The sequence below is a fragment of the Callorhinchus milii genome, unplaced genomic scaffold (genome assembly GCF_018977255.1).
Source record: "Callorhinchus milii isolate IMCB2004 unplaced genomic scaffold, IMCB_Cmil_1.0 Scaffold18, whole genome shotgun sequence".
NCBI lineage: Eukaryota > Metazoa > Chordata > Chondrichthyes > Chimaeriformes > Callorhinchidae > Callorhinchus > Callorhinchus milii.
Window position 1 is genome coordinate 8413888 of NW_024704759.1, and position 72089 is coordinate 8485976.

Genomic DNA, 72089 nt, shown 5'->3' on the forward strand with positions numbered 1-72089 from the left:
GCTAGTTCAAAATCGTTTTTAGTAATCCTGTAAAATATCTTATTTACTTTCATTTAACTTTGTACTCCAGAGACAATCCAAAATATCAAAGTCCTTCCCATGTCCTGTGTCGTTTTCAGTTCTTTGCCTACTGTAAATCCCAAGGTAATTAAGCAGTCGGTTTTTATTTTAGCCTGAAAACTCTTATGCAAGTAAACTTTGTGTGTATTTCACAGGGATTTACCAGGGGTTGCGTTGCCCTTGATGTTATTGTAGAGGTTTAAGATGATGTAGGTTTAGAATGGAATTTTCTTTTTGTGACTTATTGTGTTTTCAAAGCAACTACATTTCGCAATAAGGTAAATTCTACCCGTTTAGCTGTTCTCATTATCTTAAGAGCCAGCATTTCTAAGGGAATTCCCTTAAGTGAGGTGTCTTCGTTGGTTCAGTGAGTTAACTGATGTTCCCTGTTGGAGTTGTGTGCAACCAATCACATGCATGGATTTCTCCACAGTCCCTGGCGAGAATAAGTCGAGTGGATAAATTATAGACAAAAGAGCAGTCACCATACTTCAAATTAACTTGTATTTCAAAGCACTTTAGGATATTACGATAATAATCCTTGGATTTGATATAACGCCTTCAAAGCACTTTACAGGATTTCCTTTAAGTGTAGTGCATTTTGTAGGTGAATATGATGGCAAATTTGTGCACAGCAACAATGACCAATTTAATGTGGGGGGGATTAAATGACTGATGACCAGGACACTGGGAGAAACTCCCTCCTCTTTTTGAATGATGCCATAGGGCCATCTAGTTATTTGAAAGTTCCAGACAAGATCTTAAAAAAAACATTCAGATGTAATTTTCCAGTTGTTCTGAATCGTGGTTCCCTCAACTGCTTTATTTGTGGTAAATTCTAGTGCATTTACTTGGTGCTTTGCTTCGGGTATACAATCTCTCTTATGGCAATCACTAAAAATTATCTTGATTTCTGTTACCTCTTTACAATGAACTGCAAGCTGAACTGGATGACATCTGGATGGTAGTTGGTTATAATTCTGTGTTTGCAAAATCACCAGAAGGTAATTTTTCTGACGCTGGTGTTTTGACTTTATGACGGGATAATCCAAGAAATTTCCTTCAAAGTTGGCAATATCCTCAAGTGCTTACAACACGAATGACTGGAAATTGTTTTGACTGACACATGTTGCCATAGGTGATACCAATTTGCCAATGAATAGTGATCAATGTTGAGATGCAACATTTGTTAAAGGCATTAAATCCTCACTTTACAGCCCATGTGGTTGGATCTATGGGCTATCACAGGAACATATTACATTTATCCAGCACTTTCATGTACAAGAAGTGTCTCAAAGTGCTTTACAAAATTAGATTATTTAGAAATTAAGCGAATGGCACAAGGGCAAAAGTACTTATGGTTGCGTTGACACAGTAAACTATTAGCTTAGATTGTAATGTTAGGTTTATGCCTGCTCAAATTCCTGTTCCATAAGAACATACAAATTTGTTGGGTGAAAGAATAACAAGGTCCATCTAGTTCATCTTCCACCATCCTGGTAGTTGCTTGACATGTTATGTCCCAAACTATATAATCTATCCTAAGATATTATTTTCTAGCAGAAATCTTATCGAATTTGTTCTTTATACAAACAACACTTTCTGCTTCCACCGTCTCCCTAGGGAGCCTGTTCCATAAGTTTACTACTCGCTCACCGAAGCAGATTTGTTTTGCATTTGCCCCCTTCAATCGCAGGCCATGTCCTTTGGTTCTACTATTCAGTACAAGATAAAACAGCCTATCATGGTTTACATTATCTAACTACTTCATCATCTTAAAGACCGTAATCATATTGCCCCTCAACTTTCTCTTCTCTAGCACGACCAGTTTACCTAATCACTCCTCGTACTTCAGCCCCTTCATCGCCTCAATCCTTTTGGTTAGGGGTGCACTGCATTGACGGAGGTGCTATCTTTTGAATGAGGTGTTAAACCGACGTTCCATCAGTGCCTTTTGAAGTGGACATTGGAATATATCTCATTGGAATAGATCAACTGTTCTATTGGGAGATAGAAGAGTTTCTACTGGTGTCTAGTCAACAATCTCTCAAATAAAATTGGTCATTCACTCCATGGCTATTTGTGAGATATTGGTTGCTGCAATCGCCTATAAGATACAAAGTCAATACACTCCACAATAAATCCTGTGAAGGTACATTGAGGCATTTTGATAACATGAGGAGGCGCTATATCAAATACGAGGATTATCATTCTAATGGCAAATGTCAAGTTCCCAGGTCAATAATTACTAACTGTTGTCTCTAACACATAGAAGGTTCTTTTTTAAAAGGCTCAATACTGGTTCAAATGTAATAGAAAGTCACAAAAAGAGTAGAGTGATATGACAATGATATATATATATAACATTGCTGTATGCGATGTATTATCTGTATGTTTCTGATACAATTTTGCCTGGTTTGATAGATTTTACAACAGATTTCAAGTGGCCTAATCCTCCCCCTGTAACTATCAGTGTATATCTTTCACTTAACTTCTTGTCTCACAGATCTAGCGCCCAGGAATAATAACCTGGATATTACTAGTGGTAATTTCTATTTCCAGTTATAGTGGACTCCCCCGTACAAGGCTGGCTGATATGTAGGGTCTCGGAGATGTGCCCATTTATGTGAATCCTCACCAATACTATTGCAAACATATCTTTTAGTTCTCAATTTCTGAATAACTGCTACAGACAGTCTTATAAAGGTACTCTATTGCCTTCCACTCATACATGAATTGCAGCGTTCTCAAAGCGAATCAATCAGGTATGCTATTATGATCACAGCGTGCAAATAGCAGGTTTGATTCCAGCAAGTAAAAAGATTGTAATATCAGTTACGGGCCAAACATCTTATTATCATCAATCACTTGCTCATTATGCTCACTGAAAGCAAACTTGTCACTGAGGCGAGTCTAATACTGCTTACTGCCGCGTACCAGAACCTTATATCACTGTACACCAAAAGGTACATCACAGCAAGGAGGCACAAAACTGACTGATGTGAAAACTTTCAGCTAAAAGCTTCATCCTTCATCATGTTGATCCTCAATTTGTTTTTCTTCTTTTGCTACGATTTTATCTATTCAACTTTCTTTGTACACATACAAATATTACACCAGCAGATTGCTGTGAAAGCGTTTCTGTCAGGAATTAGTCAGCGTTTTTTTGCGAATAGAATTGTGCAATAATCACCTGTGATTCTACGCTTAAATTGCAAATAATGCATAAACAAACATTAAAAGTTTAAAAAGAGGGTGTGGATCGAAGCAAATTTATTTTGATGATTCTTTTTTGGATTATAATACATTGGAATTTTGAATTGCTTGAAGTGTGATGTGGGACATCTCCAGTTCAATCTGATATGCAAAAATTTGAGTCTTCTTGATTTTCTACGATTGGAGCTCATTACCTGACTTGTAACTGCTAAGAGCTGTGAATCTCTTTCACAGCCCAGTTAGTTCATGCTGGTGTTTATACTCCACATGAGCCTCCTAATTCCCTCTGTTGAGCCTTACCCTGTATTCCCTTCTCTCTCATGTATACAGCCAATGGCAGCCAATTAATACAAAGGGCAGCAAACAGAAAAACAAACCTACAGACGTGATAAAGTACAGGCAGATCTTTGTGAGACGGGTCACCGTTCATATCCCCATTGGCCTCCAAACCCATTCGGGGCCACATCCGTTTCTAAGGTTGACTCTGTCCCTTATTACGGAGGTGAAAATAAACCCCAAAATAAATCTTCGAGCGTGACCTTTCTGCCCCCTGTATTCTAGAAGATGAATTACTTCGGAAGCTTTGATTGATAAGGCTGATGATGATCTGACAGTGGAAAGGCCTTTGTGTGGGTTTCTTATTTGCGGTTTTCCTGTGCCTTGGTAGGAGTTATTCCTCTTATTGACTGGTATATGAAGGATTGATGTATTGTCCTCGATTAGGGCTCAAGACTGGTTATGAATGGTTGGCTGGTACAGATTCTCTGAGTGCCTTGTTTGTTTACCTTTGAAGGTATTTTGGCTCCTTTCTTCTTTGTAGATCTCTTTTTTTGCTGTTTCAGTATCCTTGTAATTGTATTATTTTATTTGCTTTTTAATAGTGATCATACATATTCCAGAAAATGTTCTGCTGTTGTACACTTTGCAGTGCTTTTAAAAGCTTTCAACTCTAAGTTTGCTTGTTCATGGATTGTGTTATTGCTCTTCGCACATTAAATCAGATGTTCAGTTTTTAATAAATGTCTACATTTCTTTTTGCTCAGACCGGGTGGTGTTGACCCCAGCCAAACCACATCACCATGATTCGGAGTATCCAACCAGACTGAGAGTTCCACATATATATATATATATGTATATATCACCTCATGTGGAAATTTTAGTGGATCTCTTCCTAGAGAGGTATAGCCTGTTTACCCAATTCCCGAGAGTATTGGGTTCACATTCGTAAATGCAAGAATTGGGCACTCTAGAGTGTGTCTTGGGGTACTTGCTACTGGAATATACTAAGAGCAAGCTTTCCACTGCTTATCCTGCTTGGATAAGACCAAAAAATGTGGATATCTTGGCTAAACTCATTGCAGTTTTGGAAACCAAATGTGCTTCATGATCAATCGGTGAAGGTTCATGGAAATACTGCAATGGCAATAGTCTTCGATGGTCTTGATTACGCTATTGTTTCAGTGGATTTCTTTATAAAATAATCTGAGTTGCACAAATGGGGATGTCTTCTGAAGTGAATCACTCTGACCCACTGGGATTCTGCTCTGACACAATCTACTTCTGGAGTGGATTGATGAGAATTCTAACAGATTTTTTTTGTGAAGGAATCCCATTAAAATTATCACAAATTAGACCTCTTAAACCCAATTCCTGAAATGCCGATTCTTTGATGCAGAATTGATCTACTCTTCGTGAGGTAACTGCTCTAACCACTGAGTCCTGGCGCCCAGTGGTTAGAGCACTCGTCTCGCAAGCGAGAAACCTGGATCCGATTCCCGGCAGGGCAAGACCTTGGGCAAGTTTCCTTACTCTACACTCCTGATAGTAATCCCTCAAGGAAAAAAAAACAATAATAATTTGGTCACTCAATCCATAACTGTTTGTGGGACACTGCTGTGCGCAATTGGCTGCCAGGTTTCACCCTCAAATATACAGTCAATTCACTTTACAGTATATTCTGCGAAGCGCTTTAAGACGTCTAGAAGACCTGAAAAGCGCTATGTCAAATGCAAGGATTATTATTATTATTACTCTACCATAATATTTTGGGTGAATGAACAATGGTTATCATATCCCACATGGAAACAATGTCCGTACAAGTTTAAAACAAAAACAGAAATGTTTTCTTTCTGTACAAGTTTAAATGTTTTATGTTTTTACAACTGTGAAAGCTCCTATTTTGCTTGGGTCAGATCTACATTCATATTACTCCTGCAACTACAATATCTATCCATAAAATCTTTTCATTAGCTTTGAAACAAGGTATATGTTCTGTGTTTCACGGAATCCGGTTCCCATGTTACACAGTGTCAAAGCCATGAATGTATAATTTTCAAAGTTGTAACTAGTTTGGTATTTTAATAACAGTGATACAAAAGGACTCTTTGTATGTAACAGCTAGTTTTAGCGTTATGAATTATTGGGCACTCCAGATACATACTGCCTTAATTGTTTCTACATGTGTGCGTTTTATTCTACTGTATCAAACAAATTTCATTTTGCAATTCATCAGAATTACTACTATTATTGCAGTAATTTTACAGGTTCCTGTCAGATTTGAGTTAAGGTCTTCGAGTACAAGAGGATATCTATTTTGCAATGGTACAAAGTGGAACAAGAACACAGTTTATTCACCTACAAAACATTGTCACTAAATTTTACAGGAAATTCTGTGAAAAAGCTGTGAAACATTATCCTGCTTAAAAGGGCACTATATAACTATAAGCTGTTGTTGTTCGCATTGTTGCTGAAACTAAGAACCATAATAATTTCACAAAATCTGAAGTTCTTAAACTAGGAATTACATTTTTGTAATCACTGGTCGCTTTCAAAGCAAATGCCTATAAGGTAGATACAGACAGAGCAAGAATAGAGGATATTCATTTATACTTAAAACGATCTCAATAAACTGTAAGAGACAGTTTGATAATATACCTTTTAATCATACTATGCCTTTGGAGTGAGATTAATGCTGGCATTTTACCAACACTGTAAAGTGAAGGTGCTCCATTGCATTGGAAAACTTTACAAACTTGAAGTGCGACATTTAAAACACTTGTGTCATGACAATTTCAATTATACTTGGAGCAGTGAACAAGAGTTTCCTCTGCTATCCAATATGTTTACACTCATTTTTCACCTAAGCAAATTGTGGGGGAATCAATGAGGAATCAATTCGAATTGCGTTCCAAAATAATCTATTGCAAATTCTCAGGCAATCATTAGACCTCATAAGAATTTTCAAATGATTCATTTAATTCTACACCTGACACAGTGTTGTTGAGTACTATACACACACACCGACACTGTTGCTTGGATCTCTCCTTAGCCTCTAGGCAATGCAATTAGGAGTGGGAATTATTAATCAGACTTCCTGCTCTACATTGTTTTACCGTTAAACAGCGCCTTCATCTAAATCAGGCTCTTAGCTGTGAAGTTATACATCACTTTGTACTGTTTCCACATAAAAAAAAGTTCCATTGAACTAGCTCAAATTCTGTTATGTAACTGGCTTGATCATCAACATTAAACTCTACAGAAGGTGAGGAAACATTGGTAATATCTAAACTATGCTCATAATAATAATAATAATAATAATGCTTGCATTTGATATAGTGCCTTTCATGTAATAAGGACATCTGGAAGTGCTTCATTGGATTTATTATAAAGCGTAGTGACCTGCAGTCAGTATCTGTTTAATGGGGAAAAAAAGTTGAATTATTAATATTTCAGACGAAAGCGGATTAGCTTTGGGTGAATGGTGTGGTAAAGCAGTTATTCGTCGGAACGGTCAAGGCTATCGACTCGGTTTACAAAAGGTTATCAATCCAAATTAATCGGCCACTCATCTCATGGTCCTTTATGAGATGCAGCCATCCCCGCTTCTCTAATCAATTTTATTTTGCAAGATGATTCAAGACACTTAATCTCAGATGAAGGGTGCCATATAAATGCAAGTTATTATTGTTATTATAGAGGACATCATGTGTTGCCCTTTTAACGTTCCGCTTGGGCAATCGTTCACCTCTCCACCATCCACACGCAGAGAGTCTGTGCAGTATATAAAAAAGAAAAAAAAAAGAAAGTGCACTGTTATTTAAAGCTGTAGTTTTCGGATGGAAAGGAGATCAGATGGAGAGCCACAAGGCGGCGTCATTGGGAACTTTAAAACAGAGAGAGACGCGACTTGAAAGCCATATTAAAAGCCAAATCACGATTGCTATTTTGCAATGGATCCACAACTAAATTAACAATATATATTTTTAAAACACCCCACCTTTTAAAACAACAACAAAAAAACATTTATAAAAAAATGCAAGCCACAAAACTTTTGTTTATATATATAATATATATATAAATATGTATAAACAATATATTTATATAATATATAATCTAATATATATAAATGCACGTTTGAAACGTAAAAAAAAAAAAGGTTTCAAAGCTTCGGGAATGATTCCAAATAGATCATTGGATTTGGTGATTGCAGGGAATTTGCTGTTTTTTTTAGGAAAAAAAAAGTTTATTAGTGGAAGTCGCCAAGTTTTTGAAAACCTGTGGGCTTTGCAAAGTAAATAAACCCACACAGTGATCATTTAAAATAAAACAAGAGTGGAGTGGGGGGGGAGATGGGGGGGAAATACATTAAACCTCCACTACTTGTAGAGTTCCAACACTTGGGATCCTATTTGCATCGATCCCTTGGTATCTGTGCACGAAAACGTTGCCCCCCTTTAACTTTGGCTCAGTTCAGAGTGTGGGTCATTTCCGAATGGTCTTTATTCCTTCGTTTTTTTTTAAAAAAAAGGGGGGATTGGGCATTCAGAAGCATCTCTTGCATCCATCAGCTGTGGCTCTCTCCTTTGCCTGTCAGTCTGTGAAGGTGGAGTTGTGACATAAAACCAGAGGGATCCTCCAACTGCAAACTGCAACCAGTCTGAGCCCTTAAAGCTGCTCTCAAGACTGTTGGGAACACACAGCACTTTGGCAGCTGGAAATTGGGACAGAAAACCTTTTGCAAGTCAAAGGTGTGTGTGTGTGTGTGGGGGGGTGGGGGGTTCATCCAGTCTCTGTCAGACAGGGGGAGGAGAGGGGAGGAGAGGAGAGGAGAGGAGAGGAAGGTGGTTTAAGGTGATGAGGTGAGGTGGGTTTGAAGCCAGAGATAACCAAGTGAGATGGAAAATCATCGCCACGTCGAATAACCTGTTTTTGCTTCACTGTGATCTTTCTCATCAATAATTCACACTGGGACTCCGAGAGCCAAAGGAGGAGGGCTGTTACTGCTGTTACTGCTGTTACTGCTGCTGCTGCTGTTCCTATTTAACTCCAGGAAGAGAAATCCACCAGGAAAGAAAGACAGCCCAACCAGGACAAGTGATTTTTTTTCCCCTTCTCCTCTCCCCAACCAAAAAAAAGAAAAGAAAAGAAGATTGTAAATGCTTTATTTGTTTATTTAGTGATTTTTTGGGGTTGTTTTTTCCTTTCTTTCTTTGTTGTTGTTGTTGTGTGTGTGTGTGTTGTTGGATAGGATTAACACCAGGATACCCAAATGTAGAGTAGGTTAAGAAGACCTGCTTCCAGGGGAGGGGATATATATATATATACACACATAAAAAAAAGAGAGAAAGAAGGGAGTAGAACTGATTATTTTATTTTATTAATCAGACACAAACACACACACACACACACACACACACCCCGAGAGGAGAAGGTGGAGGAGATCTACCAGGTGTTATCGTGTGGACGGCTGACCAAGGAGGAGAAGGTGTTGGAGTGAAGGATCTGCCCTGAACTTGGTCCTTGGTCCTTGGTCCTTGGTCCTGGGGAGTGGGGTGTGGGGAGTGGGGGAGTGGGGAGTGGGGGAGTGGGGGAGTGGGGGTGTGGGGGTTGGTTTGGTTTGGCGTTGCTTTGGGCTGAGTGGATCTGCTGAGGAATGGTGCTGTCCATGGTCCTGGTGGCCTTGGCCGGACTGGCACTGGCCACCGAGCCCGTCCTGGCTCAGAACGACACGGAGCCCATCGTTTTGGAAGGGAAGTGTTTGGTGGTCTGCGACTCCAACCCGACCACCGACTCCAAGGGCTCCTCGTCCTCTCCGCTGGGCATCTCCGTGCGAGCCGCCAACTCCAAGGTGGCGTTCTCAGCCGTCAGGAGCACCAACCACGAACCCTCCGAGATGAGCAACAAGACCAGGATCATCTACTTTGACCAGGTACAGCCGGGGAGGGGAGGGAGGGGGAGAGGGGGGGGGGGGGGGGGGGGGGAGGGGGGGGAGGGAGGGGGAGGGGGGGGGGAGAGGGAGGGGGGGGAGAGGGAGGGAGAGGAGGGGTGAGAGGGAGGGAGAGAGGGTGAGAGAGAGGGAGGGAGAGGGAGGGAGGGAGAGAGGGGGGGAGGGAGAGAGAGGGGGAGAGGAGGGGGAGTGAGAGGGAGGAAGGGAGGGAGAGAGAGAGGAGAGGGAGTGAGAGTGAGGGAGAGAGGGTGGAGAGGGAGAGAGAGAGGGAGAGGGAGTGAGAGGAGGGAGAGAGGGTGGGGAGAGGGAGAGGAGAGGGAGTGTGTGATAGTGAGGTGGGGAGAGGGAGAGGAGAGGGAGTGAGAGTGAGGGAGAGAGGGGGGGGCAGAGAGAGAGGATGTGAGTGAGGGAGAGAGGGGGGAGAGTGAGTGAGAGTGAGAGAGGGAGAGGAGAGGGAATGAAAGGGAGGAAGGGAGGGAGAGGGAGAAGTGAGAGGGGGGGAGTTACAGAGAGAGAGAGAGAGGGAGAGAAAGAGAGGGGAGAGGGAGAGAAAGAGGGGGGAGAGGGAGAGAAAGAGGGGGGAGAGGGAGTGGGGAGGGAGAGGAGAGGGAGTGAGAGGGAGGGAGGGAGAGAGAGAGAGAAGTGAGGGAGGCAGTCACAGAGAAAGAGGGAGAGGGGGGGGAGAAGGAGTGGGAGAGAAAGGGAGGGAGAGGAGAGGAGAGGGAGTGAGAGAGGGAGTGAGGGAGGGAGAGGAGATGGAGTGAGGGAGGGAGTGAGAGAGAGAGAGAGAGAGAAGTGAGAGGGAGGGAGTCACAGAGAAAGAGGGAGAGAGAGGGAGTAAGGGAGAGGAGAGGGAGGGAGGGAGAGAGGGAGGGAGCGAGGGTGGGGGGAGAGAGAGGGGTGAGAGTGAGGAGAGGGAGAGAGGGGGGGAGGGAGGGAGAGAGGGTGGGGGGGGGGGAGAGAGGGGGTGAGAGGGGGAGAGGGAGAGGGAGAGGGAGGGAGAGAGTGGGGAGAGGGAGAGAGAGAGGGAGAGGAGGGGGAGTGAGAGCGAGGAAGGGAGAGGAGAGGGAGTGAGAGTGAGGGAGAGAGGGTGGAGAGGGAGAGAGAGAGGGAGAGGAGAGGGAGTGAGGGAGAGAGAGGGGGGAGAGGGAGAGGAGAGGGAGTGAGAGTGAGGGAGAGAGGGGGGAGAGGGAGAGAGAGTGAGAGAGGGAGAGGAGAGAGAATGAAAGGGAGGAAGGGAGGGAGAGGGAGAAGTGAGACGGGGGGAGTTACAGAGAGAGAGAGAGAGGGAGAGAAAGAGAGGGGAGAGGGAGAGAAGAGGGGGAGAGGGAGAAAGAGGGGGGAGAGGAGTGGGGAGGGAGAGGAGAGGGAGTGAGAGGGAGGGAGAGAGAGAGAGAAGTGAGGGAGGCAGTCACAGAGAAAGAGGGAGAGGGGGGGGGGGGAGAGCGAGTGGGAGAGAAAGGGAGGGAGAGGAGAGGGAGGGAGTGAGGGAGAGGAGAGGGAGTGAGAGAGAGAGAGAGAAGTGAGAGGGAGGGAGTCACAGAGAAAGAGGGAGAGAGAGGGAGTGAGGGAGAGGAGAGGGAGTGAAGGAGAGAGGGAGTGAGAGAGGAGTCAGTGAGAGTGAGAGGAGAGAGAGAGAGAGAGAGAATATTTTCCTTTTTTCCCCCCTTTCCCCCCAACCCCCGGACCATAAAACCTTCAGATCTCGAAACAGAGCAGATGTGGTGCAGTTCAGAATATCACCTAAACACAGGGACAGAGAGGACAGCACTTGTCTGGGTCTAATATCTGCACTCACCAGCTCTTTGGCAGCTCTTTCCATCAGAGGAAACGAGGTTATTCAGAGACTAAAATCTCCAAAGCATAAATCTGTTTTTCTGCTGATTATTGCAAACATATACGCGGCGATGTGGATAGGTTGTGCACACAAGAGAGTGAGGGAAACGTGGGAGAGGAAACATCAGCCAACATCACAGAGGCAACAAGTGCTTAAAAATGGGAAGAGAAAGAAAGAGAGAGAAAGATAGAGAGAGAGAGAAGAGAAAGAGAGAGTGAGAGAGAGAGAAAGAGAGACTGTGAAATTCACACGATGTGAAAGTAGTGAAAGTGGATCTCAAGCTGAAGGGGATTTGGTGCAGTTCCAGACATAACTGTTCAGACTTTGGATGCGATCAAAAATGATAATGATCCAAACGATAATCTATGTAACACGTTGTGTATTTGTAGGAAAGCAAAAGGTGGGGGATGTGGGGGTTCAGTGATGAAAAGCTAAATGCAACCCAGTTCATTGAGCTGGTGGGGGGGGTTGGGGTTGGGGTTGGGGGGGGTGGGGGTGGTGGGGGGTAAAGCCATTTTGCACTTTAATATTCACGAATTCCACCAAACAAAGAGGTTAACAGCACTGATGTCGCACAGGTTTCTGTTCTGAACGATGACTGATTTAACTGACTGACTGACCTGAAATCTTATTTGCATTTAAGTGGATAAAGTTAGGGGTGGGGGGGGGGGCTTTTTCAGCTGGTAACTGTTAAGGCTCAAGGTGTGAAATAACAGCACACACATAGAAGGGGCATAAAAGTGTGGGGGGGTCAGTCACACCTGGGAGAGAAAGGTTTGGCTCTGCGCAAATTGGTTCTGATCTGATCACCTCTCACAGCCCTAACACTCACCTTTTTTTGTGTGTGTGTGTGTGTGTGGGGGGGATATTAACCTCTTTTGGGGCTTTTCAGCTCCTTTTGTTTTTAATACGGTGCATATTTCAAATTCCCAGCACTCCATTTCTCTCCATCTGCTTCCATCGATTCGCAAATTGCGCACAGCGCGTTAGTGAATGTTCTGCTTCCACTCACTGGAAGTCATCGCTCATCTCAGAAGCACAGCACATAGATAGCGAATTGAGAAGTGTCAGCGACAATGATTGAGGACGTGTGCATTTTTTAATGATCATTATTTTTTGCCTGACCAATTTTTATATGTACATGTATATATATGTATATATATTTTAAATGACAAAAAATAAATCAGGAATAATTTGCAACCTCAGGCCAATGAAATGCAGAATACATCACATCACATCACGACTGGGGACTGAAGGTGGGAGATGGCACATCGAATTGGATGGGTTCGAAATTATGCTTTCGCGAAACCCAAAAAGTAGTTGATTCTTGAAGTTTGATAAACTTCTTCAAGTGTATTCCCCTTCCAAGTCAGGAACCGACCCCTCATCACCCGTGTGTGGGGACAAATATCATTAATCATGAATTATAGTAATATAATAGTGACGAAGGTACGAGGAAATGGGATGCAATGTGTTACTCTTGAGGGGGGAGGGAAAACCAGACAGGCTGGAAAGGAGTGTTAACTTGACCCCCTTCAAAGACCAAATGAAAACTGGACAAAGGTACGGATCAGCCATGATCTAACAGGATGGCAGAACAGGCTTGAGGGATTGAATGGCCTACTCCTGTTCCTATGCTCCTCAATCTCATCTGTTCCAGTCACCAGGAATCCAGAGTGAATCAATTGATAAGTAGAGCAGCAAGGTGGAAGAGGGAGGTGGGTTGAAATGCAATGTAAAGCAAAAAGATGACACTGGTGGCTTCATCATTCTATGAAATGCAAAGGCCGTACCTTTTCCCTGTGCACTGACAGAGTGCACTGACTTCTCACTCTCTTTTACAGATCTTGGTGAATGTGGGGAATTGTTTTACCCTGGAGTCAGTCTTTGTAGCCCCAAGGAAAGGCATTTACAGTTTCAACTTTCATGTTATCAAAGTCTACCAGAGCCAGACTATTCAGGTCAGTGTTTGCATTTTGCTGGTGCTAAAGTTTGTGTCATTTCAGCCAGAGCATTTAATCTTTCCTTCACCGAACTTCTCTTGCAGCTGCCTAGGTGCATAATTTTAACCTCTCAAAGGGTGTGAAATATTAATATCTGTGTATTTAACTCCTGATATGCAAGACCATGGTAAGATAAGAATTGCACTTAATGTTCACAATTATTTTAACTTTCGAGATCTTTATCCTTATCAATGTGATTGTTTTTCCATTGTTTTGAATGTCAAAGTTCAATTCACAGTCGGCATTTAAAAAAATGATAAACCCAACACTTTGATTTCCCCTGTAACTCTTTCTGGATCATCGATTTCAAGATCCTCACACACGTTTTCAAATCCCTTCACGCCCTGGCACCTCTCTACCTCAACATCCTGCTTACTCCCCAACCTATCACTCGTTACCTCCGCTCGACTGGCTCTGACCTCCTGCTTATCCCTCGTGTCCCCCCCCACCCCATTCCACCTTTCAGCCACTGCACTCCGAAACTCTGGAACACCCGCATTCAATCCTTCCACCTTGCTCCCTCATACCCCATCTGCAGATCACACCTGAAGACCTTCTTCTTCAACCATGCATCCTTATTGTTTCTTTGAGTAACGCTGGCAATCATTATAATTCATATCAAAGTATATTTGCCTTCAAAATACACAAACACTACACTTTACATTTTATTCTGTGAAGCTCTTTGAGATATCCCCTGGACATGAATGGTGCTGTATCAAATTAAAGGTTTATGATTATATTGTGATCATCTGGCAACTTGGTATTGGCAAGAAAGTCTTATCTTATTTCACTGTGAACCATTATATTGATTTTTGAGAGTAGACTTTCAGTTTGAAATGAAATGCAGAGTCAATTCCTGGAGGTATAAGGACAGTTTCCCATTCCACCCTATCCTTGCATTTACTGTTCATTATTAAATGAAATTTTCCTTGATGAAATGCATAACTTCCATTCATGCGTAATATTAACGATCGTTAAATCTAAAAGTCATGTTACTTGACTCATTTAATAGCGCCTCTCATCTCTGGGTCAGAAAGTTGTGGGTATAAGTCTTGTGTAAGGACTTGAGCCCGTTGTCTAGGCTAGGAATTGCTGCTTTGTCAGAGGTGACATCTTTCAGATGAGATGTTAAACCGAAGATTCGATGACTAGTGGATATTAAAGATTACATGACACTAAGAGAAGGGAATTTCTCGTTGTAACTTGGTCCACAATCTTGGTTGCTGATTAACTTCCTGTCTGTTTGTTGGACTGTGATGACATAAATGTCTTCTGTGTTGGCCTTGAAAAACAATAATTACGGTGACGTGCTCTACAATGTTTTGATGTAATAAAAAATGCTATTGCTATAAAAATGCAAGTTTGTTCTCTAAAAGAGAAAGGATAATGCACATTGATATTATTAATCACCACATTTGTTGCAGAAATTATGATTAGAATTGTTATTTAAATGTACATGTCTCTCGCTGCTGATGACAAAACAACTTTAATGAACCTCAATTAACTTTGGATTAAATTAAGGCATCTTTAAAATTATAGTGAGTATCCCACTGAGTAAAGCTCTTGGGTTTATATTCCCAAGCAGATTTGTAAGCATTCTTTTCCCCCCACTGCAATTATTCATTCCAGTGTCGAACAATTCTCTTTGAAGTGACCTTCTCTTGAATTGTTCTTTTCTTTAAATATTGAAACCCTTACGTGGAGTTCTTTAGCGTCGTGGTTACTGCGCTCGCCTTGCAAGCAAGACAACCTGGGTTTGATTCCTGGGCAGGGCGAAACCTTAGGCAAATATCCTTACTCCACACGCCTCTGTTTACCTATCAGTAAGTAGGAATCTGGTTGTCAGTTGATTGGAGGAGGCCGCCAAAAAAACATAGCAAAACGTGGTCACTGAATCCATGACTGTTTGTAGGTCACTGGTGTGCACAATTGGCTTCCATGTTTTTCTCACAAATACACCATCAACCCATTTTACAATATAGTCTGTGAAGCATTTTGAGATGTCTTGAAGACGTGATAAGCTGCTATATTAAATGCAAGGATTATTATTATTATTGTTACATGCCAGAGTTTGTGTTGGGGTACCGCTGGAGGTTAACCAGCTAAAACTGCATAGCTTTCCATTGAAAACACTATCTGGCACACTTATCCAGGTAGGACCAATCTACTAGTTAAGGCTCTGGGTTGTAAGGTTAACAAGAACTGAGTGGGAAGAATTTATACCCACAGTCCTTATACTTTCAGCTCTGTGGAAACTAAAGGAAAACGAAAGAACTGAAAGAGGAAGGATTGATTTCATTTAAACTGTACACTATCTTTTTTTAACATATTCATGAGCATTCTTTCCTAAAGGATTCCATCCTGCTTCATGCACTATGGATAATTCTGATTTTCTTTAGTCATGCTTTTTGGTTTAAGCCTGTGCTGAATTTTACAATTTGATCGGATGAAGTTCCTAATATAAATATTCAGAACACCACATTAATTAACCTTAATTACAACTGGATAAGATGAAAGCTTCTTTTGAATTACAGCAAGTCACCCACTGAGAATAGCCTATTCCATATGTATACCATTTCATTGTTTTATCTTTATTCCACTTTACTGGAGAAAGGTCACAAAACATTATTAATAATGATATGAACAGTTTATCTGTGGTGATCATACATTTCCTTCCAGACAGCTTCAATACAATAATAATAATCCTTGCATTTGATATAGCGCCTTATCAAGTCTTCTAGACGTCTCAAAATGCTGCACAGAATATACTGTAAAATGAATTGACTATTTGTGGGCGAAATGTGGCAGTCTATTGCGTCACAGCATTATCCCACAAACTGTCATGGATTGAGTGACCAAATCATTATTTTATTTATATTTTTTCTTGAGGGATTACTATCGGGCGTGTGCAACATTACATGTGAACATAAGAATTAGGAGCAGGAGTAGGCCATTCGGCCGCTCGTGCCTGCCCCGCCATTCGATAAGATCATGGCTGATCTTCAGACCTAACTCTAATTACCTGCCTTATCCCCATATCCCCTAATCCCTCTATTTTTTAAAAATCTATCAGTCTCAGCCTTGAAGATGTTCAAGGACTGAGCATCTACAGCCTTCTGGGGTAGTGAATTTATGGAATTCACTACCCTCTGAGTGCAGAAATGTTTCCTCAACTCTGTTCTAAAAGGCTGACCCTTAATTTTAAGACTGTGACCCCTGGTTATAGATTCTCCTACCAGGGGAAACAGTCCCTCAATGTCTATTTTATCCAGCCCTTTAAGAATCTTATATGTTTCAATAAGATCTCCCCTAATTCTTCTGTACTCCAGAGAATATAGCCCTAGTTTATTCAGCCTATCCTCGTAGGTCAGTCCCCTCATCCCGGGAACTCACCGAGTGAATCTACACTGCACCCCCTCCAGGGCAAGTATGTCCTTTTTTAAATAAGGAGACCAAAACTGCACACAGTACTCTAGGTATGGTCTCACCAAGGCTCTACACAGTTGCAGCGAGACTTCCCTACTCTTGTACTCTAAACCTTTTGCAATGAATGCTAGCATGCCGTTCGCCTTCTTAGTTGCTTGCTGCACCTGCAAACTAAATTTTTGAGACTGGTGTACAAGGACACCCAAATCCCTCTGAACACTGAGACTATCATATGTGAGCTGCCTACAATTACACAGTCATCGTAAGTACTTTGAGTCACAATGTAGTACTTTGAGATGTCCGCCTGATGTGAATGCGACTATATCAAATGTAAGGATTATAATTATTATAGCTTGCATCTGTACTTATATAGTACCTTTCACATCTCAAACCACTCCATAGAGAGTCAGGCACAACTGAGAGATGAGAGGTCGAAAGGAGGTGACTGAAAGCACAAAGAGGTGGCAGATGCTTAGAGAATTATATATTATATGAGTTAGTATTCCTTGTGGTGTACTACTATTGTAGCAAAATGTGTTGGAAAAATCAGAAAAATTCAAAAATCAGTTCTATTTACTGTTTTAAGATAGCCTAACATCCTTTGCAGTTTGTACTGCACATTTTGTTCGACTCCATATAGTGTATTTAAGCGTCTTATGATTTGGCCACAAATCTGTGCAGAGAGTTCACAACACCATGCAATCTGNAAAAATTAGGTTCCCTTCCATGGTTAGGAAGTTAATGTCCAATCGACAAGCTGTGTGAGGGTAACCATCTTTCAGCAGCTTGGGACGTCCTCCTGACATGTAAATGTAAATTTGTTTTGTATTTCAATCAGAAATTGAGTAAGAACACTCTCGAATTGGTAATATTTTAGTATTTAGGAGGTTTTATATTAGTTTATGCTTCAGTGAAAGAAAGTGGCCTTTTCCTGTACATGTGTGAGCTGCCTACAAATACAAAATTCTACGAAGAGCTTTGAGACATCTCGACAACATGATAAAGTGTTATTGTCCAATACGAGGATTATTTATTCTGATTATTATTATGCACATGATCTCTATTTGCTTCTAGAAAAGTCATTTTTCTCTTTCAAAATGGTGTGTTGTGTACATTCAAAGGTGATGGTGTCTTGTGAGTCTTTCTATGTATTTCATATCTCACACGTGCAGACTGAATGACTGAGAAGGGGCAGGGAAATTCATCATTGAGTACATGGAACTGACTCCAGGGAAGCTGAATACATTGATGTCTGCTTCAAACACATGCAACAATTGAATTATCGGTCAGTCGCTTGATGGCTGTTCGTGTGCAAATTGGCTGCCACGTTTTGCCCACAAAATTCACAGTCAACCCGCTTTACGGGTGGGTTATCTTGCGGGGCTCTTTGAGACATCTCGACAATGTAATAAGCCACTATCTCAAATCCAAGGATTATTATCATAAAACGACACAATTTAATTCATGAAACACATGTCCTACCAGTGGCACGGCAGTAGATATGTACGATGACAAAGCCTTTAGATTCCTGACTTGAGTTCTTGTTCCGGACAATGCTGTGCCATGAGTTGGACTTGTGTGCCATTGGTAGCTCTCACATAATCTCCAGATCACTATCTGCGAGCAGACTGATGGGCATTTCCGAACTCTGCATAATTATCTACTCTTATGATTGATGGCTCTTTCACTATGATCTACCAGTCCTGAGGACAGGGCTGCTTGAACAGTTGACCATGTGTAACCCAGCCACAGCGATCAGTCTATATGGATGTACCAATGCATCCCCAACATAAGGCATTTTAGATTATTGTGCAGCTTTCATGTTGGACAATACTTCCACTCTGGTGAATTGCATTGGAGTCATTTGCTGGTTCAGCAGTCATGAATGCCAGAGGGAGAGAGAAACTGATCTCATAGCTACGTTATTCAGTAATGCCTAACTTCTGTTATACTGTGCACCTCATCAACATCAGTGCTTATATTTCACTCGTAACCCAACACTTTATTTAAAGGCTGACTCATTTACTCATGTTTGTACCTACACCTCTTTGTAATTTCCAGGTTGGTACATGAGACTGTGACTTTCTAGATATGTGCTGAGCACTTGGCTAAGTGTACATGTCGGAGTGATTTTCACCCTGTTGTGTTGCTTCTGGTTGTTCCTTTAGGGAGTGAAAGATAGACCAGTGTGACATACATCTACACATGTGAGGGAGAAGGGAATAGAGACTTTTGGGAGAAAATATTTGAAGGGATACAGGCTCATGTGGAGAATAAACACCGGCACGGACTAATAGGCTGAAGGGTCTGTTCCTGTTTTGTAATGTCTGTCTGTCTGTCTGCATCATAAGTGCCTTGGGATGTCCTCCTGATGTGAAAGGTACTATACAAATGTAATTTGGTATTGTATGATGTCCTTTGGGATCTAGGGTGTCCATTTCTTGTATTGTTGAACTCTTGTATATATCTGAAGCATCATCTGAAGCATCATCAATTACCTCCAATGGTTCAGGTACTGTGCAGCCCTTTATGGGAATCAGGTGTAAACCCCCAGTGATAGTAAGTCAAATTATTAATATAAAGTCACACCAATCAATCACATTAAAATTAGTGCTTTCCACAACTCAGGTTAGATTCTAATTTCATAAATTCTTAAAATGGTTTTACAAGTTCATAAAAAGATTATGCATTAACTTACTCGTTTCTGTTCATTGCTTTACTATGTTATATTATAATTGACAGGCAGATCACGTGTGGTGGGAAGCAGGAAGTTTACTAAATCCTATCAATATTAAAGCACATCTTTTGGCTTCTCCATTGCTAGGAACCATGTGATGTGTTTATATGAAATATAGCTGAGAAATGCAGGGCATGTCACATTGCAACCTCCCTCAGACTGCCTTTTCATCCTATTGCAGTCCTCCGGCGGTCTTCTCTCTAAATATTATGATAGGTTTGTCAATAAGAGTAAGGAGTATGGAGACAATGCTGTGTGTGGTCTATCAAACTGTTGGCATTTGAGACAGGGCCTTTTACTTCGGGAAGATATCTCCAAGCACTTTGCTGGATATACGGTAAAGTGTATGTGAAGGATGATTAACCCAAATAATGGTTAATCATCCTAAGCCAAGCTGTGATATCTTTGGTAGTGTTTGCCGTATATTTCAATGTCAGTGGTACATCTACTGTAAAAGTACGAGAGATGGGAGCATATATTATTCAGAGTGTTTGGCGGAAGACTGCTGTCCTGTTTTCCTGTTTTAGTAGGTATAATATGTTTCATATGTCTCCTGCTGCAGATGTCATTTTGAATAAACAGTGTCAGGATTACTACAAAGGAAATGTGAAACATATTGGAATTCCAATGCTTTGGGGAGACCATGGGTCTGTCTCTGATGTATCATTTTCCAATATTTACTGCATTGTTCCACAGAACTGTAGACTAATGGTTAGTTATATTGAGCTGCTATTTGTGATTGGTGCCGAAATGCCAATACCAGTGGTTGGACCGTGTACAGAGGGAGAAATAAATATTAGGGAGATTGAGTGAGAAAATACTGCTTTCTTTGACAAACTAATCACTACACTTTGGAGTAAATCCTGTGAAGAACTTTGAGATGTTTAATGGAACAAGGCACTATATCAAGCACAAGGATTATTATTATATATTATTATTTTAGATGTTCTTTAAAAAGATTTTTTACGAGCTTCACTGGAAAGTTTTAGAGGAAATTAAAAGCTTAAAGACGAAAGATAAATATCGCTCCTAACTCCATCATAATTTTCAGTGGTATATTTTATTCTCTTTCTTTCCATGTGCTTGGCAGCTCTTTCTGTTCTATTATCTTTTGCTAGGTCTTCTTCCTCAGTTAGATTTCTTCGGTTTCAAACATTTATGAAATAACGCCAGCAATCTGAGAGAGTGCTAACTCCCTCTAATTGTACAATTCACACACTGGATATTTGTGAGTATAATTTAAAAGGACTATGAAAAGTCTGAAACAACATGAAACCTCAAATGCTTCTTTTTGAGCAGCTGCTCAAGCAATAGAAAGAGATAATATTCTGCACAAGCTGCAAAAAAAGAGGAAAACTTTACATTATTTAAAACGTAGAAATACTCTCCAGGTAATCGACTATCTGGAAAAGCATAGATGGAAAATGACCCAAGTAGAGATTACATAGTTCGATATGTATTAAACACATGTATATTTGGCCAAATGTAGGAATTAATTGCCTAAAGCTTGTACATTTAATGGTAAAACTATGCCTTCTTGAAATGTTTCACTGTACAGTAATAATCCTTGCATTTGATACAGGGTCTTTTACTTCGGGAAATATCTCCAAGCACTTTGCTGGATATACTGTAAAGTGTATGTGAAGGATGATTAACCCAAATAATGGTTCAACTGGCTGAGAGTGCCGGCATTGCTGTGTGGTTAACATCCTGCATTAATAAAATAAATGTGATTCTACTGACTGTCTGTGAAGATCCCCCTGCCTGAGTGGTTTGACGGTGGCTCATTAAATGGAAAGAAAATTGCACATTCAGTGGACGACTCTAAATTATTAAATAAGATAATGAAGCAGTGAGCTTTTGGATAGTATGGGAAATCTCATGGACAATAAAGCACTTATTATAGTAGTTGTATGCTATTCTTTAACTAACTCTTAATCCCTTATTCTGTCTTAACGTATGGATTATTATTATTTAACATATTGGTACGGTATTCTAGAATATTACTAGATATTTTACCTAAAAGGAACTATCTGATAAATCAAGAGAATGGGTATTAATGTGTTGTAAAATTTCACCAGGGTGATATTAAGAGAAAAAAAACTGCACAAAGTTCTCATATTCCCAATACTGGCTCACAATTGTTTTCAAGCCCATATCGGGGCTTTTAGTGAATGCACTCGGATTCTGCTAGCCAAGTCTTCACGCTAACAGAATATAAGGACTAATCGCTCGGGCCAGCACTTCAATCAATTTTCAGTCTTTATTCTGACATAAACGATGAAACATTCATTGTAATTGCATTATAATTACAGACTTCAGTAAAATGCTTCTAATTGCTCGCCAGAAGTTATTGAGCCCCTAAGACATTTGGATTTGAGACTGAATGTTAAATTCATAAATAGTACTGTAAAAGGAGCAGAACAAATAGAGCTCTATTTAATGAATTAATTTTAGATAACTGGTAGTTTCTCCTCTAACATTTCTAAGGATTCAGCCTAGCCTGAAGAAAAGACAACTTCTTGTCTCTGTAAAGGAGCCCAGACCAAATGTGTCTAAGCAGTCATCGCTCTCTGAATCGTCTGGACAATATGGCTGATGGTTTAGATTTTTTAACATAAAAGGTAATTATAACGCTCAAATTCAACTGTTGACCAATGACCCAACATGTTCTATGTTGGGATCATGAAACTCAAGCCAATAGGGAAATTGTTTATTAACTCTCAATATTTCTGCAAATTAACCCTTTGTGTACTAAATCCCAGAATCACCCCTATTCTTTATTCTATCCTCATGATAATAATCCTTGCATTTGATATAGAACCTTATCACATTGTCACCTTAAAATATTTCACAGGATTTTACTGCGAAGAGCAGTAACTGCATATTTGTAGGCGAATGAGCAAACAATTTGCACACAGCAATGTCCCACTAGTTGCAAGTCTTCCAAATTTTGCAGTCTTGTAATATCAACATACATGAAGGTCTTCTTGCTGGCAATTAGTCTGCCGTTGGCCTTGGCTGTATTTCCATTCAGAGCAAAGTTGAGTGAAAGAAATGGAAAAATTAATTTCAGTCCTTCATCTGAGAATCCAAGTACTAAGTAATGACTGAAACAGCAAAGGCACATTAAGGATTTTAAAATTCAATTGTTGTGGTAGCATTTTCTACCATAACTATATTTATAAATTGTAACCACACATTCTAAAATGCCTGAAGACTGTTTTTATTGAAGTCTATATCAGTTCCTTGTTGTAAATTAGACTGATGTTGTGCTAAAGAGATTAAATCCTACCCCAAATCTGATTTGTTGTGATGCATATTGGTAATAGTGAAAGTTACCTAAGAGCAAAACGTATGCAGACATTTCAATATTCATATAAACAAATCTTCACACTGGCTAGCAATTTATTCTTATTTGAATTGTTAATGTTACATCAACAGATGGGATTCTAATTGAGATTTGAGTCTGACACTTAAAGCTCCAATATAAGCAATCAAAAAACCTCCAATCTAAGCAATCAAATTCTCTTTAGAAATATAGCGTTTGGTAGAAAGCATTTTGATGCACTAATGATTGTTCATGTATTTTACAACAAAATAAAGTTTCAAGAAGTGTGGGTTTCCTTAGTAATGACAGTCACTTCATTTCATTTTTAAACTCAAGCCTGGAATGGGTGTCGATTGGCTTAATTGAGGAAAGCTACTGATTTGGTTATCATTATGTATTCCTCTGATGGGTATTTGCACACATTATCATGATGATTGCATGAAAACATTTTTCTTTAGAGAGTCTTACAGCATCAGATGAGGCCTTTGGGGCTTATGGTACATGAAACCGCATGCACCGTAATGGTTTCATGCACCTGCATGAAACCGACCACCTGCTCCCTCGACCCCATCCCTACCCCTCTCCTTACCTCCCAGCTCCAACTCCTTGTTCCTCTGCTCACAGACATCATAAGCCTCTCCCTGTCCACTGGTACTGTTCCCACCACATCCGGAAGCTTGGTATCTTGTTTGACCCTCAACTGCCCCATATACGTGCCATGACTCGCTCTGCCTTCCCCCACCTCCGCAATGTCACTGGGCTCCACCACTGTCTCACACCACAGGCCGACAAAACCCTCATACACACTTTCATTACATCGAGGATCGACTATGCAAATTCACTGCTTGTCGGCCTCCCAAATTCCTCGCTCTATAGGTTGCAGATCATCCAGAACTCTGCAGCCCGTGTCCTCTCCCGCACCAGATTCCGTGACCCTACCACCCCCATCCTCGCCCGACTCCACTGGCTTCCCATCACACAGAGGATACAGTTCAAGTTCCTGGTCCTCACCTTCAAAGCCCTCCATGGTCTTTCTCCCTCCTACCTCTGCGACCTCCTAACCCCCTACCAACCTGTCCACTCCCTCCATTCAGTGGGCTTCAGCCTGCTTCACGTCCCCTGCCTCACTTGGCGGGAGTGCCACTCTGCCCCCACCCTCTGGAACTCCATCCTGCAGTCCCTCTGCCTTGCCCCCTACCTTGCTTCCTTCAAGACCCATCTCAAGACCTTCCTCTTCGATCGTACTTTCAATCACCCTGCTTCCCCCCCCAGCCTCCACCCTACCTGACTCCGACCCCCAGCTCGGGTCCGAAACTCTGATAGTCCAAAGCCTTGGGTCGTCCTCCCGATGTGAAAGGTGTTATATAAGTGTAATTTTGTTGTTGTTGTTCGTGCCCATACTGGCTCTCTTAAAGAACGAACCATTTTGTCCTGCTCCTTGCTTTCTCTCAGTTACCTTTTTCAGATATATGTCAAATTCCCCTTTAAAAGCTGTTCTGGATTCTACTTCAACTCTGCTTTCGGGTCAGGTATTCCACGTCCTAATTACGTTCTGTATCAATAAAAAAAATCCTAACCTCCCTCTAAATTTTCTTTTTGGTAATGAGCACGATACGTTCAGAGCTGTCCTGGAAGTTTTGAGGACTTTTTGTTTTCATGTTTCCCTTTTATGATGAACCACAGCACTATTCAAAAGAGAACAGTTTCTCCCAGAGTCCTGGCCAACAAATCCCCCAAAATAATGGAGGTCAGTCACTTCACAGATGATTGTAGGACATTGAGCAGTTTGCGCAGAGGGTAGCACGTCAACCATAAGAGTGCAGTGCAAAAATCTAGCATGGAGGAGAGCTTTAATTAGCAGAGACCAATACCCCCAGGCTCTGCTCCCTCCTCCTCTGCTCCGACATGGCCAGGGTTCTCTCTCCTTTGCTCCAGATCTAAATTTTCATGGACTTCTTCGAATGTCCTTGGTGCACCCCAGGTTAGGATTGCTGAGATTCACAGAAAACAAGGATAATTTGTATGTTGCTTGATGTCTCGGTATTCTACCTGTTTAGTTAAATCTGCATTTTCACTGTTGAACCTTCCTGGGAAGGTGTCAATAGATGCTGCTAATTAGACTTTCAATTGAAAACAGCTAAGTAAGGGAATGAAGATAAGTGAGAGGTATAATTGGATTCTATAGAAATAGTGCATGCAAAGAAAAGACTCATTTAATCATAGTTTTCTGAGTCAGTGCTAGGAAATATGTAGCCCTTTGAACATAGTGTGAAGCTGCAAACCACTACTGTTTACAATACAGGCAATTCTGGTTGTACTCAACATTGCTCATCCATTTTGCACTTGCCTTTGTTACAGCTACATAATTTTAAAAGGTTAGTTGGTTTGTATTAGTGCTAATAAAGGATATAGGTACTTGATTAAATATTCAAAAGAAATAGTTTATTCTGAAGTAAAATGGATCTGAATTACTCACACCTCTCATTAATAAACCCTAACAATAATACTGTAAACACCATCTTAAAAGTGAACACCTTTTCATGCACAGTGAAGTTGGGGGAAGTTTTGATTACTTAATAGGCCTTTGAAGACAAGGAGCTTGGATAGGCACAGGTGATATTTAACTTGCTAATTAGCTCTGCCCTTTCCTTAGTTTAGGTTTGAGATGGTTGGTTGCACTTGTCTCTTTTTCAGTTTTCATTCAGAAGAACAAGTGTGTTTTGTGAGTAACCGTGTTTTTCAATCTCTCTACTTCCCCCACCTGCCCTCCAACCTCCCCGACCCCGAGCTCAGGTCTGTAACTCTGTCTGTCCAGCGCCTTGGGACATCCTCCTGACATGAAAGTCGCTATACGAATGGAATTTTGTTGTTGCATCTATAAATAATAACAATCTTTGATATAGCGCCTTATCATGTGTGCGAGACGTCTCAAAGCGCTTCTTAGAATATACTGTAAAGTGAATTGACTGTATATTTTGTGGATGAAACATGGCAGCCAATTGCGCACAGCAGTGTCCCACAAACAGTCATGGATTAAAGTGACCAATTTATTATCATTTTTTTTCGGAAGGAATTGTTACGCATGGAAAAGTGATCCACCAATGGACTAACAACTGGGTTCCTATTTACTGCTCGGTAAACAGAGGAGTGTGGAGTAAGGAAACTTGCCCACAGTTTCGCCCTGCCCGGGAAGCAAACCCAGATCCCTCACTTGCGAGGCGAATGCTCTAACCACTGAGCTATAGGACTCCACAAATGTCTGTTGTTAAATTTAGAATTGATATGTTTTGTTACATTGTGCATTTAGAATGATGAAGTGATGTGAAATGCAGAAGAAAGAAATATAAAGTTCAACCTGCACGAAGCAGGAAAGTGTTTTTTTTACTATTTATATACATTTTAAATGCTCTTTTCCGTGAACAGAAGTACTTTAGCCTTGTAAAATTTCAGACAAGCAGAACCTTTTATAGGCGCTATATCGAGTGGGAAGATGTTGATTATTACTGTGGCCACAAGATTTTTGCTATAAAAATGTTTTGATTTTTATCGGCTGTTGTGTTTGATTTATGATGTGCTACTGTGAAATTTGCTTCATTAAGAACCTGTTGCAACATAGTTGGGGTTGTGTAGTATTGACTATCTCTAAAAGTAACAATTTTTTTTTACTTTTATTGATTTTTAACCCATTCAGACCAACTCCAAATCTCTAAATTCCTAACTGGGTGTTTTTCTAAGCTGCTGTTTTTATCTTCTAGCAGTGGTTGATTGACCTGTTTATTTGCAACTAGAAACATTTGCAGTAAACACCTAGTTTCACTGGAAATTGTGAAAATATTATTGAACCCTGTATCAACAGGTATTGCAATTTGTGTTTTCCTTTGTCGTTCTCTCTCTCTCCTCCCTTCCTAGTTATCCATGTGAGACTTCAGAAATAGATCAAAATTGTTTGTTTACTTCATGGTTGTTTGAGCGACAGTGTGGTGTGAAAATTGGCTGCTGGGTTTGCTTTCAAATGCAGTCGTTACACTTCACAGTAAAATCTTGTGGAGTGCTTCCGATGACGTAATAAGGTACTATATCAAATGCCAGGATTATAAAAGTACTTGTACAAGGGCTGTCTGAAAGTGGTGTAGCTGTGAATGGAGTAGCCTTGAATACTTACACTGTACAGTGACCTCAGCCAAGCTATCTGGAAGAGATGTTTAAAGAGAGTCAGGTGTTTTTACTAAATCGGAAATGTGAAATTCCTTGTTGTATTGGTTCAGGAACCATATAGGGAAGTGCTTGTCTTGACTGCCGAATGAGGAAGGGAGTGACTTATTTTCCCGCAAATGGAGTACGGTTATATAATATCTTGTCCAAGTGGTAACCCTGGCTTTATTTTTCTTTCTCTCTCCCCTTGCATAGTCCAAAGGTGCTGAGGGAAATTGTTTCTCAATTGCTACTCTAATTAAAGTCAGGGAGCCAATAACTCAGAGTGCGATTTAAGCCTAGGATCTTTGGATGTGTTATGACCCACTTTTTACCTCTTACCCACTAGGCCATTGAGTGAGCTGAACTTTCCCTCTGTGTGGGTGACAGTTAAATCGTTCAGGCAGTGACACAGCAATGTATAAAATCGAGTCAACAGACGTTATTTCAAGGAAAAATAATTCAGACGAAAACAATAGCACTCTTAGGGTTGTGTACCTTTACCAGTCCATCAGCTCTAATGAAAATAATCTCAGGGTAGCAAAAAAAAGGTTGAGAGCACAAAGGTCTCTGGTTACCAAATGATACAAAATGTTCCAGCTCGAAATTATACTACTGCTACCATTTGTTTTCTCCTCTTACTCTATTGCCGCTGGGTTACCTCATGATTGCTTACAAATCATTGTAAATTTACAAATAAGGGAATGCTTTTGCTGTGAGAAAACAAACACTGGGTCGTCAAGCCCATTGCTTCTGCAGTGTGCAATTTTTCTATTTCATTTAACGCAAAAAAAACTTACAACATAGTAATGTGCAATTTTTATACACTCTTTAAATTCTCCGTCTTGCTGATTGCCTAGTTCCCCCTGCATTGACTGGAGCTCCTTATCAGTCGCTGCTTCAGAAGCAACATTTATTTGGACAGAAATATCAAGTGTTTTCAGAACAAGTTTAAAAAGGGGATGTGTTTGGCACAACATTTACCTCCGAATCTCACTAAGAATGGTTGCAATGGGTTACCAGGAAGGATGGTTAAAGCCAGAACACTTGACTCGACTTAAACTGCCAGAGGCCGTAATGGATTTGTATTCTGAAAGATTGAGATCAAGTTGGCCGAGGAACCTCTTTCATCTGAACATCTCTTGTGTTACAAGCTTAATGCAATCATTACCCGTCAGTATATGTCTTGCACATGGGCATAAATACCAGTGCAGGTCAATAACCCGTAACTTTACCCTCACAGATTAGAAGGCTGATCGATGGAACCTATAGGTTTCTAAAGCTGGAGACTTGGATTTAATTTCGCCTATAATAACCCCCATCTAAGCACAACTAATGGAAAAAGGTAATAATATTTGAATCGATGATTCATAATCTTTTCTATCCCAATTCCTCAAAGGTCACCTTGATAAAATGAGCTGTGATTGGAAATAGTTAGAGCCAACTTCAGCTTGTCTTTACCATATGGAAGGAACAGTATTGATCATTGATTGCTTGCTAAGGCTAATTTAATCCAAAATTGGTAAACTATTTAACTAAAAAAGATGTTAAACACATCACTGGATGCAGCACTAAAGTGCACAAACCAGAAGCTTTGTGAATTCAAATATTACTCTGTGATGAAATGTGTACACTTAAATCTACAGAACAAGCACAAAAATAACTTCTTATTAATTGAATGTATTTTGCATTCATCTGCACAATATATTCACTTTCCAGTAAATCCCATGAAGTGCTTTGAGATGTCCTCCCAATGTGGAATATATGTTATATATCAAGAATTATTATTGTTATAAAAGCTACAGAGGATAAAGTGAATAAAAGGAAGATTTCAATTTGAATAAGTTTGATTTATGACAGGACCCCTCCCTCCCTCCCTCCCCCAATAATGAAGAATGAAGTAGAAATTAATGTGCTATTTAATCATCATTCAATTCCCAATGTCTTGTTTGTTTTTCATAGTCGAAACCCGAAACTTGTAATGGAAGTTTTTCTTTTCAACCAGTTCAAGTTCACAAAGCCTGAAACACTTAGTCACAGTCTACAGAGTCAGTCAGAAATCTCTAAATGGTGTTTGTTCTGTAAATTCTAAATGTGCACATCTCAGCACAGACTAATAATTGAACTTCCAAGCTTCTCGTCTGTGTAGCTCAGTGCTACATCGGCTGGTGTGTTTATCCTTAGTGTCATTGAGGAACTACAAACACCATCTCTCTTAACCAATTCTGAGTGGCAGGGCATTGACACTTCAATGACATGGTTAGATGAAACAATCCATTGCTGAAAAAAACTATCTCACTGGAGGCATCTTCAGGGTGAAATGTGGTATACCTAATGACAACAATCCTTGCATTTGATGTAGCACCTTATCACATCGTTGAGACGTCTCAAAGTGCTTCACAGGATATACTGTAAAGTAGATTAACTGTATTTTGTGGGTCAAGTACAGCCGCCAGCTGTGCAAAGCAATTTCTGACAAACAGCCATGGAGTGAATGACCAATTTTTTTTTGGGTGGGGTGGTAGGTGGGTGGTCGAGACACTGGGAGAAACTCCCTTCTCTTTTCCAATAGTGCCATGGGATCTTTAACATCCACCTGAACAGGCAGTTGGGACCTCAATTTAATAGCTCAACTGACCTTAGTTGCCGAGCTTCTGTCTCTTTCTTGGGATGAAATATATCTGCACTATCCAGCGGAACTGGTGTCACTTGCGATCCCAGGCAATTCTACTTTCAGTCTGTCAGTTACTAGAATGAATATCGTAAACCCCAGAATTTTATTGCTGTGGTTACTTGATTACCCGAGTTAAAGTGGTTCACATTAATGACCAATTTGTAGTTTCCCTCATGATACTGGACCTCCAAATTTTGTTCATATCTCTTGTGAGAGGCCTTATTAAATGCTTTGTGAAAAAAATGTCAAAGCACATCCAGTAACATTGTTATGTTTTCAAAGAATTTCAATAACATTTTCTAGGCATGACGTGCCTTACATAAATCCATGTTAATTTAGATTTATTGCTATTCCTCTGACTGGGTATGCCTGAAATGATTCCTTTTTATGAAAGACTCCAATATTTTTCTTAACTTTCTTGACCCATAAATCACAAGATTATATACGAAGTCTTTTTTAAAAAATTTAATTAGCTATATTTCCATCTTCTATTATTGCTCATATTTTGCTGAGGCTCTGCATCCCTTCCAACCAAGTACTCTACACCTTCCAGGCTTGCTTTGATTAATACCCTGATGCATTTCAACCTGTCTCTTTTCTTTAATCTTTAAGCACTCTGGTTCTCAAGGAGCATTTTACAACTGACTTCTATTTCCTCCACAAACTCCCTTGCATTTCCCTTGCTGGTTTACGAACTTTATTGCCTGCATTTCCTTGTCATTTGAGTGCAGTTCGGAAATTACAATTTCAATCCAAAGTAATCTTTAACATGGCGGAAGGCAGTTAATTTTAAGGAAATAAAACATAAATTTTCTCTATTGGACATAATTTACAAAAACAAACTCGACTACATTAAAAAAAGAATTGCACGTCGTGTCCTTGTATTNAAAAAAATTGGAAAAGGTAATTGCAAAGCTGTTGGTGACAGTGCATTAATGGATTATATGAAAAAGGCCTCATGCAAATGAACAAAGGTCAGCTTTTCCCAATAGCTCAGAAATAGTGCATTGAATCTTCATGGAATTGGAAGCATGCACTCTTTCTGCTGTGCTGGATTATATCATGATTATACCTAATTTTATCGGGCAACTATCTTAATTGGAAAGGACTTTTTACCCATGCCTCAGCGCTAGCTTTACAAGAATGTATTGCAGCAGTGATCTCGGAGGACTAAGCTGATTGCAGGCGGTTTGCCTGTATTTTTGTTTGGTTGATGGGAAAATGGACACTTTCTTTCAGTTCACGAAATTCAGTTAATATAGGCAACAAGTGCCTGGATGTACTGTGTACTTGGTACTAGTGTGGCACACCTTGGTGCAGGGGATCGATGTCATAAATCCTATTAATATGCCATCTCCAAATGATGCTTGAATAGAGATATTGGGAGTAAAGATGAACAGTGGTGATGTGAGGGGGAAGCAAATGGGCTGCTTCTAATGTGCATTTCAAATTGAAACAAATGGCAATTCTCATTAGAGCTTTAGTAAAGTATTCAGAGTGAGAATCTGCAAGATGACTGTTGATCACAGCCCTGAAACCTGAATGGATATATTGGACCCCGGCTTTGAGACGTTCCAATATAAAATAAGTGCGCAGAAGCTGGCGATGAATGGTTGTGGGTTAGGTTTGGACAGATAGCTCAACCTCTCAACACTTCTAAACAAACTATTATTTAAAAAATGTCAGCACAGACTGTGAGCTCAAATCCCGACGTGGAGCTTAAAACCACAACCTGAGAAGCAAGTGTGCTACCAACGGAGCAAGGCTGATGCCTATTCGTGCTCTAAGGATTAAATTGTCCTAAACTTGCCCAGAGTGCCAGGGCAAGGTAACCTGATCTGACTCCAATGTGGGGCTGAACTGCACAAACCTCTGGACATAAGGAAATGTCATTGAGGACATTTGTTGAATAGTCATTTGAAATGCGTGGCCAGACACTATCAAAGTGGAGAACCCTATTTAGCCTAAATATAAATTTATAGAAGAAAGTTAGCCATCCTCCTTCAAAAGCTGGAACCTCGACTGAACCCAATATTAAATTATATCCGGGTTAATGGGTGGCCCTCTGATCATCCATTTGAAAAAGTAAAACAGCACTTACTGAGGAATTGTAGATTGATTTATTCAGCAATGCCTGATCAATGTACCCGTTCTGTTCTGATCCTGCAACCTTCACTTGGGGACAAATGCTTCCTCTTTCCTTAACCCTAGACTGGACCACACCAAACACCACTTTATTGCTTCATTCAGCCTTCACTTGAAACTCATTCAGATTTACCAAAATGTCAAGGGACTGTTTCAAAGACTTTTTTTGTGATGATTGCCTTTTCCGGTAACTACCAGACTCCTTGGTCAACCTTAGACATCCCTTTGGAATTAGTGGGAGTATCTTCAACTAACGGAACATCTTATTAACTTTGATTTCCATTGACCCCAGGAACTGAAAGTCATTATCCTTCTTAGCTTCATGTTGGACATGTAAGGATAAAGGTATTGTATATTTTATTGCCCATTTCCCAGGGATACTTTAAATTTATGCCAATATTAAATTTTGTTCCGACTCTGAGAATAATCCTATTAATATGCCATCTCCAAATGATGCCTGAATAGAGATATTGGAATAAAGATGACAGTGGTGGTGTGAGGGGGAAGCAAATGGGCTGCTTCTAATGTGCACTTCAAATTGAAACAAATGGCAATTCTCATTAGAGCTTTAGTAAAGTATTCAGAGTGAGAATCGGCAAGATGACTGTTGATCACAGCCCTGGAACCGGAATGGATGTATTGGAACCCGGCTTTGAGACGTTCCAATGTAAAATAAGTGCGCAGAAGCTGGCGATGAATGGTTGTGGGTTAGGTTTGACAGATGGCTCAACCTCTCAACACTACTAAACAAACTATTATTTCAGTAATGACCTTGCTACTACCACCGAGTCTGTCTGGCAGACAGCAATTCGGATGCGCAGTAGCACTTTGCTGATCTTGGGAGTGTTTATTACTTTCTTGGCCATTGCAATGTTTTCAATATGATTCATCCTCTGCTCTTAACGCATCCACAATGTTTTTTAAATTGAGGACATTGTATTCAAATGGCAAAACAGAAGTGCATAATGCAATACAATAGTGTAAAATAACTGCTGTGTGCAATTGGCTGCTGCGTTTCACCCACAAAATATATAGTTAATTCACTTTACAGTATATTCTGTGAAGCGCTTTGAGATGTCTCGAAGTGCTATATCAAATGCAAGGAAATGCAAGGATTATTATTATTAAAAGGTTTTACATAGAATGACACAGAATGATTCAGCGTGGAAACAGATCATTCGACCCAACTAGTCCGTGCCAATGTTTGTACTCCACCTATACCCCTCTTTCTTTCTTTCTTTCTCTCTCTCGCTCGATCTCTGTGTGTGTCTCTCTCTGTCTCTGGCTTTCTGTCTCTCTGTATCTCTCTCATGTATGCATCACATTTCCTCTTGAATACATTGATGCTTTTTGCTCTAACCACAGCTTCCAGCATTAAGTTCCACCGTTGTCTGCGTTAAGTTCCTGCTAATCTCCCATTTAGAGCTGCCGCTGTCTATTTTAAATTGATGCCACTTTGTTTTGGACTCACCAACAAATACAAACAGTCTATCAAAATCCACCTTACCAAATTCTTTCATAATCTTGCACCCAGTACTCCAAATGTGGTCCAATCAAATCTTTGTGTGCATTGAACATTCCTTTCCTACTTTTATATTCTGTCATTTGTGATCCCAGGCAATTCTACTTACAATCCATCAGTTACTGGAATGAATATTATATTTTGTATTTTATATTCCATTCCTCTGGACAGAACTCCAATAACTCTATTTGCATTCCTTATGGCCTTGTTCACTTGTGCTGCAAATTTGGTTTCCTCAATGCTTTGTTTCTCTACCCCTCTTAGGTTCCTACGATCGAGGCTACAGTCAGCTTCTCTTTTTCCTATGAATCACTTCACATTCCATCCTAATAAATTTCACCTGACACCTATTCACCCATTCTATAAGACTATTTATTCTTTGAAATATAATCGAGCAAACAAATCCAAAGAATAATGGCATAAAATAGGTCTAAGACTTCCTGTTCATATAACTGTTAGTTATCGCTGGGAACCTGGGAGTTATGCACCAGCAAATTACAAGTGTTTCTCAGGCTTTTCTATTGCTTTCAATAACGTGAAATATTCATTACTTTCCATTTCTAAAAGGGAATAAAGGATGAATTGCTTTGAAAGTAATTCCTTGTTTTATCATAATTAAAGTGCTTTGTAATGTCCTCCCGCCTTAAAAGGAGCTGCATCAATGTAAACTGTATTATATCATGAAATGCTAATTTTAACTGTTCAAAGCTGTATACATTTTACTTTGGAACTCAGTAACCCGCAAATACAACAACAACAACAGAATTACATTTATAGAGCATCTTACACGTTGGGAGGACGTCCCAAAGCTCTGAACAGTCAGGTGTTGGGGCCCGAGCATCAGTCAGGGGTGGCTTAGAGGTGAGAGAAGGCAGAGATGTGGGAGGGTGACCAAAGGCACGATCAAAGAGGAGGGTGTTGAGACCGGCCCTGAAGGAGGCAAGGGAGGAAGCGAGGTGAAGGGACTGTGGGATGGAGTTCCAGAGTGTGGGGGCAGAGAGGCTGGAAGCCCGGCCACCGATGTTAGGCCATGTTGGGCGGGACACATGGAGCAGATCGGAGCCCGCTGAACGGAGGGAGTCGGCAGGTTGGTAGGGAGTCAATAGGTCAGTAAACCACAAACTCGCAAAACGCCTTCAAGTTTGTTACAGTTTCTGCCATTTTTTTAAATCAAAGGAAGGCTGATTATTACATGGAGTAAAATTAAAAAATCTCTGAGGTTTGTAAACTCATGACATGCTGCGAAAACGGATTTCTTTCTACAGGTGTGTTGAGGTAAAGGTTCAATGCAGTTCTCAAAGTGTTATTGTCCATCCTGATAATTTTAAGAACTTTCTCTTGAAGAAACGGTTTAACGGTTTCACCAACAAAATGTACAGTCAATTCACTTTGAGACGTCTTGAAGATGTGATAAGGTGCTATATCTATTGCTATTATTATTAAATATACATGAAACTGTTCAGACCAGATAATGCCTTATTGCTCATGTCCTTTGTAAGACCAATTTGAGTGAAGAAGAATATTTATTGGAAAAATCCTGCATTTGCAGCATAGGATACAGGCGGATTACAATGCATAATTGCTAAATGCTAGAATTTTTAAAGAGAATTGGTCTTAAGGATCGAACCTAAATTATTAAAAGTGATTTTATTTCCTCAGAAGTATCACTTGCTTATTTTAGTCATAAATCAGCACTTGATGACTTTATTTTCTTCCTGAATAATCCATCAACTGATCTTTCTCCAGAATTAGCATCTTCTATTTTAAAGGGAGAGAAACTAGGTGCAAAACAACCTGAAAGCAGAAATCTAGAACCTGCTGTCAATGTTAAATGCGAGATCCTCTGTTAGTATAGGGTTTAAGTTTGATTGTGAGAGAATTATGACCCCAAATAAACCAAATCCTTGCATTTTAGGAGGTTTGAGTAAAACAAATACCAAAACTGCATAATCTAATAAATCCAAAAGTTGCCCAATTCTGGATATTAGTGAATAAATGTCAAGACCTTACTTATGAGATCTGCTGTATATTTTGGCTTTTTTTTACTCTTGTTCAATGTACAGAATGATAACGATAAATATAACATTTCTCATTGGACTCTTATTGGCAGTAATAAGCACATCACCAGTAATAAGGCCATCAATAATATTTTTATGATGATGGGTTTAATGTGCAGCATTAATGTGACTCCTTAATAAACAAAATCTTAACAGAATCCAGTAGCTTTCCTTCGACTGAATGTAAGCCGCACTGATTTACTTTTGGAGCAAAAGTTCAGTGGAATTCGAGCTGAATTCCTTATTTTGTGAGATCATACCCCTGGCACATGATGATAAATTGTTACTTTTCAGATCGTTCTTGTGTGTTGTAGTAAAAGTGTCTTTTTTTCTTTAAATCCGTAGATTAACCTTATGCTTAATGGTAAACCGGTGATTTCTGCTTTTGCTGGGGACAAGGATGTAACTCGTGAAGCTGCCACGAACGGAGTGCTCCTATATTTAGACAAAGAAGACAAAGCCTACCTGAAGTTGGAGAAAGGTAACCTGGTTGGAGGATGGCAATACTCAACGTTTTCTGGCTTCTTAGTTTTCCTCTGTAAAAGCCCAGCAAAGCATCCTTGAAATCCACACGTAATCCACAAGTTTCTTGATCTAAACCAGTTGTCCTACATGTCGTTTCGAGGATCATTTAAAAATCATGGATTGTTGTTGCAAGTATTAAAGAATTTAATCTGAACTGTATCTCGGTTGGATGTGAACTGTCTGCTTTTTTCCCCCTGAACTAACTGCTATAAAGACCTTTATCTGTTCTGTGAAACGTGTGGCAGGACATAAAGTGGACAAAATATAAACGCAAGAGAAAGAAAACGCGCTTACAGCCGTTGAAATTGAGTTGGAATGGTTTGCCTGCAACATTTAGTGACCAGTTGTATGGACTTTGTGCACAGATATATAATTATAAATCAGTTTTACCTTTTAACAGAGCTGTGAATGAGGTTGTTAAATGCATTAATAATGGCTTTAAACTCATTGTTCCCTTATTTAATATGTCACAGCAAGAAAAGTATACTACTTTACCACCATAACTGTATCATAGCTCTGGGATAAAATCTCATTAATCTAATTACCATGCAACATGTGCTTACATTGCCTTAAACTATAAATCAAAAGTTGTACTATTCTAATCTATCATTGTGTATCTTTAATATTGGAAACTTAGATGTTCTGTTTTTCAATGCACTTTTACATCAAGATCCCCTTCCTTTAAAACCTTTATGGAATAATGTCAGACCTAATGAGCATAATCCACTTTTATCCTCAAGTTTGTGAGGGAAATCTGGTGTCAAAACTGTTTGCTTGTGATAATGTTACATTGTCTTCAGGATGATCTCGCTCCCATAACTCAGTTGATTAGGAGTGGTGTGGCTCACACATGGCATTTCATTGTTCGAGATTCCTGCATGCATTCCGTGGAATAGAGCAATCACCAATTTAATCGACAGGGGAGGTTGGAAGCTGTCCTGTGTTTGAATCTAACCTCTCAAAAACGTATTCATCGATGCAGCTCCTTTTCAGTTTCTAACCCAATCTGGCTATGCGAACTGAAACATTTGTGGCCAATCCAATTTTTAAAGTTGAAAATGTCTTGTGGTTGGATTCTTTTAATATACTTCTTCCCTTCTCCTCTCCCCCTCTCCCCCCCAACCCCCCCCCCCCCCCCCCCCACCACCCCCACCTTCATTTACGTGGAAATCGCGGTTAAATTTAAATTTGTGGTGTTGATCTTGTCGATTTTACACACTCGCCCTCTCTCTCTCTCTCTCTCTCTCTCTCTCTCACTTTGACACTGGTATGATTCCGTAAAAATAGCTTGACCCTAAACCTTGTCCTAAGTATTTGCGTACAGTTCAACTTTTTTGAAATAACGAGACATGTAAAACAATACAAAGTTTTAAGTAGTTGAGATGCCAAAGCTTCTGAGGTACTTTCATGGTCTAAACAGAAGACTACTTGTGCTATTTTTCTTCACTTGCATATTTCTCAATGGCAAATGTCGTTGCTGTGTTTACAGGTTTAATTTTCATTCATCAGTTATTTTATGCTTTGGATAGAACATGGTAATGATAAACCACTTCTGTCACGAGTGTAAATGAGAATTGTATAGTTAATGATTCTGTCTGTCGCAGGAATGGCTTTATGGTTTGGAGGATAAAACTAATTTATGTACAATTAAACTTTCTTCTGGTGTTCTGGAAATTGTGAAAATAAAATAAAAGCAAAAAAAACTGTACAGTATATGGTGGTTTGCTGTTAAGTGGTCACAGTTTTCAATTCTAGTGCCATCATATCTGATCCAATACTTTTGTTTTTCATGGGAACTGAACTATTTCACTGTCTCGTCTATTCAATTTTTGAAGTATAGAACAAAGGCTTTTAAGAATGAGGAATGGCCAATGAATGAAATGTTTCCTTTGCATTGCACAATGACTAAGATGGCTTTAATTGGTAGTTTTGGCTCCTTTTAACCATTGCAAGCCAAAGCCCTAATGAATCGGGTGGTCCTAACTGGGCAAGTAGTTGGACAGTCCTTTCAAGCTAATGCGATTTTCAACTGGTTAAACTCCAGCAGTACCCCGACACACACTCTGCAGTCCCCAAGTCTTGATTCTTGCCAACCTGCACCTAACGCTCCCTGGAATTAGGTAACAGGATGTGTCACTACGGAGAAAGTGTGCATTTTCCATCCCAAACGTGTGCATTTTCATGTGTAGGTGGCGTACATATGTAGAATGCTCAGTGGATACTCTTAGGCATGGTGATGGGTTTCCAAGTGTGTCTTAAATGTAATTCAAATATTTTCAGTCCAGTACTTGAATGTAAAAAAAACTTGGAAAAATAAATGTTCAAATTCTCAGTGACCATATCTTTACTTTTAAAGGGATCTGAAGAAATCCATTACAAATCCTGAGATTAGTTTAATCACTGTCTGTCTTACCTTTTTGCTTTGCTGTCATTTTTTTCCTCTGTCTCCAAAGCCTTGTCAACATTATTGCAACACTGTCAACACTGTTAGAAAATATTTTCTCATATTGTTAATAATAATCCTTGCATTTGATATAGCGCTTTTCACATCTTCTCAGCATCTCAAAGCGCTTCACAGAATAGACTGTAAAGTGAAATGACCGTATATTTGTGGGCAAAGTAATAGTGTTGTAACAGTAATAGTGGTTTTTAAATTGTCCAGTGAATTATTCTTGTAAATCAATGTTAGACTCAGTAATTTTGTGAATGACTGAATACTATTGTATACTGTTAATCATGTGTGTACCACATAGGTTATTTAGACATCCACTAACTTTTTCCAATACACACTGACAGATTTACACTGAATCCAAGTTAATTTTACTTCAAGTGGGGGAAAGAATATTGGGTCCACTGAATTTTTGCCACATCATCAATTAGATTAAATATTTTCAAGGAAATTCTAAGTCCAGTGTCCTTACCTCTAAATGTAATCCAAATCCCACATAACCTATTTTAATACCACTGAATCTGTCAGAAAACACAATACTACTAAAGATTATTTAACATAGTCTTCATCCTGCTTCATGCCTTTCAGAGATAAGTTTGGGTGAAGACTCTATAGTACATTTGATCTCATCCTTTCGGAATGACCCACCTTACTGTTTAGCTATTTCTTAAATCAATTCAGTGCCCTAACTTCTACCACCTTCCTGCTAACTTGTTCCAGTTTTTGGTTCAGTTTGGTTCGGATACTCTTAAGCATGGTGATGGGTTTCTGCGGGTGTCAAATAAAAAATCTGTCTGAAGGATATTTCCTGATACAATTATTACTTTTCATAATCCTGCGCGCTGAGTACCTGTTGCTTAAATTACTTGAAAGTAAATGAATTTCAGTCTTCAATCCATTCCTTCTTGATCTTGGTTTTCTTAAATTTTCTGAAATTAATTTTTCGGATCATCTTCACCTGCTGTAAATCTATCTTGTTCTCTCAGCTTCCACTATTCTTTTGCCTTTCCTTCTGGTTCCTCAACCACACCAGCAAAGTATGTGGATGAATGAATATCTTTTTCTTTACAAAAAGTAATTTTAAGCTGTATAGCAAAATCTACTGTTCAGATAGTTCTGTGAATGAGGAGCATTTTATTAAAAAGTAAATTACGATTAATTCCATGGAGTATGTGACTACAGATGATGCTGATTTTCTACAAAAATTCAATGACTGCTTTTACTGTTCTTGGTTTTGCTAATGCATGAGGCCTGTAACACACCACGTATTCTATAATTTGTCCCTCAGTATCACATTCTTTACAAACTCTCAAAGTTTGTAAAGCTTTACAAGCTTACATGCTCCCAAATTTCCCTTATGGAAATAATCAGATGCGGTTGTATTCCATGACTAATGCATTTGATTTGCTACGCAGATATATCTTCAAAACACTGTTGAAATATTCATGGAGTCCAACATTTGTAATTTGGAAAATAAATTATTCTCTGTATCTTATGAGCTCTATAAAATTTTCAATTACATTTTCAGTTGAGTGTCCAGAAAAGATGAATACATTTTTTTTCATGTATTTCCGTTGTACCATTGGATGGAGATGATTTTGTAGCTGCGGAAGGCTCCTCTCATGAACAATCACTTGAGAATGTTCTCAAGTCTTTTTAAGGTATCCTCACCTCAATGTATGATTTGTTGGTACCAATCAAAATTGAAAATCTGCTAGGTGCAATTTAATCTATCTTCTCTTTATTATCTCGATGTATCTCTCCTTATTTGTGCTGTTTTTCAATAGCCAAAGTAGAAAGCAATTTATAATTAAACCCAACATGCAGGCTGTAGAGCCTTCTGACACAGAGCTATGGAGGTGCAGCAGCCTATCTGCTGGCTCAGTTGGTAACACACTTGCCTCAGTCAGAAGTGGGTTCAAGCCCTGTTTTGGGACTTGGAACTCATGTAATAATAAGATCACAAGATTGTTTGGGATGTTTGATCTAATTTTTCCAGAATACTCACCCTACTGTTTTCTAATCACAGCATCAAGCTGCTTTTTAAATTAGTCCAGCGTTCTGGCCTCAACCAACTTTCCTGGCAACATGTTTATTGTTAATTACCTATAGGTAAAGAAACCTCCTAGTATCTGTCCTGAAATTTCTAAACTCGTTGCCCTCTTGTACTTCTGTCTGGGTGGATCCTGGAGTTTTGTTCTGGATTTACTTTTTTCAATCCCAATTAAAATATTACAAACCTCTAAGGTCCCCTTTGAGTCCTCAGGCCTGAAGATCCCTAGTCATTGTTCAAATCTATCCTGATACTGTGGTGCAGTGCTGCATTGTCAGAGGTGCTGTCCTTCAGATGAAATATTACATCAAGATTCCATTTGCCTATTCAGGGACATTAAAGATCCCATGGTACTATTTAAAAAGAGTTTCTCCAGGTATCCTTGCCAAACATCTACTGAATAAAACTGGTCATTCACTCCACGGATGTTTGTTGCTGTGTGCAAATTTGGCTGCTGTTTGCCTATATATAAAAAAAGGTCACGACATTTTGCAGTATATCAAGGGAAGTGCTTTGAGATTTCGTTCTGATCCAAAAGGTGCTATATCAAATGTAAGTACTACTATTACTGGATTACTTTGTTTAATAGAGTCACAGAGGAGAGTGACTGAGCAGACTCCAAGGAATATACATTCTCGCACATTGCCTTGTGTGCCGTTTCATGATTGTGGTTGGAGACTTGAGTTAGTCACTGACCACCTTTCTCGCTTCTTGGGATACTGGGTCAGGAAAACAATTTCTAAAGAGGAAAGGAGAAAATGAAACTTTTTTTTGAACAAAAAGAAGCCGTTTCACCCTAAAATCTAAACAACCTTTACCTAAGGTTTGCAATTTCACACAGCAGCTAATGAACAATTTTGTGGATTGTTGACTTCAGTTTAAACTCTGCCCTAGCCTGGGGATTACACAAACCTGGAGCACCAAATGAACTCAAATTGATGCCTAAATCAATAATTTTCAGGTCCGAGTCCAATAGTTTAGGAGCTCAGGGAATAAGTATCCCCATGGTTTGGCAGGCAGCAATGCTCTTTTTTCTGACCAGACACAGTTGGGGTAACGGATGGAAGGAAATGTATTGTAGAAATTTTTAGCAACAGAAGGCCATTAAGTATCAGTTATTCATCATCTTTAACCTCATTATCTAGTTCTTTCTTCCCCACAACCTTCATACCCTAATGTTCCTGCTGATCAGGAGTGCTTTGAATAGGAAATATTTATTCTTCACTGGTGTTTTTAACATAAAAGCTTGTGCTCATTCTTGAAAGCATGGAAAATCTAGAGACATTCTTTTGAGGGTGAGATGAATTATTAAGTTTCGTGTATATTGAATTCAGCAATGGTGCTAGACCACCCAAATCTTTGTATTGGATGTGCATGAAATCTGAAAGAATATTCTTTTGCTTTATCTTTTTAATAAGCACCCATAAAATATTAACATACTTTCTCCTCTTGGTGAACTGCTATTCAAGCCTTAAAATTCTGGCAGTGTTGTCTATTGTATGATAATTTCTAACTGGTTTCCTTGGGAAGAAACCTGAGGTTTGTACGTCAAGGGAACGCCTCTCCAATATGTTCTGCTTTTGGGTTGGAGTGACATGTGTGATGCATCTCTCCGGTTACCCCTCTATTTCCAATCCCATTGAAAATCGTTGCATGCTAGATTTCTAGAAATGTTGCACTGTCTAGCTTCTGTCATGCAATGCTTTCTAATGTTATGCTTGCTGCTATTGTGCTCGGTATTCACTTTGCCACCCCACTGTGCACCCTACCATGCCTGTCATTACACTAGCTAGATTATATTTGAAGAAACCAGACAGTCGTGAGGAGGTGTCTTAGACAACCGATGAATACTTCAATTATGTTGAATGCAATTTCCAGAATCCATGACAAAATTTAATCCACAATGGTGGAAGTTTCAGTTTTAAAAAAAAGTTAACTCTTGTAGCTATTCGTTGCAGAAGCAGCAAGGCTGAGGTGGGTTGAACTGTTGGCGGGTGGGGGAAGTGGGGGTTGTGGATGGGTCATTGATCACTATCCATTGAAAATATTTATATATATATATATATATACGGATATTGGCTAAGATAAGATTGTGTTCATCTGTAATGCTCTCCGCACTTGAGCTTGTTGAAACTCACTGCCTCGGCTTGTGTGTATACACTGACAATTGGATGAGCTGCTGGACTGCTGTCACTGGTGCCTGTGGAATTGTGCCCCAGCAAGAGCAAGAGCCTTCAAGAGAAAAGAAACCAGCAGGGGTCGTAAGTGAATTGAATAGCCTGATGTGACCATGACTGCATTACAAGCGGGGCAATTGTGATTGGGTTGACCTTGCTTGAACTATAAGGGTTGACATCACTGAATAGAGAGGGGGTGGAAATGAAGAATTGCCTAAATCCTATAATCTAATGTAACCAGTTTTACATTCCCGTGGAATTGCATGAGAACTGACGTCTTACGCAACAAACTTGGATACCCAGGAGCTGCAATACCACTTGGAATTAAATGTTTTTCCGTTAAATTGCCATCCCCAGGTCTTTGTCAGATCATTTAATAATCTGGGCTGAAACAACGACTCCCTGTTACATTCTAAACTCTTCATTGTACACAATCCATTTTTTGGGGAAGAAGTTTGCTTTTTTTTCCATTAAAACAAATAGACTCAAGCTGATTTCTTGAGATGCTCTTTTAACTGAGTCAATTGTTGTCTCCAGTCGTCACTGTGTGAGACCTTAATATCCATTGAAATGTCAGTCTATTGTTGAATTGTGAGATTTGCTCCACTAGTCCCTTATAGACGTCCAGTATCCGGTATGGGACAAAGAAAGAACCTTCTACAGATCAAATTGTTATACACTTAATAAATCTAGGTTATTGCACTCACCAATAATATTTGGTATATTGCAGCCATATATTTTACAAGCCCCAGTGGTTTCAATAACTAGGATGTTGTTATGCATGAAAGAATCCTGTATATGATCATTGGTTTAACATTTTTGGTATTCTTTTTGAAAGGGAGTATATCAATGTAACTGTCATAGGGTATTATTAATGAATAAGTTGCTCCTATAGTATTTTGAAATGAGTGGGCTTCATGTCAATCGAGACATTAATCAGTCAGTTGTGAACTTAAGTCAATTGGATTTGTTGGGTGGATTGTGGTCAATCCAAGTAATGCTTGCTCTCTTGGAACTCTTTCCAACATTGAGTGGTTGGACCTTCTCCATTGACCTGCACTGGTTTGGAATCCCATTCCAAGGTGATTTCCTCCATCTGTGTTTTGTGTTTGACTGAATGCTTGTGACACTTGGCAGTGAACATCTTCTGTTAGAATTTAAATGCTGTACAATATTATGAGCTGCAAGGTTACCGATATCAATATGGTCAAACATGAACAAATGTCTTAATTTGTGCTCACTGGACAATCTCGCCCACTGATTCTTCTCATAAGCGTTAACCTTTATATCTTTAGAATATTTCGATGTAAAAGATGCTATTTAGTATTATAAAAGCATATGTAGGGGCAACTCAACATACTGAACCTTAAAGTTTTGAGAAGATTTTCCAGGAATAGTTTATCTGAAACCAACCGATCTAAAACCTTGCAATGCACTGGGTCAAGGTTGGATAAAAAAAGTTGCACAGCCACAGAGCTGGCTGTTTTGTGGAGTAATGTACTTGGCCTCAACGTTGGTGCCAAGTGATGCAGAACAAGGAACTGTGCCAAAGATTGGTTGAAATCATCTATTGGTGATGGTGATGGAGGATAGTAACAGAGGCTTAACTCATTAGGACACCTATGTAGAGAGGTAGAATTACAATATTCATCCCATGTATGAAGTTCATGGAGAAAAATAATAATCCTAATAATCCTGGCATTTGATACAGCGCCTTATCACATCTTCAAGATGTTGCAAAGCGCTTCACAGAATATACTGTAAAGTGAATTGACTATAAATTTTGTGGGCAAAATGTGCACATTACCATTTCGGTGTAAAGAGTCATGCCAGTACATGGTGTTCCAAGGCAGATGGCAGCTTTCCAATGAGCATCTGTTTACTGTAATTCACAAACAAGATTAATTTTACGCTGGCTATATTTTCACGTGCAAATTTAAACATTTATTAGCCTATTCATTGCAGTTGCAGCTGGAATGTGCAGGGTTTGTGTGTATGTGTATGGAAGGCAACTTAATTTCTTGCAGTTATATAGCACCCTTGGTGCTGGATAGCTGGATAACATTTCGGAGTGTTTCACAAAGACTGAGTCGGACGCAAAGGAAGGTGACCAGAGGTGCAGTGGGTGCTCTTCTGAGATATTTAGTTAGTTTGAGTGTGGAGAAACTTCACTCTAAATCTGATTGTTTTGCAGTTGATCTGTAAGGCTATTTGAAGCTGACAGTAGGTGTCCACAACGGAAATAGTCTATTTCACATCACTGAATTCGCGCAAAAAATATGTTGCTTTCCTTAAAATGTAATTGCAATGCACTATGCACTAATCTTAGAACATGTTAATATAGCCAAACAACTTTTTGAGGCTCTGAGTGAACCTTAAGCAGTAAGCTTTAACATTACCCAATGAAATGGATTGCAATTGATCGTGCTGTGTGATTGCTCAGCTGAAGCATTTAAAAGGAAAATAGACTGATTCTGATTTAAAAGGGAATAGAGAGAAAGGGTATTTCGTATCGAGACAGGAGGGAGATAAAAATTGTCAGTGTGGGTACTGAAGAAGACATTAAATAACAGGGCGCATTAAATCTACTGAGTGCACTTGTCTCATTCAATTACCGTTTCGGGTTCTCATGTTACACCATTGTTAATAACACTATAGTTCCACTCTGGCCATGTTTTTACATTTCGCCCACAAAATACACAGTCAATCCACTTTACAGTATATTCTGTGCAGTGCTTTGAGATGTCTTAAAGATGTGATCAGGCGCTATACCAAATGTGAGGATTATTAATATATTCCTAGTCAATATGGTAAGTCAGAAAATCTTGCGTTCTATTCAGAGTGGTCTTTGTGGATTAAGATCAAAGTATGTTTGTTAATTTTAGTTTTGCCAATTTTGAATGCTCGAGCATGGAATCGTCATTTAGCACTAAATGAGAAATGTGAAGTATGTGTCGCTATCACTGAACTTTCCAATGCGGAGTGAAACAGCAGCAGTTTAAGCAGAGTCGTCATCTGTTCATGCAAAAATGTCCGCATTGTACACAGTATGCAGAAATCTGTATTAAAAATCAAAGTAAGGTTCTGACTTCAAAGAGAAATCATTCGCGCTCTTGGTATCTTATTTCGGTATAAAGGGGTCATTTGGAGCGGAGCAGTTTCCTGCTCACTATTTGTCAGAACCAACAGCTCATCATTCAAGCTTAATCAGCATTCAGGCAGAAGAGTTTGTAGCTGTCTGGCCAAGAGAACATGATCAAAAAGCTGAGAAGTCGGATCATAACAAGCCACGTTCAGTGTGCAATATAAAATGTTGTCTAAGGAAACTCAGAAGCTGTTTTAAGAGAACAAAGGGACTGAAGTAGATACAGTTTACCATTTAGTACTTGGATATTGCGATATATTGTCCTAATTGCTGATTGTTAAATATGAGTTTAATCCATGTTGCATTTTGATATGGTGTCTATAATGTTGAATCCCTCCAATTACTGTGTATGTGTATTTGGTGATGCATATCTGGTTTGAGTCTCTTATCCCTTGGACATTGCCTTAGCCTGAGCTGCCCACACCTGCCCACAAATGCCCCCACTTCTCTCCCCCATCCTTCACTAGTCTGTCACTTCTCTCTACTTATTTGAGGTGTCTTCCTGACACGAAAGGTGCAATATGAATTTAATTGTATTTTCAGAGACAGATTGGTTGTGTGGCACAGAGTAAGATCCAGTAAGGAGAACAAAAAATAGGTGTTATTCCATTGATTACCAGGCGAAGGAGCTTCTCCTGTTCCTGTTTCCTATACCATGCACTGGGTGATCGAAATGATTAAGGATACAAAGGAAATGGCTTCCACTTGTAAGAGCTGTTTCCAGACCTTTGCAAGTGATTCCAGTGGACCCAGCATAAATATTTATGACAGGTTAATCATTTTCAGTTATTGAATTGCAAAAACCTAGGCACAAACTCCTGTGAAGAATTCACTTACTAAAATAAATTCCTTTGAATCATTTAAATATTTTTATTATATTTGCTCTAAATTTTAATAATAAAATAATCCTTGCATTTGATCTAGCACCTTTCATGTCCAGAGGATGTCTCAAAATGCTCCATAGGATTCACTCAAAAGTTTATTGGCTATATTTGTGTAAGGGAACGCAGCAGCCAATTTGCACACTGCAATACTTCATATATAATCATGCAGCAAATGATCAATTTTATCTGGGGAAATGTTTGCCAGGACATCCAGAAAAACTCCCTGCTCTTTTCAAATATTTCCATAGGATCTTTAATGGCCACTTCAACAGGTATCATGGAATTGGTAAATGGACAGAAATTCGGAGCCCTGTAAGGAACCCAAATTAGGAATAAACCAGAATCTAATCCCACATCATTAAAAATTAATACAAAAGAAGTAGCACACTTTTCTCATAAAAAACAATAGTTTTTAAGGTCAGCTCCATGTTTTGTTTTGTTCATTGCTTTCAATTTTTTTAACCGTAGTGACAAAGAGCTTGAATTTGCATCAACAACTATTCTTAAACGTTGGATTCTATTGCACAAAGATGCCTTTAACTAAATGCTTGTCTTTTATTCTCGGCATACAGAACTGATCATGAGGAAAATCACCAACCCTGCTCACTTTCAGTTATCTAAAGTAGTTGCACAAGTATATTTCGGCTGATTTTTGTTCATTTTAATTGTATCTAACAATTGGCCAAGGAAACGCAAATTTCAGTGCACCTACTTACAAGGTCAAACAGAATTTAAATGTTTAAATTCTACCATTCAACCCTCCCTGTAGGCTTCCCAGGGATAACATCAAAGACGGTAGACTCTGGCTCCTTTAAGTTAATATTAAAGCAACACTCTATAACATGCATTTCATTGTAAAATGCAATATGGTTCACAATTTAGAGTTTGTAAAATAACATATTTATGTTGAATTAATGGACATTTTGTTATGGATTACTTGCAGAAAACAATGGCACTACTCCATTTACTTAACTCTTGAGGCAATTTCCAAACACTAGCAGTTTGCCTATGATAAGCACTATTAGATTTTATGACCTATTTTCAGTTTGGTTCAACGTGATGCAATTTCAAGCCACTTTGCCTGAGAGAGATTACAAGTGAATAATTTTGAAGTATGTGAGTACAATATCCAGTGTCCTTTAATATAAGATATACCTTTAATATAAACAACTTGCATTTGCATGTGATAAATATCCAGAGGTTTCTGTAAAATATATTGACTATAATTTAAACAAACTGGGCAGCCAATTTGGACACAGCAATCTCCCACAAACAATGTATTTTATTTTTATCTGGAGGATTTCTGGCCAGGACACCAGGAGAAATATCTTTTTGAATAGTACCACAGGATCAACAATGTCCAACTGAACAAGGCTAGCACATATTTGTTTTTAAATACTGCATTTTGGGGATTATCTTTAGAAGTAGAGTTATTGTAAATAAATATGACTGAAACCTTTTGCTGGTGCCATGTGAAATTAACCCAGGGGCTGTGATGAAAGGAGCTCAATCTAAGACAACTTGCTGTGAGCATAAACTCTTTGCTTGAGACCTCTGTTGAAGTAAGCTTTGATTACTGGGAAGAGATCGTTGCCAGAATGATTAATAAAATGCACAGCAGGCGGAGTGTAGATTTATAACGCAATGACAATAAAACTACAGATGCCAGTTGCTTTTCATTTTATATACAACATAACACTGTACACTGTACATAACCACAATTTGCATCTGCTCTCTTGTCAAACCCATGCAAATCTCTCCACTGCAGAGGGAGGGAGAATTTTATGCTTGTAGAATTGCCTGTTGATTTGCTGAAGGAGGAAAGGGGAGCGGAGCAGCAATCAGCTGGCTTTTAATAAGAAATCATGCTCTGCTTTGGAAGGCTACGGTATCTATGAAGCTGAGGATTCTTTTAAAGCAACCCATTGTTCACTTACAAAATACAGTCACAACATTTTACAATATATCCCGTAGAGCACTTTGAGATGTCCTTCCCCTATGAACGGTGCTATATCAAATGTATTTTTAATTTTTCCAGCAGAGAACACTGTCTGACTTCATTAGATTTGGGGGAGGAGGTGGAGAGAACCCAAATGATGTATTTAAAACTAGACTCCCGTGAGATGGATTCTTATCTTTATCTATGTATCCATCCTTACAGAATGCTGGGAATGCTGATCGCATCCCAGGCACATAACCACAAATCACCCCACGCCATCCTTTATCATAGTAGAGACCCTCAACTGTTGGCTCTTGTCAAAGTAAAACTATTTTTAAGCGGAAGCTGTTGCTGCTGTGGGACCATCTAGCGTGTAACACAATGAAGTAGCAATACACGGTGGCACGCTAACTGTGAACATATAAAGGGATGCTCAATGTGTAGCCTTGTTTCACCACTGCAGAGCTGTTGAAAATAGCAAGTCTCTGCATACAAGTTGCTCCTCGATGGAAGCCTAAAGGCCTGAAATGAAGCTAGTCATTTGGGATTATATGGGGGTGTCTGGTTTGCTTCCACATTGATCTCTATTATTGACCCACATTAAATGTGAACAAGAAGTTGAGTTTCGTGTGCTGGGGTTGTGAGCAATCTCCTCCTCTCTGCTGAGAATCCATTTGTTTCATGCAGTCGCTACTCTATGAAGCTCTCAGGATCCACATTCGCTGCCCACTTGGGAGATTACTTGGTGCAAGTTTCAAATGCTGTAACAATTCTATAGAGGGACTTATCTAGTAAATCTTGACATAGGAATGTAAAGCAACACTAACCACAACACCAAGTCTTCCAATAATTTTCTGCATCCGTTTGTAAAAGGAATCGTACACTTTAGTAAAATGACTAACAATTTTCTAGCAATCAGTTACAAGCTCATAGCTATCAGTCAGCAGATCATATAACCAACACTATTTGTGAAAAGAACAGAAACTTCCTAAATCTACAAATTCCCACCAAACTCTCCAATTCTTGGTCTCTTCCAAGCTATTCTATCATCTCATTTCATAGCTGGAACGAAATAACATAATAGCTATCACTGAACTCAGTATAAACATTTATATCCTTAAGGTGAAGGCACAATTACTACAATATAATAAAGGAGAGGATGGAAATAGATGGATCGATGAAGAATTTTTTTTAGTTCAAGGTTGTCTCAAATGTGAAATCCTACAAATGTAACTTCTCTAAAATTGAATATAAGCTTAGTCCAGTTCTGAAGTAGTTAATGTGGGATAAAGACGAGGAAATCGGATGTGTACAGCGAAGAGGCTTATTGTTTCCATCGATCACATTTATACTTGACTGCTTTTCTAGTCTGGTAATCGCTGAGCACCTTGCAGCAACACATCATGAAAGCTTAATCATGAAACCTACACAAGAGGCTGCGTTTGCCTGACTATCTAACATTGTTGGGTTGGGAGTTGCTGCTTTAAACACTCTTAAACTGCTGCCCACTTCAAGGCAACAGAACTTGGTGCATTTTCTTTACCAGAAGCAGGATGAGGAGGTGTAAATTAATGTGACAAGATACGTTTCTAATTAGTTTTGCTATGCCGCTTTCCTGAGCTTTCTTACTATTCTGAGTGATAGAGACACTCAGAGTTAAAACACCTGCACTCGGTAATAAATATGTAATTGCACAGTCAGTGACTCAGTCATGCATATTTGCTCTAGCAAAAATTCTCGACACCTGAAGTGGTTCATCCACCAGATGCTAGTGCTGCACTTAGATCGACACTTTCTATTACAACGAGCTTGAAATCAAAGCACCTGAAATGTTCAGGACATGTCATTTTTGTTTGCTGCAACAAAACTTGTGGTTAGCTTTGAACTCCTCGTCCCTCCTGGTAATTCTGCATTTAGTTTTTCTGGGAGTATTTATACATAGAAATTAGTTCCACATAGGCTGTTTGTTAGCTGCCTTTCGCCACCACGCTTGGAGAGAAGGTACAGATTTTTTTCTCTACTTCTGTAGCATTATTTCGCCAGCAAAATATAAAGTCAATTCACTTTACAATATATTTTGTGAAATGCTTTGAGATGTCTCGAAGATGTGATAACAACACAATTAAATTTGTATAGATCCTTCCACGTCAGGAGGACATCCCAAGGTGCTATATCAAATTCAAGGATTATTATTACTATCTGATCGCCCAGAATCAGGCGAATTGTTGAATTCAGTCTTAATTTTGAAGTCAGCTTTCCATAGGTCAAAGAAGAACTTACAGACAAAACCAAAATACTGCAGATGCTGGAAGACAACTGGCTTCGAAACTCAGGATGTATTTAGAATGTACCAAATTCTGGATGCTGGGTTATGTTAATAGAGTTAATTTAGACCCAGGTGCAATTGTTCCACACCTGTGTTGGTGCCATTGCTTTAACCTTGTAAGCAATGGAAGCATATTACAGCTTTCAAATACACAAAGCTCTGAATGATAATCTTCCATTTTACAAAGTATTGAAAGTATTGCTGTTTTAGCCATGGATCCCTGCGATGGCTTGCTAAAACAATACTAAAACACAGTAATAATTTGGTCACTCAATCCATGCCTGATTGTGGGACACTGCTCCATTTTTCCCACAAAATATACAGTGAATTCACTTTACAGTCTATTCTGTGAAGTGCTCTGAGATGTCTAGAAGACTTGAAAAGCGCTATATCAAATGCAAGGATTATTATTATTATTTATTATTATAAAACAAACTGTCTCCAGAGATGTTATGGGTCAGGCCATTGGAAATTGGATGAAAATAACTTTTTCATGAAGATAACTCAAGTATCTGTTGGTGGCACTTTGATTTTTAAAGCTTGGGACTTGATATGGACATCGCTATCTGCTGCCCTTTGTTGTTAAACTCTAACCTGAAGAGATACTTTTCTCCATGTAGTCAAATGCATTGACAGATAATTAAAGCGGTGATTTGTGCAGAACAGAAAAATGTGTATGTATCTGGCTGTAGAAATCTGAGAATGAAGGGCTACCAGTATATGTTTTGGCTTCAGTTTAGATTTGTTGATGGCTCATTTCAGACTATTACAGCTTTGTAAGATGTTAGATAATATCTGTCCTTTGCACTACAAGAAGTTGCTGCTCTTCATGTTGTTTCCTTTATCAGAGCGTACCCAGTGCCACATATTGCTGGGTATCCCGTCACACAAATTAACAGGTAGTGATGAGACACAAATTGAGATTGACTCCTATAAGTACTCACCGTGTCTGTGTACTTAAGTCTTCTCGTTGACATTGCAGTGCAAGCCACTTTGGATCCTGTTATCTCTGTAAATACTGAAGAAAGTTGGAGAGTAAATAAGTGGATCCATAAAAGGACATGCCTCAATGATCAAATCGTTGAATATTTTACCATGAATATTCATGACTGCCTTACAAATTTGATTTTAATCTTATTATTAAGAAGTTGTGTCTCCAAATAAACAATGACTTTCAATATTGTTTCCTCAAGATATTTGGAGATTAGAGTCATTAGATGTTATTTTTAGAGCCGTTCCTTAAAAAAATGTGCTAGTTAGACTTTACCTTTTTTGCACTAATTCTTTTGATTTTTGAATTGAAGATCCCCCATTCTCTGCAGTATTTGGTAATCACATATAGTCCACAGATTTAGGCGAGATATCTGAGATCACATCAAGGAAAATAGTCTTAGGCTTATAAGGGCTGAAGTGTAAGTGCAGTCAGTACAAAGCAAACTTTTGAAATTGGGCTGACTCAAACTTTTTTATTATTAATAAAGAACTGGCATGATTCCCAGCCCTTTATGAATGTTACCTAGAGCTCCTTGCAATAGGTTCAAGTGTGTATTCAGCGAGCCTCAAGAACTTGCATTCAGCCCAGAGTTAGGTTTGCGGACTCAGCATTATAAATCCTATCTTCACTGATGGTTAAAGGCACCACTTGATGTAACAGTGACTAAATAGATTCCTGGACTGTGCTGAATTAGCTATTCTCAGCCTGGGAAGCAGTTCAGGGAGGGATTTGTCCAGCATTGGCCTTAGCATCCAGGAGAAACAGCAGCCAGGGACCATGCTCTGATCACATCCACATACTCCTGCTGGAACATTGCCAAATGCGGATATCTGGTGAGAACAGATTGGCCTGGGCTGTAGTGCCCTCTAAAAGTCGCATAGCCTGCCCATGCTCGCCATTTACAGTACAATTTATATTGTTATATTAGCGCACCTTTCGTGTTGGGAGGATGCCCCAAAGGTCTGACTGGGCAAAATTCTGACTGCCCCAAAATTCTCACTGGGCACTGGAGCTAAGGGTAGAACATGTCACGTATGGAGAATGGCCATGTCTGCAAGATACCATTAAGGGGCAACATCGCCCACAAGAGAGGGCATATTCGGGGCAAGAGAAGAAACTTACCAATATAAAAATCTTCCAGTCTCCTGCTCTACAATTTTCATTATATTAAGTAACCTCAAAAACACCACATATATCAGTTCTGGGCAGAACGAGTGTACAATGGCCCAAGTCTTCGGTATAGGGGGATATAACTTACATCTCATCCCACAAATGGATACCCATGACTAAATCAGAGAGAGATGTGTACCACTATCACTGAGACTCATTTAGATATAAAATGGCTGCTCGCCAAATGCTTCAAAAAGTTGTAAGTATTTGAAAATGACTGCCAAATAATGTCATTTGTTCTGATGAGATCACGTTAATGTCATATAATGCTTTCCATGTGTCCTACTTAGATATCAGTTATTCATTGGATCGAACTAAAGTGAACCTAAAAATAAAAGCATTCTCTCGCCTCATTCCGACTCGCATGCTTTTGTTTGATCTGCCTGACAATTATGGGTCAAGCTTCTTGTCCTTCAGATGAGTTGTTAAACTGAGGTCCCGTCTGCCTGTTCAGGTGGGCGTTAAAGATCCTGTAGCGCTTTCCAAAAAAGGAAGGGAGTTTCTCCCGGTTTCCTGGCCAACAATTCCCCAAATAAAAATACGTAATTCACTTCATGACTGTTTATGGGACTTTGCTGTGCGCAAAACTGTCTCCTGCATTCGCCCACAAAACACACATCACTGCACTTTACAGTATATTCTATGAAGTGCTTTGGGATGTCCCCCGATGTGAAAGGTGCTATACCGAATGTAAATGATTATTATTAGTATTATAAGCCATTATTTCAAAAGCAAGGATTATTATTTATTATTATCACAGTCTATCTTAAGATTGGATGAACGACTAGATGTTGAGATGTTTTCAATGTGATTATTTTTTTCAGCCTCAGAAAATACAGAAATATTTGCCAAATATGTCCTTTACACTGACGGACAGGATGATGCATTAAACATTTATCAAGCTTCTTGTTGAAACCACACACCTGTTCGTCACTGGTTGATCCTTTATATTGAACAGAACACCCAGAGTAAAATTGAAGTCCAAATTGATTTAGGAACCAGTAATGCTTTTGAAATATAAATTGAATTCAAAAACTCACGAATGCCTAAGTACTTGCATGGTGAAATTTAAAAAACCCAATAAATTGGATTAAGCCTTCAAAAAAGGAATTTACATGAACAGCAATTTGGTTCTGAGGTTTTTTTTCTAGTGTTAACAATATGGATGAGATGAGTTTCAGATCACCTCAAAACTGGAGAAACATTGCAATCAAGTAGCTTATGTATAAAAAAAATGCATAAGCCCACAAATATTCGTGGGATCCTGGTCTCTCCTCTAAAGAAATGTAACTTCATTTTGTCACCTTTTATTGTTTTTAAAAAATATATGAAAAGGTCACTAATATATTGAACTTGCTTCACAATCAAAATAAACCACATCTTTGAGTTTAGCATAATTTCATAGTCTTTGGAGTAACTCCGCTTTTGTGGACCTGTTTCCCTCTGATCGTTCATTCAGTTTATGGATTTCGCACAACAAAGTACTGGACTACAATACCTGTTGTGGATACCTTTCCCTTTCCCTCCACCCCCTTGCCTCTAATAAGATACAAGGTCATCTTGACAGCTATTACTGTGACAGATTGTCTTAATTATACCCTTGAGCTGAAATGCTCAACACACGTCAAGTAAAAATACATCTTAGTGACACACAATGCTATTACACCTTGAAGCTGGAACCTTTGTTGTTACTGTCTGCAAGGGACAATTCTATCTTAAACTCATTAACAACTGGTGTAACATTCATCGCCAATTCAAAATATTTTTCCACCAAGGCACCGTTGTTAAACAATGTGTGGGATAACATTTCACCTGGGTCTAGATTTATTCTCCCAACGTAACATTTTAGAGAGCCCAGAATTTGTCAAATTCTGTAAATAGTCTTGAACATTGAAGCTGGTTTTCTGTAAGTCCTTTAAAGAGTCATGGAAAATAGGCTTCCGACTAAAAACTGAACTCAACAAGTTGTCAGATTCTGTACACTCTGATGATGATAACGATGATAATAATAATAATCCTTGCATTTGATATAGCGCCTTATCACGTCTTTGAGAAGTCTCAAAACACTTCACCGAATATACTGTAAAGTGAATTGATTATATATTTTATGGGTGAAACGTGGCAGCCAATTGCACAAACGGAGGCATGTGGAGTCAGGAAACTTGCCAAAGGTTTCGTCCCGCCCGGAAATCAAACCCGAGTCCTCTCTCTTATGAGGCAAGTGCTCTGACCAATATGCTACTACATGAGACATGCTTAGAAATGAAATGTCAAAATCGAGTCAAACCTCTGTGACAGTGTCTAATAATGCTACATCAATATAGTAAATCTGGAGCCAGGTTGATTTCTATCTTGCAATCTGCATTTAGTTTATTTCTCCCTATTTACTGTGCAACTTAACACCTTATAAAATTATTGCTTATGTACTTGCTAGAAGTAAAGTTTTGATACAGATAATTAGATATTGCTTCTTTATTGCTTCAGTACAGAAGTATCACTCGCTTAAAAGAGCTACGTAAAAGATTAGAACTTGCAGACCATTGAGTTAGCTTTATGACTCCTCGTTCAAATTGTAACTGTGGGGTTAACTTTGCAGTGTTTCTTAATGCAATACCACAAAATCAACCCTGCATTGGCAAGGTGACTCAAGACTTGTTGTAGAGTACTTTGCTTGAACGGAGGCCTTCATTAGAAAATAATTACACAGTAGCCTGAAGGGTCTAGTTTCTATCAGAGTAAGTCAATGCAAACATTTTATGCTGATTATGCCTAGAACTGATATTCAAGCAGTGTTTTTCATGTTATTCAAAACTTTGAGCTGTTTTATCTTGACTGAATGGTAGAACCAGAGGATATGACCATCGACTGAAGGGGGATAAATTCAGGACAAATGTGCAGAATCACATTTGATTTCTAAGGCTGAACAGCTCAGGCAGAGAAAAAAAATGAAAGTTTTGTTGGGCGAATGACTAATGCACACTTAATTTAGGATAGAAGTGAATTACGCACATCTATGATAATTACTGCTATTTCATACATACCGTTCAACTTTGATTTAGGAATAATTTTTAGATCCATTAATGCTACCGTTTCAAAACTAACACATTAGAGAAAAAAAATCATCCATTTGCATTATGGAATTTGACCTAAAAGCTATATAGTGCTGGTATTATGATTTTGAAATGCAGAGTGAGTTCATATGCCCAGTCTTTATATGACTGCATGTTATTGCTCACAAAATTCAGATCAAAGATTGCTACCAAGTCAATTTAATAAAGCATTGGCTGCAATTTGGTTTTCATTCCTGTATGAAATAGTCTCTGGAGTATAACGTTACAGGGAAATTATCCAACCTCTGACGTGGTGTTTTTTCTTATAGGCTGCTGCTGCTCACATAGATGGCTTTGTGTCTATGAGTCAAAGTAAACATTGATTCTCTCAATATGTCACTTAGTGTTAGTGGCGCACTGCATTGATGGAGGTGCCATTCTTTAGATGAGATTTTAAGTGGAGCCACCATCTGCTTGTCCAAGTGAACGTTAAATATCCTATGGCACTGTTCGAACAGAGAAGGGAGTTTCTCTCAGTGTCCTGGCCAATAATCCCCCCAGATGAAATTGATATTTCACTTTATGGCCGTTTGTGGAACATTGCTGTGCGCGAACTGGCTTCCGCGTTTGCCTACAAAATACCCGACCACTGCACTGTACAGTAAATCCTGTGAAGCCCTTTGAGATGTCCTCTCAATGTGGAATGCACTTTATCAAATGAAAGGTTTAATATTATTATTATTATTTGAGCTGACCATGTTGTATGCACTTAGTTTGCTAATGACCTCCGATTCCTGGGTAAGGTTTACTCATATGTTGAACGTTAGCTGCTGCTAAACCAAACGTCAATTTGTAAATCAATTTTGTAAGAGTTGGATGTGCAGCACAGCTTGTCAAATCATTGCACTGTTTTTGTTTAAAGTGTTGCAGTCAGGAAGTAGGATTCCACTACATCCGATAGCTGGAACACAGCAACAACATATTGACAACTTTCCTGTGGTATTTGGTGAATATCTCTTTCCCAGCAAAAACAATGCATTTTCCATCCAGCTCACCCCTTTGCTTTTGTTTAAAACAACATCTTCGCTTCTCTTCAAATGTTCTCTAGTTAAACACTCGTTTGATTTTATTATTCCCTTTGGAACTCTATCCTACAATCCCTCCCTTATCTCATTCAAGGCCCATATCAAAACCATCCGCTTTGACTGTGCCTTCGGTCTCCTACCCCTACCCTTCCTGCCCATCCCTCCAGATCCCAAACCCCCCGCCCCCCAGGTAAGGTCCAAATTCCTGACTGTTCAACACCTTGGGACGTCCTCCCAACATAAAAGGTGCTATACAAATGTAATCTGTTGTTGTTATTCAGTTTTGTTTTACACAATCTTAGACAAATTGCGTCAGTCCAGGCTGGTCTGCTTTCTCAAAGAGCATATAAGCTTTGTGCCTTATCTTCTCTCCCTTTTTGATTCTACATTTATTTTTGATAGAACAAAAAATAAGTCTGGGCTCATTGATGCAGTTGATTCTTTGTTTTTCTCTCACTTTGGTCTTCAGATTGTTGTTACAAATAATATAGAATAAAATGCTATAGAAAGCAAATTATTTGGCTTGGAGGTAGCAGTAAAGAGTAGGCTATGTGATGATGTTGTGTCAATTGTGAATAATACTCCTTATCTAGCACCTTTCATATCAGGAGGACGCCTCAAAGTGCTTCATAGGCTATGCTGTGAAGTGCAGTAACTGTGTGTTTTGTAGGTGAACGCCTATATAACATTAAGTCACGTGTAACATTCACTTTGAGCTAAACCCATGCAAACAGACACGTAAAGAGAATTACGGTTTGCCCTTATGCAATTAACAATGAATAAAAAGTATTACAGTTTTTTTTGTGCTGTTTTGAAGCAGCAACACTTTAGACAATCTGTAATAATCACTTTATGTTGCTGTATTTTGGTATCTCCCATTGCTATTTTAAACTTTGAAACATTGAAATATTAGGTAGAATTTCAAATAATAATAACAATAAACTTTACAATTCATATAGTGCTTTTCATGTCGGGAGGATGTCTCAAAGCGCTTCATAGGATCTTACTGTAGAGTGTAGTGACTGTATAATGTAAGTATACTGCTCCTTTTCAGAAAAATATCAGATGATGGAGTATCTTGCATCGTGATGAAAACAGAAGCTTGGAAAAGATTGCTAAAGGTTTTTCAACACCTTTTAACTAAGCTGAGGAATTTCTGCTTCTGCCCCAGGTGTCTATCAGAAACGTTGGACAAAGAATTCTGAGCGTACCCTCTCCAGACTTTTCTTTCACGTCATTTTTCTTAACATTTCTCTTAAGAACTATAATTTATGTGCTTCACCTTATCCAGGAGAAATGCTGACTTTCTGGCTGTCCCAAGGGTTTTGGTGAACTTTAATCCCAAAGAGAATTATAAATGTTGAGGCCTTATGTTATGATGCATTATTAAATACAACTTTAATCAATCCTTTTTTCCTATATGTCTACTGTGACTGTGAATCATTTCAGTTTCACAGGTTCCAGCAGAACTCATTCAAAATCATAGAATCATAGAATTATACAGCACAGAAGGAGGCCATTTGGCCCATCGTGTCTGTGCCAGCTCTTTGAGAAGAGCTATCCGAATCAATCCCACTTCCCTGCTTTCGCCCCATAGCCCTGCAAACTTGTCCTCCCCAAATAATTATCTACTTCTCCCTTGAAAGTTGTTATTGAATCGGCCTCCACCATCCTTTCAGGCAATGCATTCCAGATCCGAACAACTCGCTGCGTAAAACAATGTCTCTTCACCTTCCCTCTGTTTCTTTTAACAACTATTTTAAGTTGGTGACCTCGGGTCCTTGTTCACCCTATCGAATCCCCTCATCATTTTGAAAATTTATTTTCAGTCTCCTCTTAACCTTCTCTGCTCCAAGGAGAATAATCCCGGCTTCTCTCGCCTCTCCTGATAACTGAAGACCCTCATTCCTGGTACCATCCTGGTAAATCTCCTTTGTACCCTCTCCAATGCCTTGACATCCTTCCTAAAGTGTGAGGCCCAGAACTGAACACAGTCTCTAGCTGAGGCTAAAAGCCAAATAAATATTTTGGAACGTGCTGTGGCTCAATCTATATTTCCTATAAACATTTTATTTCCTACTCGATCATCTGATGGCGTGATTTCTGCAAGGTTCCCTGAACCAATATCATCCCTTGACTTTGTTTTCCCATTCATGGAATGTCTGTGATTCCTTTCACAGATTTCATGCATAAATGCATATAATGGATCGTTGATAAACGGTGATAGATTGTTTGGGAAATGTTGTGACAAGGCATCAAAAGTTCATCAAATGAAGGATACTGGTTCAGCAGGGACTGGATATTTTACTTACAGATTGAAGAAATCCTGATGAAAAAACATTCTCAACACAATCATAGGCACTTTCTGGCAAGTTTTGTTTTGTGTGTATGTGTAAAGGATAAATAATGGTAACCAGTAGTTTGCTGGTAGATGATAATACCAATAATAATTAATAATCCTTGCATTTTGATATAGTGCCTATCATGTTGGGAGGGTATATCAAAGCATTTCACTCATCACGTGAGCACTGCTCTTGTTTTCAGGAGCTTCTGAAATAGCTTTTCCATACCCACACTTTTCTCTCAAGAACTATATTATCTATATTAGGACACAGTTCTGCAGATTCAAACATCCCTTCAATACTTTTTCCCAAGACGTTGTCCACCATTCTTTAGTCTGGATCGCTGGTGCTGTCCTTTCAGTCTATTCTCCCCACACCCCTCCCCCTCCCCCCAAAAATGCATTCAATGCTGGCAATCCATATCAAGCTTGCTTTTGCTGCCAAAAAATTTATTCTGTCTGTGTGAACTATTTCATGAGCCATCAAGCATTCCTCCTGATGCACTGACTGACAGACAGGACCAACGTATTCGTGAGACCAAGCTTAACTGAAAAGTATCAATAGGATATGACACTGCTGACAACATTTCAGGGGCTTTTATGGGAAGAGTTGTTCACGTTGAAGATGAAAGATGATTGTGTTGGGAATTGTTCCTATCAACAACTGTTTGAGCAATCTCAGAAGAGCCTTGGTGGAGACAATTGATTTACCTTTGAAAAATCATCACTTCCTCCCAATATCCAAATCTCCAACCCTGGCCATCTGAATCAAACAGAAATATCTATTTCCTTCACTCTTTGCAAGGCAATCGAGATTTCATGCTTAGTACTCAGACCGTTTGCATGGGACCAAGGGAAGCATTGCTATCGTTCGTTACACAGCAAAACATTACAGTATTTGTGCCATTTGTTGTGTACTCTGTGTTTCACATGGCTTTTCACTGGAAATTGAGAGGCGTCTTCATTGTTTTACTAAAGTAATTTAAACATGTAATCATGGTAATTCAATCTATATGGCATTCTGAAAATTTAGCAGCGTGGCAAATTAGTTTCCTCGCTGTTATATTATGGGTTGTTTTGTGTTACTGCAAAATTTACTTACTTCTTGATTAATAATTAAGAAACGTAGAAAGTGGAGACAGTCATTAAGAGCGTCTGGTCTTTTGAAGTTGAGTTAAGGTGACATTCTGTGAATTGGTTGTGAAATGTTGTAGACATCTGGAGAGGCGATGGGATAAGAGAACGAGGACAAGGAACTGTAGCAGGTTCAAAAAGTGCTGCTGACGAATTTGATGGCCTCAGTGAGCAGTTTTGGGTCTGTCTATTTTCACAATCTCTGCGTTATGTTTTTATGTTTCTTTGGTCACTGCCAAATAGAGGAATGTCTGACAATGTGACTGAGATTGAATTTGTTTGACATTTGTCACACAACCATCTAGATTTGGGGTCCTGTAGTGTATTGGCGAGAGATTTGCCGAATTCTACACGCCCTGAAATGCAACATAAATAGAATAAATGTAAAGCTGAGTGAAATTCTCCCTAGTGGTGTGCACTGTGCTGTAAAAATGAAAATTGTGGAGGAAGTTCAATTTGCCACAATAATCAGAGGCAGCCTCTAACATTTGAACACAAATAGTGCCCTTGCTATGAGATTTGTGGTCCTCATTATGTGCTAATATGAACTGGGAAATAAATTAAAACAATTCACAATCATTTACTGCCAGCAGCTACTATTTAATTACCCCAAGCCCTGTGCCATTTATTGCTTATCTTGGTTTATGTTTAATATCAAAGTAAGCATAGTTAATTCAAGTGCAATGATGCACACATCTCTTAGTATGCTTGAATTAGATGAGAATAAATTAAAGCAATGAGTGGATATAATGGATACCTGGGAGTGATCACTAGATTGAAGGGTTCAGATGATATCATTACACAGTTAAGAGCTCTGTTTGTGTGGCTGAACCCTGAGGTGAGAATGTTGCTTGAAGCATTTCTCATTTGCAATGTGGCGTTGGTGGGACTTTCTTTCTAGCTCTTGGATGGTTTTGTTTTGTTTCGTCACTGATTGACTGGAACTCCGAGCACTGCCTTAAAAATGTTTGCATCTCAAATATTGTGATGCTGACACCAATCCTTGTTAATATCAAGTGACTGTAATTACCAGGTGAAAGCTTTTTTTCCCCCTAATTGTGAAGCATTTTCTGCATCAATCAAAGTCAATATCATTGCTATTTGAGTTGCAACAGCTCACTTGCAAGTGCTCTTTGTCTGTGTGCCTCCAGACACCTGAAGGAAATCATTCCATTTCATTACATTCATAGGGCTTCGTCGAATCAGTAATTCTTGCTTTGTAGTTCCAAAAAAAAAGTAACTTTTGAGGCAGTGACGTGTGTCGAGGTTAAGATGACATTGATCTGTATTCAAATGATTATCTATTATCTTGAGAAATTCTTTGCCTTGGTTTTCATACAACTATCTGCCATAAAACGTAAATGAAATTAAGAAGATTGTTTAAGAACTGCTTCGAGGGGCCCGAAAAGATCTGTTGCACCTAGACTCACATATGCTTCTGTGTAGAGAGAGCCTCAGCTATTAAAAAGCAATAAAATACAGTACAACCAATGCTAATTGATTCTGATGATTATAAATAATAATAATCTTCATCCTTGCATTTGACATAGCATCTTATGTTGTTGAGATGTCTCAAAGCACTTCCCAATTTTTTTTAAAAAACGTGAAGTGCAACAACTGTAATTTTCTAGGCAAAGATAGCAGCCAATTTACACACAACAATGACCTACAAAAAGCCATTAAGTGAATCGACACTTTCAACTTGGGAATTGTTGGTCAAGACTCTGGGAGAAACTCCCCTTCTCGTTTTTTGACTAGCGCTATGAAAATTATTTGACAAGATCACAAGATTGGTTTGGATGAAGAAGGCCCTTCCGCATGCTTGATCTCATCCTTTCAGGATACCCATGCACCTAAGACCTCATACTTAAATGACATCAACTATGTAATTATAATGAAAACAATGCTTGCCTGTTGCTTTTTCGTCCCCAAAAGAAATGGATGTGCCATATACATGAGAGATTAGTTGAATTAAATGACCTGTCTTCTATGTAATTCTATGTAAAGTGTATGCAAATACTGTCACAAGTGGCACAAATACTGTCACAAATGGCTTAAGCCTTGTCTTGCCAAATAAATGTACAGATTGATCACCCTCTAAATATAAGAGAGACAAAGAGGGGTGACTTTCCCTAATGCTCCTTCTATCTGTGTGAAAATGAATAATTACAGCTTTAAATTTTCATTGCACGGCCCAAGACCATATCAAATGATAGTTATTTCCATATTTAGAAGAGAAATCTTGTTTTTGTTTTATATACGCACGCTTCGCGTGGCAAACAAATTAGATTTCTGTGTTGCACCATAATCAATAGACCCTCTGGCTTGTGCTGTTTCACATTCACTGAATGCTTGCGATTGTCTGCGATATAAATGTAAACAGACTAATGGTGCTGGGCAGAGGACCTGTCTCCTGTTTTGTGGCTGGTGTACTTAGAAATGCAGCAGATTACTGGAAGAGCTCTGAAAACTTCTTGTATGTGTCAATTAGAAATGAACCCATCGAGTACTGGACAAAGCTGTCTGTACAGGGTTCGTGTCATGGTCTCTGACACATTTCGTCCATTTGAATTAAACATTATTCTGAAATAGTACATACAGATTTACCTGTAGGTTGTAGTTTTTGTTTCCTTCACATGGGTTTGGCATTTGAGTTTCATTTTAAAAAAAACTAATTGCAACCTCACAATTTATTCTTACAGATTGTACGTTTACCACTTTCAAACCTCAGAGGTAGAATTCCTCCTAGGTCTACATTTACTCTATTAACGTAATGTTTTGGAATGTCCAGAAATTGGCAAATTGTTGGATGTTAGTTTTAATTTTGAAGTCACTTTTCTGTAGTTCTTAACAGAACTCTTAACGGAAAAACTGCCTTCAAAATTGAGGCTGTATTTAAGAATTTGCCAAATTCTGTATGCTCTAAAATGCTGTTATTGGAGTAAATCTAGACCCAGGTTGAATTTTACCCCTCTCGTTGGTAAGTCAACCACCCACACGGCTTTAGGCAATGGCAGACCTGCCAGGCTTTACTTGGAATGTCTCCTTGGAGTGTGGTCAACTTTGGGAAAACTCTGCAACAACTCCATTTTACTTCAAATGATATTTTCAGGTATTACCAACCTCAGAAGGTGGTGGCCCAAAGGATTATAAAATATTAATACAACCGTTTAAATTGAATACATTGGATCAATGTGCTATTTGAGCTTTGTAAAGGCAATGTTGTGAGAGTGCTGGATTGTCCTTTGGTGGAAGTTAAAGATCCTAAGGCATTATTTGAAAAGAGAAGGGAATCTCTCCTAGAGTCCTGCCCAACAATCCTGAGGTACTATTGATCATTCACCTCATGGCTGTTTGTGGGGCATCGGTGTGTGCAAATTGACTGGCATGTTCACCTACAAATTCAAACAATAAATCCTTTGAGATGTTTTGACAACATACGGCACTATATCAAATGCAGGCATTATCATTATTGTAATAACCACTGACTCAGACATGTTAATTTGGGATTTAACAAAGATTCAAAAGCCAGATTGATTGAGCCCACCTCCGCTTTTCGGAGACTATTTTGTGACAGTGATTCACGATGAGAGTAATTCCAGCCTCTAAGTTTAAAATCACAAGGTACTAAAGAAAAATTTTCTCGCCTATTTTTATAGGAAGTGAGCGTGATAAATAATATTATTCACATCCAATTTTAGCAAGAACAAGAGATAAAAATGGAATACACTTGTCATGAAATGAGACTAGAAGAGATAGCAATAGTAATAATAATCCTTGCATTTGCATTCTCCTTGGGTTGTCCTCCCGATGCGAAAGACGCTATAGAAATGTACTTTTGTATTGTATAGTATGAGTATGATTTTTAGGGATCTGAACTGAACTGATTTGGCAGTTCATCCCGCATCCTGTTTGCCTTGTTCATTGCTGCCTTTCACGGATTTGACATGGTGAGCGATGAGTCAACTCACACCTCTACAACCTCTACAAGATTCCCTCTTGACAAGTTCTATCCACGTTGACTTTTGTGGGCGAGCTGAATATGACACATATATTCAATGCTGATTCATCCGTGGTTGAAGGCTGCTGTGTCTCTAAAGTTATTTTAGCTCAGGAATTCCTTCTGGCTAGTGCCCTTCATGATGTCGTCAGCAGTCACTGTTTTAAACAAAGCAAAGTTGAATTTTCAGCATCAGATTAATGGATATTGAGTTTTCTAAATATTCCAGCGGCACAGTAAGTAATGCCAACGTTCACACTGATGGGAGCAAAGTCAATTGATTCCTAGCAATCTAGTGATATGCAACAGGAAGCCCCTTTGCTTTGAATGTTTGCTGCGTGCACCTATTGTGTGTCTAGTTTCAAATGTTATTAAAAAGCAACTAGCTCTTTAAGAAATTGATCTTTCAACAGTTTGATCAGACAACGGGGCAGTGAGCCAGTATGATTTGCACCTGCTGAATTTATTCAGCTTGGGTGCAAATTACATTGCTTCTGAAATTACCTTCCCCAGGTGGTGCTCGGAGCAGAGCTCCAGCATCATTCATACTGCCCGAGTCTTACATTATTGTATGTTTGGCAGCAAACCTCTGTGAAGAGCAAGGCAGATTGCTACCAAATTTACGGTATAAACACAGCATTAATAAGCATCGTTCCAATTCCCCTGTGGTCTAAGACAAGGAACGAGGAAGGTTTGTATCCAAGTATTCAGTAATGGTCTAATGGGAAGGTTGTATGTGCAAGCGATTCCGAGTCTAATGATAGGTTGTAAATTTATTTTGGTTTCTTTATGGTGTAGGTAACTGGATACATTCATGTGCTTGGCAAGCTGTACAGGGGCAGAAATGTCTCGATGCTCAATGGACTAGTGTGGGACGGTTACAATCAATATTCCTGAGCTGCCCAAGGATAAATATATATGCTTCGTTTTTGTTAAACTGAAGTTTGGATTCAGATCTTTTGGCCTTTTGACTAATCTTCTCCATTCCCATTTCTATCTTGTATAGAATTAAATGAAGCTCGACCTTCCTGATGCAAAAGACTCATAAATATCAATTTAACAACATTGTGACGGCCTTTAGTTCAGTCTGAGTGATTCTTTTTGGAACACGTTCAATCAATCTGCATTGTATCTCAATGCCACCAAAATAACTGGGAATCCAATGCTTTTAAATAGAGAAACATTATTGCTGACAGTCATTTCACATCACAAAGTTCGAGCACAAAAGTCAGTTTCAGGAGACAAAAAACGCATGTTACCATCTACATCGACAACAACTTGCATTTATACAGCACCCTTCATGAGGGACGGTGTTTCTGAATGCTGAAAAATGGCACTGGGTTTGACACTGGGGAGAAGTGGGGGTGGGGTGGGGGTGGCTGGGGGGAGATGGAGTTGGGGATGGGGGAGTGACCGTAGGCAGGGTTAAAGAGGAAAGTCTTCACGTGCGATTTTAACATAACATAAGATAGCATGTAGGAGCAGCAGTAGGCCATTTGGCCCCTCGAGCCTGCCCCACCATTCAATCATGGCTGATCTTCTAATCTAAGTCCAGCTAATAACCTGACCCTGCCTTATCCCCATATCCCTTAATCCCTTTTGCAATAAGAAATCTATCTATCTCAGCCTTGAATATGTTCAAGGACTGAGCGTCAACAGCCCTTTGGCGTAGCGAGTTCCATACATTCACCACCCTTTGAGTGAAGAAGTTCTTAAGACTGGCAACGAAGGCAATGTGGAGGGATTGTCGCAAATATTTCCAATGTTTTGGGACACAGTGGCTGAAAGTATGCAGCTGATCATGGAGTGGAGAGTTAGGGGGATGCGCAGAAGATCAAAGCAAAGGTAAAGGACTGGGTGTAAGCAGATTTGAGAGGTAGGGAGGTACTTGAAGTCATTTGTAGGTGTTTGTTTTTGGTTGGCAAATAAAATTCTTTCTAATGGTCTGCATCTAAATGATACGCAAATATATCATCTCTGATGGAACGGATTGCTGTAAATTAATTAAAAAAATAATAATCCTTGTAGTTGATACAGCGCCTTATCACATCTTCGAGACGTCTCAAAGCTCTTCACAGAATACACTGTAAAGTGAATTATATTTTGTGGGTGAAAAGCGGCAGCCAATTGCTCACAGCAATGTCCCACAAACAGTCGTGGTTTGAAGTGACCAATTTATTATTATTATTATTGAGAGATGGAATTGTACCAATTGTCTTTCATATGATAACGTGTAGTTTATAACTGCTCCAATGTTAGATGAGCAGGTGTGGCTCCTTTACGCAAATGCAGTCAAACTGATGTGATTTTTTTTAAGCTGCTTTTGCGAAACCTCCTGCTGTACAACAAACTGTTCATTGGAGCTCTGTCGGAATTATGAAGCCTGCTGTTAAACCTGAGATAATGACTTTGATCTCTTGACATTGGAGTTATTTTCAGTTTGGGTCCTAAGTACACGTTTTATAGTGTTATCATAAAGAGGCATTGATCACAGGAAGAGACAACAATCAGGAAGATGAAGTGGTGGGCAAGCCAGATAATGTCTTCACAACACAATGGGTGTGATTCGTTGCTCTGCCTGACGCACAATAAAAAAGCTAAAACAGTTTAACGGAAGCACTTTATCTGCAGTGGAATAAAGCAAATGTTTTGCTCAACACCAAAATGGTAGTAAGAAGCTTTACAGTGCTTCAGACACCCTCAGTTGGTGTGTGTGTCAGCTCAGCGCAGCATAGCTTGGTTGAACTTGTGCTCGCTTCCTCCAGCCTTCTGATCATACATTTGTACCTATGCACATCTTTCAATTCTTCCCCGGTTAAATTGTTCATTTAGCTTTAGGGATCCTGATGGTGCATTGCATGAATCAAAAAAAAATAATGATAATAATTTGGTCACTCAATCCACGAACTGTTTTTGGGACACTGCTCGGGGCAATTGGCCGTCCGTTTTGCCCGCAAAGTACACAGTCAATTCACTTTATGGGTATATTCTGTAAAGCGCTTTGAAGCATCTCGAAGACGTGATAAGGTGTTATATCAAATGCAAGTATTATTATTATGTGTTCATCCTATCTATGTAATCTGAAAGGACCCAAAGCTTCTCCTTTAACCAGCTAGCTGGAAAAAACCTAATGCTCTCTTTCACACTCCCTCCCTCTCCTAACCTTTGTAAACCTCTGAATGTGAAAAACGACCTGCTTGCTTTTTATTCGTTGCTCGTGCCACGTTGATGTGATTGATGAAGCCCACCTCAGCTAACTTTGAAGACGATCTCATTCCTTAGATCGGTAACTATTTAGCGAGTGTATTGTCTTCTTCCACAATTAAAAAGGCCCAGATCTGCAGCTGATTCTTCTGAAGGAAAATATATTCCATCTTGCAATTAACTAGCTGACTGTACCGAAATAATCTAATTGATGTTTCATTGTCCAAATGATGAATGCAACAACAACTGCATTTATATAGCACCCTCCGTGCAGGGTAGTGTCTCAGAGTGCTTAACAGTGGCGGAGCCTGACTCTGAACCTGTGGGGGGTGGGGGGAGGTGGCCGTATGCATGGTTGAAGAGGAAGGTTTTCAGGTGGGACTTGAAAAAAGTGGAGAGAGGGGGCAAGGCGGAGGGTTTGAGAGAGAATGTTCCAGAGTTTCGGGGCACAGTGGCTGAAAGCGGCACCTCCGATGGTGGGGCGGAGGATGCACGGGACGAGCAGGAGGCCAGTGGCAGTCGAGCAGAGGCACCGGGTGGTGGATTGGGGAGTGAGGAGGTCGGAGAGGTAGGGAGGTGCCAGGGAGTGAATGAATTTGAACACGAGTGTGAGGATCTTGAAGTTGATCCGTTCAGTGATGGGGAGCCAGTGAAACTTGGCCAGAACTGATGAGATGTGAGTACGGAGTTTGGTCCGGGTCAGTATGCGGGCAACAGAGTTCTGAATGAGCTGGATCTTGTGGTGGAGCTGGGGAGACTGGCGAGAAGTGTGTTGGAGTAATCCAAGCAGGAGGTGACAAACAGGAGGTGGCAATGTGGCGGAGGTGATAGAAGGCAATCCTGGTCATGGACTGGATGTGGGGGAGGAAAGACAGCTGGGGGTCAAACTGGACACCTAAATTGCGCACTGGTTCAGTGAGTTTGAGGGAGAGCCCAGGGAGTTTGAGGAATTTAGATCCGCAGAAGTGAAGGCGTTGACAGGAGCCAAGGAGTTTGACTTCCGTCTTGTCCATATTCAGCTGCAGGAAGTTTACACTCATCCAGGCCCTAATGTCTGCCAGACAGGCTGAAAGAGTATCGGCGGCCCTGGAGTCAATGCTGGAGAAGACAAAGTAGATTTGTGTCATCCGCATATACATGGAAGTTTACCCCGCGTCTGCGGATGATTGCCCAGAGGTAGCATGTAGATAACTAAAAGTAGAGGGTCAAGGATAGAGCCCTGGTGACCGGGGAGGAGAAATGGAGTCAGTTGCTGAGAAGAAATGGAGTCGGTTGGTTTAGTATGACACAAAAGGTACTCTCTCAGATAAACCTTTTTCTCAAGAAAATCAGTGTGAAGAAGATCATTCTAACATCAGTTACATTAACAGATAATCTAAAGTTAATTACAATAAAAAAAATCAATGCAAAGGACAAGAAGTTACGATTCGTTAATATCAACAAAAGGACTGAAAACTTTCTTGAGGAAAGGAAGGCAGACAAATCTAGATTTTAGTGTGAATCACGTGCCTTGGTACAAGAGCTCATGTGTTGAAAAGAGGAGAATGCCTGTTCCCAAAAGGCACTCGTGATGGGAAGTAAATGAGCTTGAACCGTGTGCGAGAAAGACATTTAAATTTGGCTGCTTAAAAAATCCCAATTGATTTGAGATTGATTGAACAATTAATGGCCTACACAGGACAAACTGCAGCAGATAAATGCAGATCTTTTCAGTTGCTCATTTGTCATATTAAGGAAGACTGTTGTAACAAATGCAAGTAGTTAGAAATGAGCACTTTGATTGGTAATGAAATGGTGCATGTATTTTATACAATGCCCTTTGTTGTCTGAAAGTCCTCTGGTTATTCTGAAGTGCAGTGACTCAGTGTTATATAGACAAATAATAATCTGACTCAGCAATGTGCCACAATCAACAATGAAAATCACTGACCGAATATAATCAGTTATTGGTGAATTCAGTGGGGAGGATTTGCCAGAGTCTCAACGGCTAGCTGGACAAGCAGCTGGAAGCTTGCCAAACAGCGCTTTCAATGGCAAGCAATACAGTTTTAGTGGGTAAAACTCCAGAAGTACCCTCAATAGACACTCTGGGGTCCTTGAACCTTGGTTCCTGCCATCATGCACTCTCCGGAATTAGATGAGCATGATGCGCCTCTCCAGTCAAAGAGCTTTAGGAAGTGTTGTGGCATGGAATTCTGGCTGTTAAACAACATGTTAAGCTTTGAAGTGAGCATTGCAAAATGTTGCTCATAATTATGCTTGAGCATATTGGGTTTATGTACAACAATTTATCTGGTTAAAATATTATTGCTCTTATTATTACTTCCATTGTGAAGTAGTGTGTTATCTTAATGCAAATAAATGATAATTAAGCAAAGTGCAATAACAGTTCGCATCTGATTCCCTCTCTATATGGCAATAACAGCAGCAGGTTTGTTTGCAAAAGCATGAATAATTTTTAGGCTGATGTAAATTTAAATTTAAATTTGCAAGCTCGAGGGGCCGAATGGCCTACTCCTGCTCCTAATTCTTATGTTCTTATGCTCTTAATCCATTTCCTTTTGAATGTCCTAACAGAACTTCAAGGACATATGGGAGGAGAGATCACTAACAAAGACAGAAAACCGCCAACCAACAAAATGAAATAAATAGCTCCCATTATAAAAGCATACCCATTATTGCAATTCTATTTAGTTAAGTATCTTTTACTGCCAGAGAATTTATTGTTCATAGATGTTCTCATCATAAAATGACCTGTTTAACATCATAATGCTACTTTAGGTTAATGGACCTGAGTTTGTGTCTACGCAGTGACTGGAGTTTATGGAGTTTAATCTTGGCAGTGTGTTATGTACCATTTATATATTTTTACAGTGTTTTCACCTCTGTTGGCATTATGTTGAACAAGTAGCAAGCCACCCTATAAGGCAATATTAATACGATAAATGAAGGTAATTTAAGGACAATTAAAATATGTAAATACAGGACATTGACCCTTATTTTATTGCAAGTCTTGCTAGCACACTGAGCATGAGTTACTAATACAGCTGTAGCTTTGTGGAGAGGAGGCACAATGCTGGAACCAACAATAAAGGAATTTAGAGCCAGAGTGCAGAATGAGCACACTTTTACACCGGTCTTTACACCTGTAAAATAAAAAGGCCAAATCCTGTCGGGTCAGAAAATCAAACGCTCTACACCTGATTACTTGTTTGCTGAATAAAAAGGAGTCCAACTTTTTTTTTCTGAAGGGTAGGCACATTTAGAGATAATTAATGCAATTTCGAAAGGAGTTCAACAGACGAACATCAGATACAATGAAGGAAGCTGCATTAAAATGTGTTTTTAACAGGAAGAAGATCTGAGAGCGTGTGTGCGTAATATTGTATTACAATGTGCTGTCGACAACAGCTGACAGAAGTAGGAAGACAATGAGAAGGGGCAGAATTCCTAACACAATTTCTAACGCTAAGCAGTAAGATGAGTCTGATCTCTGGGTTATCATGTCTTTGAGAGGTCACAAAGCGCTTCACAGCATATACTGTAAAATGAATTGACTGTATATTGTGTGAGTGAAATGTGGCAGCCAATTGAGCACAGCAGTGTCCCACAAACAATCATGGATTGAGTAACCAATTTTTTTTTGAAGGAATTATTACCCCCCAGAAAAGGGGTCCACCAATCAACTAACAACCAGGTTCCTATTTACTGCTAGGTAAACAGAGGAGTGTGGAGTAAGGAAACTTGCCCAATGTTTCGCCTTATGGGTAAGAAGAACATTTTGCCACATCACTGGCACTTGGCTTAATAAAACAACTATCTTCCTGACCCAAATCTCTTACAGTGGGTGCTAATGCATTGAATTGTTCCAAATTGAACTAATGTGAAGGGAATTAATTGAAATAAGGTCTTTGAATCAAATTAAAATTAGCTATATGAAATAGTATACAAAATGCACAGTCACTACACTCTAGCGTAAATCTTGCAAAATGCTTTGAGACATCCTCCTGACATGAAAGGTGCTACATCAAACGTATGGCAGTTGTTATTGTTTCTCACATATCCCAAAGCAATTTCACAGCAGCTCTGTTTATTTTGACAACCTTTAAACACTCTGATTGATGGGCGACCTTCAGTTTCTGCTATAGTTTTCTGGTTCTGCTGACAATGGGGTCAATGTGGACCACC

General features: G+C 39.4%; 1 protein-coding gene across 1 annotated transcript; it reads left to right on the top strand.

The window, feature by feature from the left end:
- Positions 1 to 9144: 9144 nt before the first annotated feature.
- Positions 9145 to 37075, top strand: cbln4 (cerebellin 4 precursor). Its single transcript, XM_007912062.2, has 3 exons — positions 9145 to 9484; positions 13184 to 13300; positions 35771 to 37075. Exons 1-3 carry the CDS (start codon positions 9209 to 9211, stop codon positions 35987 to 35989), a joined length of 612 nt encoding a protein of 203 aa, XP_007910253.2. The 5' UTR covers positions 9145 to 9208; the 3' UTR covers positions 35990 to 37075.
- Positions 37076 to 72089: the final 35014 nt, after the last annotated feature.

Bases quoted from the DNA above. Each gene is read 5' to 3' on its own strand.
- cbln4 (XM_007912062.2), top strand. From the start codon at position 9,209: ATGGTGCTGTCCATGGTCCTGGTGGCCTTGGCCGGACTGGCACTGGCC. The intron at 9,485-13,183 runs GTACAGCCGGGG...TCTCTTTTACAG, and splicing joins GGATCATCTACTTTGACCAG to ATCTTGGTGAATGTGGGGAA. The intron at 13,301-35,770 runs GTCAGTGTTTGC...TTAAATCCGTAG, and splicing joins ACCAGAGCCAGACTATTCAG to ATTAACCTTATGCTTAATGG.